This window comes from Sorex fumeus, unplaced genomic scaffold (assembly GCF_029834395.1).
Source record: "Sorex fumeus unplaced genomic scaffold, SorFum_2.1 ptg000037l, whole genome shotgun sequence".
Taxonomy (NCBI): domain Eukaryota; kingdom Metazoa; phylum Chordata; class Mammalia; order Eulipotyphla; family Soricidae; genus Sorex; species Sorex fumeus.
In genome coordinates, this window is record NW_026606094.1 from 13,291,904 (window position 1) to 13,363,992 (window position 72,089).

The 72,089-nt window shown below is 37.8% G+C and overlaps 4 pseudogenes; 2 read left to right on the forward strand and 2 right to left on the reverse strand.

The window, feature by feature from the left end:
• Positions 1 to 4,585: 4,585 nt before the first annotated feature.
• Positions 4,586 to 6,135, reverse strand: LOC130027318 (uncharacterized; annotated as a pseudogene).
• Positions 6,136 to 19,009: 12,874 nt separating this feature from the next.
• Positions 19,010 to 44,098, forward strand: LOC130027314 (uncharacterized; annotated as a pseudogene).
• Positions 44,099 to 49,085: 4,987 nt separating this feature from the next.
• Positions 49,086 to 50,651, forward strand: LOC130027319 (craniofacial development protein 2-like; annotated as a pseudogene).
• An 11,761-nt stretch (positions 50,652 to 62,412) lies between these two features.
• On the reverse strand, positions 62,413 to 63,994 carry LOC130027317 (uncharacterized; annotated as a pseudogene).
• Between the last annotated feature and the right edge of the window lie 8,095 nt (positions 63,995 to 72,089).

The window sequence follows — 72,089 nt, forward strand, 5'->3', positions numbered from 1 at the left end:
CCCACTCTCCCCCTGCCTCCATGGCAGACAGTATTCCCCATACTCTCTCTCTCTCTACTTTTGGACGTTATGGTTTTCAATGCAGACACTGAGAGGTATCATGTGAACATTGAATTATTGTAAATAATATTTCAGTTTTTTAAAAAATAACTTACAGATCAAAGATTCAGATCAAGAGACAACCTAAAGATCAAGATATAAACTAAGATGAAAAAAGTCAGAGTGCCCAATGACAGTGGAGAAAAGTGGTTTGAGATCGAGACAAAGATTCAATATAGAAAGGAAATAAACCACACTGTATAAAACATTGTTTAAGAACTTTATAAGGGCTTTTGTTTACACTTTGAGAATAAGGATCAATAGAATATTTTGATAAGAGGAATGACATGACCTTAGGCTATTGTGGAAAGAGATACAGATGGATACAGAATTGAGGGTGGGAGAAAAGAGAACACTAGAAGAATATTGAAATTATGCTAGTAGGAGATAAAGGTAAATTCTAGCTCATCAGTTTATAATATAATTTGTAGCTTATAATACAATTTGACAAATAATTTTCTTATGTTCTCTTTCTAATTGTCCCATCTATTTATCAACTGGGCCATGAGTTTTTTATACTATGCATATATAAGTTATACTAACCTTATACAAACTGAAGTCGTGTCTTCACTAATAATTTTTTCTTCATTTTCTTCTCAGGCAGGAGAAGAAAGCAATCAAAGCCAATGAAAATTAAACCAGTCCTCATTCTAGATACATTACGATTATCTTTTCTATTCCTTCTTTATATTTTGTTTTTCTTATTTTGAATAACAAACATGCATATTTATACAGTTGTTTTAAATTCAGTAGTTTGTCTTATATGCCAAACACAGTAAGATAAGATGGCAAAGCCTAGCAAGCTTTGCCCACACAGCAAGGCCTGGCAAGCTACCTGTAACGTATTTGATATGCCAAACACAGTAACAACAAGTCTCACAATGGATACATTACTGGGTCTGCTCGAGCAAAATCGATAAACAATGAGAGGACAGGGCTGCAAATCCGTTTATCTTATATTTTTAACTTTTTTTTTATTTTTGAATTTTTTATTTTCTGTGAGTGTTGTCAAATATTTGTCAATATTTTGTTTTCCTTATGACTTTCTTCTAAATTTATTTGTCACCTTTAAAAACTCTATTTTTGAATTTGGTTCTATACCCACTTTTACTTATGGAGGTTATTGAGGGTTTCCAGTATGGTACTTGGGATAGCACCTGGGCCTCCTGCATGCAAATCATGTATTCCAGCCTCTGAAGTCATTTCTCTAAGGTACCTTATTATGTTTTTTGCTTATTTTTTCTATTCATTACATATATTTTTCTATCCTTTATTTGTTACATATTACCTTATTATTAAGATCATAAGTAATACTGCGATATACACTTATGATTATATTCAGGACTTCTAAGATTAATTCTATGATAGTAATATAAAAATCTATTGCAAGGATTATTTTCACATTAGTATACTTAAATTTAAAGTCTTATGTAGTTGACAGAATAGTTAGTGATATAGTTTAGTACAAATAAAATGAAATAACAGAAATTCAAAATTTTACATTGAAAACAACAAATAAAGATATCTGGAGATTGGTAATATTAATCTGCCAGGCCTGATGAATTAACTACTTTATTTTCTAGAGCAGTTACTATGTAAAAGTAATTTAAATTAATACTACCATACAAACACTAATTTGAGTGCATTTTAGTTTTAAGTGCATTTTAGTGTATTTTAAGTTTGAAGAATTTTTTGATCTTGAAATAAAATTCAATAACGCAAAATCACTAAATTATTATTGAATAAAATATTTTTGTGAAGTCTGACCACATAAGCTAAAAATAGACATATTTTACAATAGAACTTGGGGACAGTTCAGGAAGTCAGCTCACCTCTGCAATAATTGTGTACCACAAAAATAATGGCCTGGCTTGCTTTTCAAGCCCATATTCTCTATTGAAAATTGGTGTCTCATTTTGCTTGTTTGCGTTGCCTTTTAAGCTCCTGTTCTCTCTTGTACACCTATACCTTTTCTTTTACCTGGCTCACATCTTTCTAATTAAGTTTTGTTTGATAAAAATTTATCTTTCTTCTTGGGACCAGAACAATAGTGCAGTGGGTAGGGCATGTGATCCCTGGAATCTCATATGGTCTACAGAGCATAGCCAGGAGTAATTTCTGAGTTCAGAACCAGAAGTTAACCCTGGGCATTGGCACATGTGAACCCCAAATGAAAACATAATAGGAAGAAAGAAAAAGAAACAATGAAAGAAAGAAAGAAAGAAAGAAAGAAAGAAAGAAAGAAAGAAAGAAAGAGAATAAAAGAAAGAGAAAAATTGAAAGAATGATAGAAAAGAAAGAGAAAGAAAAAAGGAAGGAAGGAAGGAAGGAAGGAAGGAAGGAAGGAAGGAAGGAAGGAAGTTGAAGTAAAGGAAAGGAAAGGGTAAAAATTATGGTCTGGGAAATGCCACCAGCTTCATCATCATTATTATCTTCATTATTATTAGTATTATTATTTTCCCTTGTTTTTTTGCACAGGACCAAACAAAGAAAACCAAATACACTCCCCAAAGTAATCACAAAAAATGTTCTACTTCTTAGCTACCATTTTCTATTTGCCATCACAACAAATTCCAGTGAAAGAACACCATAAGCCCTCCCCCCTTTTTTCCCAGTAAAAAGCTTTCATATTCCTCTGATCTTTGAGTCTCTGCCAAATACAAATGATGGTAGCTGGCTCTTTTGCTAATAGCAAATGCTGTATAAATAGCCACAATTTGTTTTTATCTGTGCTTTTACATTTTTTCTACCTTTGTGCGAATCATATCAAGTTAAAATAATACATTTCAACTTAATTTCAAACAATTCAGTCTTGTGTATTTATAAAGTAGTTTTATATCATTCATTTTCTAAGTCTTAGATCTATGAAATTGATTAAAGAGTAGCTTTATGAACAGAAAGTGTAATAGATGTCCCATAACACATAATTCCAATGAATCTATGAGCTAATTGTGAACTTAATGTTTGAAGGAGCTTAAAGATTTCTATTATAAATTGCATAAACTTAAATTCATTGGCAGCAGTGTAGATTCATATATTTCATGCTATTATAAGCCACCGTTTCTTTGTATATCAGGCTGGCAAATGTGCTAAGACATATCAATTGCAAGAGATAAATTCTAACTTCTCAAAACAATCACAGGTGGAGAGACAATAAAATTATTGAACTATGCATGACTATCTGAATATTCAAAATACACAGGAATTTTTTTGATTTTTAAGAAGAAATATATTTATTCCAGTAGCTATCTAATAGCTAACACGATTTGTGATCCTTACAAACATAAACTTCTATAGCTAGGCCAAACCCTCCACAACTATTTATTCACTGCCTCCCATAGTTAACCTTTATTTAGGGTTTACAATTAATACACTTCCCTTAAAATTACCCTTCGTGCAGCACTCACTTTAGAACAAGCTTAAATTTTCTTTAACCAGATTTCTAATAAGTAATATTTGCAACAAAAAACACCAAGTTGGTCAGGAAAAGTTAAATGACTTTATACTGATAGCTCAAGCATTCTCTATCACTATTCAGCATTTCCTTCACTAAAATTCCTTTTACACTCTTCCTCTCTCTTGACAAAACCTTTCCATACATCTTGCTTCTTCATGAATTCTCCCACCTCTTTCCTGTTACTGTTTTCACTTGATAATCTTTCATTAAGAAAGGGAAATATGCGCAAAAACCATGCTTCTTTAGGTTTCCATGATCAAATTTACAAAACTAACCACTATTTATAACACCATCTTTGCCAGGTTTTCCCCTTTATAACAAATAAACACTGAAAACATGTTGCCTTGATTTCAGATAGATAGATATACAAATACGCATATATACATGTACACATGTACATTATACATATACAGCCATATGCATATGTGCATATGTGCATACATATATTATGAATTATTCAAATGGGAACATTGTCTTTGTGAGATTCAGATGTAATCTGACTTTTCCACAATCACGGTCGAAGTCGGTCAGCATTTGTGCTGCTTGGCTAATGTTTACTGTTATTAGAACGATGTCATCAGGAAAGCAGAGGTGGTGTAGTCGCCGGCCATCTATCTTCACTACCATTCCCTCCCATTCCAGTCATCGCATGACGTTCTCGAGGGTGGGATTGAAGAGTTTTGGTGAAATGGTATCACTCTGCTGAACCCCTCTCTTGATACCAATGATCACTTCCTTGTAGAATGGTGAGATCCTGGTAGTGAATCTGTAAAACAGCTCATGGAGAATCCTGATGTATTGAGTTTGAACGCCCTAATTGGGTAGGGCTTCCATGACCACTTCTGTCTCAACAGAATCAAAGGCCTTTAAATCAATGAACATTAGACAGACCAGCATCTTGAACTCCTGAGAAACCTCAATGAGCTTGGTTATCATGTGGATATAGTCGATCATGCTGAATCCTTTGCGGAACCTGGCTTGCTCACATGGTTGGCCTTCATCTAGTGTTCTGCTAATCGTATTCAGGATAACTCGAGTGAACAGCTTGTAGATGACAGACAGTAGGCATATTGGGCGATATTTGCCAATGTCGTGGAAGTCTCCTTACTTGTACAGTAGAAAAGTACTGCTGGTTTTCCATTGTGATGGAACCTTGCATTCAGACAGATAGCAAGTGAAGAGCCGAGCCAGTGTATTGATGAGTACTGACGGCAGATTCTTCAGGTATTTGGGTCTGACCTTGTCTGGGCCGAGTGCTATTCGCTTCTTTATTGACAGGATGGCATGTCGGATTTCAGAAGGGAGAACGTTGGAAATGACATATCCATCCTGTGAAATTTGGTATGTGTGCAGGTGGATGTGGCTATCAGAGAGATCTGAGTAGAAGTCATGAATAATTTTCTCCATTGCCCTTCTGGAAGATGTGATATATCCATCAGGACGTCTGAGGGCAGTCATCTTGGTCTTGTAGTTGGCTAAGGACAGGGGGGCATTACAAAATGCTTTTCCTGGCTTCTGACACATCTACCAGCTCTGCTGCTCTTCTCTCTTTGAGGTCTTTTTTGATCACTTCTATGCACTGATTTGCAAGCTCAGATGTTCGCTTGCGGTTGCCTGAGACATGCTTCAAGTCACGTTTGCGAATAAGCTCAAGAGTTTTCGAAGGCGGGCAATTTTTTGTGGTTATCTCTTTCTTGGCATTCCTTGCACAATCATGGAGGTGCTTAACCAGTTGATCGTACTCCTCGTCAATGTTATCTATGACAGCATGTTGCTGCAACAGAGCCAAAGAGCTCCCAGTTGATAGTGGTTCTGGGTATTCTCTTCTTAAACTTTGCAGTTCTTTCTCACTGCTCTGTGAAGTAGAATTTTGCATGAAGGAGACGGTGGAATTTTGGAACAACAGAATTATCGGTCAGTCAAAACTGTCGACTGAATATGATGTGGTCAGTTTCATTGTGGAACCATCCACCGGGAGACTCCCATGTCCAACGTTTAGATTTGGCCCTCTGAAACTGTGAGTTACCATGGATGGTCTTGGTTGGCATGATGAACTCAGACAGTTTCTCACCCTGTTCGTTCTATTCTAGGCCATGGGTCCTAATGTGGAGTTCTTCAGCTAATCTTTTCGGTCCTATCTTGGCATTAAAATCACCAACAATGTTCTTGTAGAAGGTGTTGTCACCTTTATACAACTTCTCCAGTTCCAAGTAGAACTTCTCGATTTCTCATTCATCATAATTTGATGTTGGCGTGGAGACAACGGAGATAGAAACTGCCGGCAGTGAGACATATCTATTTAAGTGTAATTGTCCAATTAGTGTTATTAGGCATTCGAATGAATCAATGTTCATGGCTAAGTTCATGTTGATAAGGATACTGACACCATCGATGCCTCTTTTGTCACTTGTTCCGAGGAAGATTTCTTCTCCAGTGTCAAAAATGACCTGATGTGATTGATGCCTTCTCATCTCCATCAGACCAATGATGTCATACTTGATCTTTTGCGCTTGTATCATCAGGTCTTCGATAGATGCATCTGATGCCAGGGCACTTGCATTGAAAGTACAAACAGTCATTTTTGTCTTTCTTCATTTTGGCAGCCTAGTTCAGCTTTGAGATTTTTTCAGCCTATCCTTCCTCATCCTTCTCAACGCTGTCATATCAGTGGCTCCTTCAGGGTCAGGGGAATGAGACCTATTGTATTTACTGGAATTGACATATCGAATATGCACCGGATAGCTTGCCAGGCTCTGCCGTGCAGGTGGGATACTCTCGGTAGCCTGAAAACACAAATAATCTTTACAGGTGTTCCTATTAAGGCATATATGCTGGTATGATATTCGCAGTAGCCTGCCAGGTTCTCTGAGAACGAGAACTAGAGAATAAGAAGTCCCAAGCTTCCAGGAGCTTGGTGTTATAGTCTCTGGATTCTGGCCATTGATAGAGTTACAAGGCAGTTGGTGGGTGTAATATGAGAAACAGTCTTCTTCCTTACATTCCATTCGCTCTCAATGAAACATCTATCTCTGAGTGCAACAGTTATGTGTACCTAGGTGAAGAAGTCAATATGATGATTGACCTGACATCTGAGTTGTGCAGGAGGAAGAGAGTGGCTTGGAACGCCTTTAAGAGCATTGAAGAAATAACTAAGAGGATGAAGAACCTCCAGCTCTGGGCACATCTCTTTGATTCCACTGTTCTTCCTGCATTAACATATGCCTCAGAGACCTGGGCCCTGTGAAAATAGGATGAGAATAGTATTCAGGTCTCTCAAAGAGGAATCGAAAGATCTATGCTTGGAGTATCACGCTTCATTCAAATGAGAGAAAGAATGCGGAGTTCCAACCTCTGTCAACTCTGAAGAATCAGGGATGCTGTGTCCTTTGCCACAGCATTGAAAATCAGTTGGGCTGGACACGTAATGAGATTTAGAGATGACAACTGGACTAGAACCATTACCAACTGGATTCCACGGGATGTCAAAATATCACGTGGCTTCCCACCTATGAGATGGTCAGACTTCTTCATCAAGACCCAGATTGGTTTGAGGCTCTTCATGTTCCTAGAACGAGCAGTTGCCATTGGGCTACACTAGCATGAGACAGGGACGAATAGAGACATTACTGGCACCCACTCGAGTAAATCGAGTAACAGAATATTAAGTGATCGAGTGATACAAATGGGAAGATTTTAGACCATTCACTCCAAGTTAGTGGCCCAGTTCTCAAAAGTTGTATCTGTACTCAATTATATCAGCTGTAAGATAAGGGCAGGTCCAACAGTGATATGAAATTTAGCAGTGAATTATTTTCCTATTTCATTCATAATTTTAGAACTATTAAGGCTCAAGACTCCAGGTTCACTTTCTCTACCAGAGGAAGAAGGGGTGTGTGAAACTGCCAGGAATTTGAGCAAGCTTTTTTCCTTTCTTCCACTTGGGTTAAAGCACAATGCATGATGATAAAAGTGTTCCATTCCAGTGAATAAGAACCCCATTGGCACCCAATTATAATATCAAATGTATTAACAACTTAACATAGATAATAATATAATCAGTAACACTAATACAAGATCTTTAGGAAATATGAAACTAATGATCAAATTAATGAATTATTTTACAATGTCAATTTCCATCTCATTTTGGAGGCATTTGAGTAAGGGAGCTGACTGTGCTCAGGGCTTACTACTGGTCCTGCACTCAGGGATCACTCCTGGTGGGCTGGGGAACCATGTGAGAATCCAGGTATCAAGTGTCAGTTGGACACATAAAAGGAAGTAGCTTACCTGATGTACAATCTCTCTAATTCCTAATTTCTTCATTTAAAATTTTTCAATTTATGTACATCACAATCTACAGCAATTCAAAATTCTATAATAAAAATATCTTCTGTATATATTGGTTATGTATAAAATATGTGATTATGGGAATTGGAGAGATAGTACCGCAGATAAGGTGCTTACTTTGCATATCCCTGAACTGGTTTGATCCCTAGGACTCTTGCATATACCTGAGCTGGTTTGATCCCCAGGGCATGTTATGGTCTGTCAGTACTGCCAATCATGCTCCGTGGGTAAAAAGTCAGGAGTAAACCCTAAGTGTGAGCTAGTATGCCTCAAAACCCTCCAAAATGTAAATATAAATTTATGTGTGTGTGTGTGTGTGTGTGTGTGTGTGTGTGTGTGAGCTGTGCGACCTCTTATATTCTAGTTCTCCCTCTCAGAGAACCTGGAAAGCTACCGAGAGTATCCTGCCTGCACGGCAGAGCCTGGCAAGCTCCTGTGGCGAATTCAAAACATCAAAAACAGTAACAATAATGGGTCTCATTCCCCTGACCCTGAAAGAGCCTCCAATACAGCACTGTTGGGAAGGATGAGTAAAGAGAGGTTGCTAAAATCTCAGGGCTAGGACAAATGGAGTCATTACTGGCACGCGCTCGAGCAAATTGATGAACAACAGGATGACAGTGATACAGTGATATATATATATAATTAAATTTATATGATATAAAATGAAATCTTATGCTATGATAATATATGCAAATTATTATTAGATATGTATCTGATTATATATAAGTATAAACAACTAGACATATATTGTCCTCATGTCTGTAAGTTATAGTTTAGAATTCAATTTTAAAATTCATGTTAAAAATTTGTCAAATTTGTGTCAAGAAGAATAAACCTGGGCTGGAAAGATAATACAGGGGTAAAGTGCTTGTTTACCTTGTAAAAGGTCAACCTGGGTTTGATCCCCTGCACCCCGTATGGACCCCTGAGCCAAGTCAATAGTGGTCCCCTAGTGTAGTCAGAATTAGCCCTACTCACCACGAAGTATGACCCTAAAACGCAAAAATAAAAAAGAACCATAAAAATGAATGCTATGACTTACAGTTAATTATGCCTTGTAACAGGACTTAGTATAAATCCTGATTTTTTTCACTATAGTCGTTCTCAGTAGTAACATTAGACATTAGTATTTTATTATAGTCAATATGATACATAAGAGTTCTTAAGACCTGTATTTATTTATTTTTTATTTTTTTCCCTTTATTTTATTTTATTTTTTTTAAAGACCTGTATTTATTTAAGCTATCACAAACCAGATTTTTAAGAATGAAAAGTATCTTGGAAAATTATCTGCCACAGATAAATTTTTCTAAGAAACCATAGGTGCTAAAAAAATAATTTATACAAGGTAAAGGAAAAAGAACAATTATTTAATTATTATAAAAATTACGCCACTTATTCTAACAATTATATTTTCTAGAATAATTAAAAGTACCCATACCATATAAGCACTGTAGTACTGAAGCACTGTCCTCCCATTGTTCATCGATTTGCTCAAGTAGGTCCAGTAATGTCTCCATTGAGACTTGTTGTTACTGTGTTTGGCATATCAGATATGTCATGGGTAGCTTGACATGCTTTGTTGTGCAGACAAGATACTCTCGGTAGCTTGCTGGGTTCTCTGAGAGGGGTGGAGGAATCGGCCGGATTGGTCACATCAAGGCAAATGCCCTACTTGCTGTGCTACTGCTCCAGCTCTAACCATGTAAGCAAAAGGGGAAATTTAATTTACCTTTAATAAAGTTAATGATGTATAAAAAGTTTTGTGTCACAACTTATTATTAAAGCATCTATACTTATTGAAAGATCTTGACAAGACAAAGTGACACTAGGCTGATGGTTAAGCATATGAGTATTGCATGTTAGAACAGAATGTAATATTATCAGAGTATTTAATTTGAAAAAAAAAACTTTCCTTTCCTTTATTTACTAAGCAAGATCGTAGTAGTGTTTTTAATTGTTTAACCTCTAATCGAAGAGCAGTGTATAAAACAAGTTCTGAATCCAATTTCAATGACATTATTTTGCCTATTTTTGTGTTATCACTGCTTCATGAAAATTATGCTGTTGATAATGACCTTAATGACAAAACAATGCTTATAATTTCAAACTTTAATATATAGAGAGAAATAACAGACATAGGCTTTATAAAAGACTTATTTTTTCACTATTTCCTATGATGACTATTTAGCAAGCCTGTTTTCCTTTATTTGCCAAGAGATGCCAGAAAAAAGCTGGAACAAAACAAGATTAAACTAAACCAAACATCCATGTCTGTGTAATTCAATTTCTGCTCATGCAGAGGTGATTCATCTCACCTTATCTTGGTGTTCTTTTTTTGACGTGAATTGGATGTGCTTTTTGACTAAAGGCATTGTGCCATCCAAACAGATGGGCAAAAATGTACAAAGATTAGGAACCATGTTCACAGACTTGTTTCAGTGGGTCTAACTACAATAGAAATGAAAAATAGTACATCCTGTAAAATTCTTTTATCTTGGCTTAGACTCTCTTTATTGCAGAAGCTACTGAAAGGGAAAAAATCCTAATATGATAGTAGAACTATCAACTAAGTGAATTTCTTTTTTACTATAAAGTATTGAAGAAAATTCTTGGGCAACTATTTGGGGTTTCTGAGAAATGCTCATCTATCATTAGAGGAATTGCAATGAAAAGTTTGTTTTCTTAAAATGTAATTTAACTTGAGCCTTAGTATGGTGATGAATTTGTAAATCTCTTTACCTGTGTTACCAAAAACGGTTGATGGCAAAGAACCAATCTTCCACTCATGAATTAGATAATACTGTCATAATTTAGGGTATTGCTTATCAAAAAAAACATGGACACAGACCAAACAAACCTTACTTTCTGCTCATATGTTTAGATGAACTGAATGTACCTTCTGATGGAACACCTAACATACCTTGGCTAAACTTCAGAGAAAATTTCCTTCTCTCAGGGATCTCTTGGAATGTGATGTATGTGATCTCTCTTGGAACCCCCCTGAAAATAGATTAATCACAGTCTAAGCCTATACAACATTGCTTATCAACATCACCCCAATCTCCAGACTCAGTTCTTCATTTTTAGTCTCATTTATTTTCTTTAAAATTTTTTCTGATAGAACTTTCATACACTTGTAGATGTTAGTCAATAATTTCTTTTAATAAAATTGTTTTCCTCCCAATATGTGAAATAAACCTTTACCTTTTGTTTCAATACTCCATTGATATAAATTCTCTCCAGATTTTACCTAAGCCAATATTTGCTATGAACAGTAGAAAATATGTATCACAAAATTATGTATTCTGTATAAGCACAGTTTGCTTCATTCTCTAGAAGTCATTCCTGGTTATTCCTCCCTCCTCTGCATCCCCAAGAAAAACAGAAACACTTTGAGGTATTTCGAACAGAGAGATTTAATCAAAATATTTTTCATTGTATGAGGGCATTTAACTTGGCTTTGTTGTATCAGACATACCTGACTTATAGACATTGCATTATTTTTAATCAGACTTTTTTCTTGTCCTTGAACTTAAGAACAATGTTTATGAGAAACAGCCTTGTTCCTGACGTCCCATTCGCTCTCAATGGAACGACCATCTCCGAATGCAACAGCTATGTGTACCTAGGTTGAGAGGTCAACATGACAAATGACCTGGCACCCAAGCTGCGCAGGAGGAAGAGAGCGGCTTGGAACGCCTTCAAGAACGTCGAAGAAATAGCTAAGAGGACGAAGAACCTCCGGGTCCGGGCACATCCCTTTGATTCCACTGTTCTTCCTGCATTAACATATGCCTCAGAGACCTGGGCCCTACCCAAACAAGATGAGAACGCCATTTAGGTCTCCCAAAGAAGAATAGAAAGAGCTATGCTTGGAATATCACGTTTCACTCAAATGAGAGAACGAATCCGGAGTTCGAACATCCATCGACGATCAAGGATCAGGGACGCTGTCTCATTTGCCAAGGTGTCGAAAATCAGATGGGCTGGTCACGTAATGAGATTTAAAGACGACCGTTGGACTAGAGCTGTTACTGATTGGATTCCACGGGATGTCAAGAGACCGCGTGGCTGCCCACCTACCAGATGGTCAGACTTCTTTGTCAAGATCATGAACGATCGGTTTGAGGCCCTCCATGTTCCCAGAGCGAAGAGATGCCATTGGGCTACACTAGCACGCGACAGGGACAAATGGAGACGTTACTGGCGCCCACTCGAGCAAATCGACGACTAACGGGAAGTTAAGTGATTAAGTGATTAAGTGAACTTAAGAATTAGGTTTTAAATTTATAAGATATTTGCAAAGTGAGTACATTAAAATTGGCTATAGTTAGAGATATGTTTAATGACCCCTATAATCTTAGTTATAGCATTTGTACGAGATAAGTATTTATTGGCTGTAGGCATTCTTTTCGAGAGCATATGCAATTCAGGGTACAATCAAATAATCCAAACATTTTTTACAGAGGCTGGAGAGATACTACAGTGGGTAGAGCACATGGACCCAAACACATTAGATTCCAAGAACCACATATCATTTCCTGAGAACCACCAGGAGTGATCCGTGAGCACATAGCCAGAATTCAGTGCTAAGCAAAAGCTGTGTGTGGTCCCCAAGATAAATAAAAAGTACAGTGGTAGGGCATTTGCCTTACAAACGGCCAACATGGCCGACCCGAGTTTGGTTCCTCCACCCCTCTCGGAGAGCCCGGCAAGCTACTGAGAGTATTTCGCCTGCACAGCAGAGTCTGGCAAGCTACCCGTGATGTATTCGATATGCCAAACACAGTAACAACAAAGTCTCCAATGGAGACGTTACTGGGCCCGCTCGAGCAAATCGACGAACAACGGGAGGACCGTGACCATGACCGTTTACAAATCCATCATCCTTCTTGCCCTTGTCACGTTTTGAAGGATTCTCCAGAGTTAAGAAAGCAAACAATTGACTTGTTTGAGACTTGTAGTTTGGGGATTGTGAAAGTTCTTCTCTTGGAGCAGCCATCTTGTTAGACATTTTAGACTTTGCATCAAAGCAGAGCCTTACAGATACACTTGCACAAATAAGAATTCCAGATCCCTGACTGTATAACTCTGGTTAGTTGAAAATACACAACAGAGCCCTCCTCAACCTAACCTAAAGCCATCTTTCCTCTTCATTGCCGTAGGAAACAACACACACCTGATTTTTCTCACCATTCTGTGAACATGATATATGAGTATGTTTCCTAATGTATGTTCCTGAACTGTCATGGCCATGTACTCCTTTCAAAAATATGCAACTTTTTTTTTTTTGGAAAATGACAATATATAGTCCCTATTTCATTTAACTTTATTTGGGGAATAAAACAAAGCCTTCACTGAAAATCAGACCCCCCCCTCTATTTGAAGGTTGCTCTGATCCTGGTTAGGTATGGTTAAACCTATGTTTTGTTTGTTTGTTTGATTGTTTTTCATTTAATTTTTGCAACAAAGCCTATTTGCCTATTTAGTGATTTTCAAATGAAGAATATTCAGGGTAGTCACTAGTTGTGTGCCTTATATGAGTTTAAGCTCTGAAGAAGAAGGCCCACGACTGGCCAAGTTTTGGGGGAAAAAATATCTTCCCAGACCTTTCGAGGCCCTTAAGCTTTTGAGAAATTGAGGACAGGTACTTGGGTACTACATGCACTTCCCTCAGAAGTTGAAGCCCATGAATTGTTCCAGCTGATACAAAACTGTATGTACAACTGCCAGGACTATTAAAGGTTTCTTTTGTCCCATACAAGAATGTCGGGAACCTGGCCAGTTGACTCCGGCACACTGGAGTATGATCCCCTGAAGTTACCAGAATTACTCCCTAAATGGGATGGAGTGGGTAGGGGAGAAGCCTCTGCCTGGCCCTCTACGGGCTGTGGGATTTCAGCCAGGCCACCACCACAGAGAGAAACCGAGAAAGAATTTTGCAGGGTAAGCGTGGGAGTCAGGTGGTCAAGCAGTTCTTCGTTTATTGGACCCCACCCAGGAGTTCCTATACATACACTGCGGGGGGCGGAGGGGGGGATTCCCATACTTGGGGTGAGGAAGCAATCCCACGTACAGCATGATTCTTTCGCTTCTCTTGTACTGCATGAGGGGCTTGTACAGATGTCACTTAATGATTTACATATCCTGCTCTTAGGTCCGGGTTATCAATAAGGGTAAGTGGGCACAGCCATGTCCCTCTTTCTCAGCCAGAGTGCCTGCGTGTGGGGCATGATGGAGTGGTTCCCCGGGTCTTTGGAAACAAGGCCAGCTCTTACTTTCAGGGGCAGGGAATTTGGTCAAAGTCTCAGTTTGGCTGCTGAGACTCCAACACAGGAAAACATGAAGTTGAGCATATATTAACTCCTAATTGCTCTAAAGAATTGATTATTTTCTGTTTAGTGCCGAAATGACCTTTACTTTTGAAGTTCTTTATGTCAGCAATGTCTGCTTGTGATCTTAACTTCTAACTTCTCTACTTTTCTGTCAAGTCCCTTTTGATAAAACACAATTGTCCTACCAATGATTACAAAACCGTGAGAGTGATATTCCAAAAAATATTTCTAAGTAAATATTATTGAAAATACTGAAACATAGGCTGACACTTTATGTTAACTGATGTCTTGCTAATAATGTTGCTGTGGTTGATTTTCTTCCACAAGATTCCCAAAATGTTTGCTTGGAGAATTAAATACTATGGTCTTACTTACTATACAATCACTGAACATGGCAAAAATGGAAAGTAAAAGCAAAACAATTGATGGAATAGTATACTTTTAATTTTGCTTTATTAGTTTTAGTAATAAGAATTTCATTTTGTTTTACTTTTAAAATCAGGCATTAATATATGCTCTTTCCTTCGTTTTGGGTCAAGCAATAATATCTTTCATGCATGTAACTCAAGTGGCTTCTTTATCTGGCTTGTTAAATGCTATCACTCCAGCCCACTGGGCTGGAGCAATAGTGCCGGGGGGGCGGGTAGCAGGGGGGCAGGGGAGGGCATTTGCCTTGCATGCGACTGACCCAGGTCTGATTCCTCCATCCCTCTCGAAGAGCTCGACAAGCTACCGAGAGTATCCCCCTCGCATGGCACAGCCAGGTAAGCTCACCATCGTGTATTTGATATGCCAAAAACAGTAACAAAAAGTCTCACAATGGAGATGTTACTGGTACCTCGCTCAAGCAAATCAATGGTAGGACGGTGCTACAGTGCTACAGTTAAATGCTATGTTGGTGATTTAAAGAATTGTCAAGTGAGCCCTTTGTTTATCTACATTGACATAATAATGATATTTTTCTATAGTTATTTTGCCAGCCATTCCACAATTTTTCTGTTTTGCCCTGTAGAAATATTCATTGTTCCACCTATAAGATACTATCTTGCTTACATGACTTTATCTCCCTTTGAGATTCTAATCATTCTGATTAGTCAGTACTATGCTTTATCTTTGTGAACCAGCACTAAACATGGTTTCAGAATAGATAAATGACTGAATTGTTGAATTAATAAATGAGTCCAGATAAACTAGACAAGAGTGAAAGTGCTTAATGCACATAAAAGTGGACATTTAGTGATAATACCTTAAGAAACAAACCATAAGAACAGTTACAATTAACGCATGGGTTGGATAAGAAAAAAAAATAATTCTAAGGATTATTTGTTTCTTTTTAAACACTCACAAAAAGGATATGAATTTTATGTTTAGCAGAGTTTTAACTGAAGTTTTATTTTAATCATTTAACAGCAGCCTACTGATTATTATTTATTGTACCTAGTTTCTAAATATGCAATTTTCTATCCAATGCAAAAGTTTTGCATGTATTGAGATTACAGCTAAAAGAAAAATTAAAAATGATATTTTCTATTTTTAACTGCATCATTAACTCACCTTGTGAGTTGTCCACATTATTTAATTCCTCTTGTCTCAGTCAACTCAGGTATAAAATTGTTAAAAATCTGTGATGGTCCACTAGAGTGGTTTGGTAAAAAGATGTTAACTTAATCACTTGATCACTTGACAACCCGTTACTCATCAATTTACTCCAGTGGGCATCTGTAACATCACCATTTGTTCTTAGATGCCCAGTGGTATCTGCTTGCTCCAGGAACACGAAGACTCTCAAACCACTCTTTCCGGTTCTTGATGAAGAAGTCTGACCATCTTGTACCTAGGCGGCCATGCCATCTTTGATGTCCCCTGGAATCCTGTTAGTAATGGCTCTAGTCCAGCGATCATCTCCAGATTACAGTAAGTGCCCATTGAAAATCCATCTGATTTTCAATGCCTTGGCAAACGAAACAGTGTCCCTGATTTTCAATCATCAATGGAGATTGGAACTCCGGATTCCTTCTCTCACTTGAGTGAATCGTGATACTCCAAACATACGATTCCTCCTTGGAAGACCCGAATAGTGTTCTCATCTTGTTTTCATAGGGCCCAGGACTCTTTGGCGTAAGTTAATGCAGGAAGAACGGTGGAGTTGAAAACATGTGCCCAGAGCTGGAGGATCTTCATCCTCTTAGCTCTTTGTTGGATACTCCTGAAGGTGTTCCACGCCGCTCTCTTCCTCTTGAACAGTTCTGGCACAAAGTCATTCCTCACATTGTGTTCTCGACCTAGGTACACATAGCTGCTGCATTCGGAGATGTTCTTTCCATTGAGAGCAAATGGAACATCAGGAATGAGTTTGTTTTTTTCAATGAACATTGTCTTGGAGAGATTCAGCTGTAGTCCGACCTTTCCACATTCATGGTTGAAGTCTGCCAGCATTTGTAATGCTTGGCTAATATTTGTTATTATTAGAACAATGTCATCTGTAAAGTGGAGGTGGTGTAGCTGCCAAAACCCTCTCTTTATGTCAATGATCACTTCCTTGTAGAATGGTGAGGGACTGGTGGTTAACCCGTAATACAGCTTGCAGAGGATCCTGATGCACTGAGTTGGAATGCCCTGTTCATCTAGGGCTTCGCTGACCGCTTCAGTCTCAACAGACTCAAAGGCCTTTTTTAAATTGATAAAAGTTAGACAGAGGGGCATCTTGAACTCCCAAAAAACCTCAATGAGTTTGGTTACCATGTGGATATGGTCGATCATGCTGAATCCTTTTTGGAACCCAACTTGCTCACATGGTTGTCCATCTTCTAGTGTTCTGCCAGTCTTATTCACAATGACTCAAGTGAACAACTTGTAGACTACAGATAACAGGCAGATCGGGTGATATCTGCCAATTTTGTGGATGACTCCCTTCTTGTACCATAGAACAGTCCTGCTAGTTTTCCATTGGTATGGAAGCTTGCATTCAGACAGGTAGTGTATGAAGAGCCAAGTTTGATGAGTACTGACAGCAGATTCTTCAGATGTTTGGTTATGACCTTGTCTGGGCTGGGTGCTGTTCACTTTTTTACCGACGAAATGGCATTTCGGATTTTGGAAGGAAGAATGTTGGGAAAAACGTGTCCATCCTGTGGAATTTGGTATGTGGGCAGATGGACATGCCTCTGAAAGAGATCTTGGTAGAAGTTATGGATAATATTCTCCACTGTCCTTCTGGAAGAGGGGATAGATTCATCAGGACATCTGAGGGCAGTCATCTTGGTCTTGTAGTTGGCGAAGCACAGGCAGGTGTTGCGAATGCTATTCCTGGCTTTTGCTGCATCTGCCAGGACTGGTGTTCTTCTTTCTTTAATGTCTTCCTTTATCACTTATCTGCACTGCTTTGTGAGCTTGGATATTAGCTTGTGGTTGCCTGAGGTTTGCTCCAGCATTGGTGAATGAGCGCAAGAGTTTATGAAGACAGACGTCTTTCTGTGGCTTTCTCTCTCTAGGCGTTCCTCATACAATCATGGAGGTGCTAAACCAGTCGATCATATTCTTTGTCAATATCGTCAACAATGGCATCTTCCCATATTGCAGCAATAATGCCAAAGAGCTCCCAGTTGGTGGTCATTCTGGAAGTTTTCTTCTTAAACTTTGCAGCCCTTTCTCCCCGCTCCCCACTCTGTGAAGTAGAATTTTGCACAAAGGAGACGGCTGTCCAATTCCATTTGGAATTTTGGGACAACAGCGACATCGGTCAGGCACAACTGTTGATTGTATATGATGTGGTCAATTTCCTAATGAACTCTTCACTGGGAGACTCCCATGTCCAATGTTTAGATTTGGCCTTCTGGAACTGTGAGTTACCATGGATGGTCTTGGTTAACATGATGAACCCAGACAGTCTTTCACCCTGTTTTTCCATTCTAGGCCATGGGACCCTATGTGGAGTTCTTGGGTGACCTTCTCAGTCCTATCTTGGCATTAAAACCACTGACAGTGATCTTGAAGAAGTTGTGGTCTTCTTTATAGAACTTCTCCAGCTCCATGTAGAACTTCTCAATTTCTTCTTCATTGTAATTGGATGTTGGTGCATAGATAATGAAGAGAGAAACTGTCTGCCATGAACCACATCTATTCAAGCCATTTCCCAGCTGCCCCCATACTCCAGCATGTTTTCCAAACTTCTCAGGTCAAACCTCGTGCATTAATAAAGGCCCTCAGAACCAGGTAAAGCAGAATTTTGTGACCAGGCTCAATGGGACACAGAAACAGAGATTTCATGCCTGCTCCCACCAATCTTCAGTCACCCAGGGATCACACCCAGAAGATCCACCCTGCTGCAGCCAGAAAAATGTCTCATCGGCTGACCTCCACTACCTCTACTATCCAGCTGCTGCCATGCTACAGGCCATTTTCCAGACCGTGGGGCCACGAAACATCGTAAGACACTAAACACCCATTGTTCATTATTTCTGTACCATATATTATGGGATTCCAATATGCTTGAACCATGGGAAAACCTGCAAAGGCGATTAGAGGCCATTCTAAATGCTTCTAGCCCTTTCGGAGGGACCAGCAAGCTACCGAGAGTATGCCATGTGCACAGCAGAGCCTGGCAAGATATCTATGGACTATTTGATATGCCAATAACAGTAAATACAATAGGTCTCATTCCCCTGAACGTGAATGAGCCCCCAATTTGGCAACATTAAGAAGGATGTGCAAGGAGAGGCTGATAAAATCTCAGGGCCTAGCTGGGCTGCCAAAAAGAAGGACTAAAATGACTATCTGTATTTTGAATGCACATACGCTGGCATTGGAAGCATCCATTGAGAACCTCATGGTGAAAGTGCAGAAGATCAAGTATGACATCATTGGTCTGACTGACACAAGAACACATCGATCACACCACACCATTTTTGACACTAGAGAAGAACTATTCCTTGGAACATGTGACAAAAGAGGCATTGCTGCTGTCAGTGTCCTTGTCAACACGAACTTGGCCATGGGCATTGATTCGTTCGAATACTTAACAACCCGAATCAGATGATTACACTTGAATTAGATGTAAAAGATGATCAAGCAGATTAAATAAGATTGATTTGATATAGTAAGCTGAGACTGAAATAACCCAGACTAACCATTTCAAAAAGCTTTTCAAGTTTTTAACATTGTTAGAACAGGTTTATTTGATTTTTTAAGTTCTAGCATATTTTAGAAGGATAAAGCGAATTGATAATAGGCTTTTCTTTTCAGTAAAATGGCTCAAACATCTGTAATGCTCCCATCATCTCATAATCCAGCACCATTGACCAGCTGTGTACTACACAATGGGTCTAGGGGGATCCTAGCACTGCTACCTGTGACCTCCCCAAAAGAAAATAAAACATACCTATTTGTGTCTATTTTTAAATAATCCAATATGTATACTTTTAATTTACTGATATGGAACAAACATATGGAAACTCATAGAATATTATAATGATTTAGTAATTAAAAGAGAGGACAAATTGAATAGCTATGCTTTATGTTAGTTTCAATATCTTAAAAATATGACACTGGGGACTGGAGAAATAGTATAGCAGGTACAGTGTTTGCCTTGCATGTGGTTAACCTTGGTTCAATCCCCAGCATCCCATATAGTTCACTCAGTACCGCCACAAGTAATTCCTGAGTACAGAGCCAGGACTAATCACTAAGCACCACTGGGTTTTTCTCCTAAAACAAATATATAAGAAAATCAAGATGATGCTTTGTATTAAAAGGAATTAACTATAAAAAACAAGTTTTTGTTTTGACATTTTGTTGATTTGTTTGGTTAGGGCTTGGGTAACACCCAGCATTGCTCAGAACATATTTCTGAATCTGTGCTTAGGGATCTTTTCTGGTGATTCTTATGGGAGCAATATGATGTGAGGGATCAAACCATAGTTGGTTGCATACAAAGTGCCTTACCCCCTTTACTGACTCTCCAGCCCCAAACTGAAATTTTTGTATAAAATATATCAACTCCATTATCATGATCACGATCATCCTGTTTTTCGTCGATTTCCTCGAGCAGGCACCAGTAACGTCTCCTTCTTCCTAGCCCTCAGATTTTAAAAGAGCCATTTCAATGCTCTGTCAGGTTTAGGAGAATGAGACCCATCATTGTTACTGGTATTTGGCATATTTAGTATGACATGGGAAGTTTGCCAGACTCTGCCGTGCAGGCAGGATACTTTTGGTAGCCTGCCAGGTTCTCCAAAGGAAAAATAAGATAAGATGTCTTGCGGCTGCTTCTGGGAACTGAGTTTTATAGTCTCTGAGTCTTGGCCGTTCATGGGACCAACCTGGCGCTGGCGGCAGCTGGTGGGTGTGACGTCTACCTACTGGAAGATGGGGGGGAGGGGTCTGGGTGGAGAAGGCCCAGTCCCAATCCGAGTAGGCTTGGAGATCTCAGCCCTGGGACCCGCATGCTTGGGTTCCTCCATTGTAAATTACATTAAAGGGTAACATGAAGACAGATTCTGATTTATAAGTATTTTAAAAACATAAAACAAAACAGAAGACTCAAAAGATATGACAAAATAGTCTAGCAATGCGAAATTTAAAATCTAGAACATAATGCAAAAGTACACATGTTTAATTGATAAATTGAGTAAGCTATTAATTTTAGTAGGAATTAGGATAAACTATTCATTGACAGAACCTTTGAAGATGCAAATGTGAGTCTGTTTTAGGTAATGTATTAAGAGCATTTTACTGTATTCACCAAAGTTAAAAGTAATTGCATGTGTAGAATTAAAGTTTGATAACAGTAATTAAAGTTTACCTGAACTTTATCTGATCTTTATCTTCTCACATTATGAAGGGCACAGAGCTATTAAAATAGCATTAATTTCAATGAAGTTCTAATTGTCATTTGTTACTATGAATACTGAATTCTTTTTTATAGCTTGCATTCCTAAGCCTTAAACATCAGTATTTTTCATGATACAGATGGATAGCCATCTGTATAAATTTAGCCCACATATTAATTTCAACAAAATTTTATGTCTAGACTGATATAAATGCAGTAAAAGTGCAACACTTATTTTATAGTTCCCAGTTTCACAAAAGGATTATGAAAGTGTTTGGTCATTTAAAATCCTATAAGATGATTTACAGACTACCAGGCAGTGTGGTGTGATAGTTTAAGGATGACACGAAAGAAATATGATTTTGGTGAAAACTAGAGCAAAATTTTGAATCTACAGAAAGTGCTCATTTAACTTTTTATATTCCCCTTGACTGACATGTACATTACAAAATTAGTCACTGTCACTGTCCTTCCATTGTTCATCCATTTGCTCGCGCGGGCCCAGTAATGTCTCCATTGTGAGACTTTGTTGTTACTGTGTTTGGCATATTGAATACATCACGGGTAGCTTGCCAGGCTTTGCTGTGCGGGCGAGATACTCTTGGTAGCTTACCGGGCTCTCCGAGAGGGGTGGAGGAATTGAACTCGGGTCAGCCATGTTGGCAGCTTGCAAGGCAAACGCCCTACCCGCTAGAACATTCAGGATCTCTTAATAGTTCTTAATAGTGTACTGTATGAGCTTAAACTAAATAGCTCTTTTGAAAGGAATCTTATTTGTTAATAGTTAAAAAATGTTCACATCAGTCTTTATAGTTAACTACAACTTTATGGTGAAGTTGGAAACATAATGTTCTCAACTTGCACAAAAATATACTGATCCTGTTTTCGTCTAACTTCATTTATATCCCACACTTCTGCTTTCTCAGATGATTTTCTTCTTCCTACAATCTACTGTAGGAATTACTCAGCTTCTTGTGTGCTCTTTCTCCATGAATGTGACCATCACACTCAATATTTGACATGAATGGGGCAACAAATATTAATTATCAACACTGATATTCTCTTACCATGTCCCATTTTCTACTTGCCATCTGTACTGCATATTCAATGGGCCAAATTCTGATAACTCAAGATGTTGATTTTCTTTTCCCCTTTGGGAATTCAGCAAAAACTCATTCATAATATCACTTCACACTGTAGCAGTCCAGATGAGTACCAAATACTAAGCTTGAGAGGAACCCACCACGAAGCCCTTTCTTTTAACAGGAAACTTCCATTGCTAGGAAACAAATACAAAAATATACTATTTGTATTTCTTTATTATAAATATGCAGAGCAATGAGTTCATGCCCATATTAGAAAACGTTGCAGAGCAAATCAAGACATGCATAATCTAAGCTTACTACTCAGATTTTATGGGAGGACAGGAACTAATGAAGGTAGGGAATTTTATCAGTAAGTCTTTTGTGCTTTAGCCATATATCTCCTTTCAATGACATCCTCCTCCCTAAATATGTTCTGTTACTAAATGACAGCACTAACTACCAGATATTTTACTATAAGCCAGGAATCATTCTGAATTTCACTTCCTCCACTTTCACATCTATCAGAAGTTGATCTAGTATGTCTCTAAAATATATACTATGAAGTGAGGGAGATAGACCAAATGGTATAGCACAGACCAAGTTTGTGCAAAAAAAGTGCAATTCCTTATGGAGCACTTATAGAGTTTGACCATATGACACAGTATGTGTTTGTGTGTGTGTTCTGCATATGATCTATTTTCATATCTCCATCTTGACTTGCCATACCTGTATCTATTGATGACTTAACTGTTACAATAACCTCAAGTTTTGTTTTGCCTTTGTTCTAGACCCTCCAATCTGACCTCCGTAAAGCCAACACAAAAGAAATCAGTGTAGCACTGAACTAAATAATTACACATTCCAACATAAAAACAATGACTCCAACTGCATATAAATAAAACTTATACTTCTTTTTATTTATTTCTTCCCTTTTCTATTTTAGCTGTGCAGAGACCAATCTCAGAACCGTGAACTTGCAAGTATTTGATGTGAGTCATTTATTCAGCCCAACGACTATCTCAATCAATTTATATTCCCTCTAAAGTTTTCAGCAGTACAGTTTCTCTGTACCTTTAACAGTAATCATTTTTTATTAAAATAGTAATTTTAACATGTATGAAATATTTAACCTGGGTTTTATTTGCATTTACATGTAACTAGGAATATTGAACATCGTCTATTTGTTTTTTGGTTTAAACCTGACTATATCCTGGGCTTATTCCTGGTTCTGCTTTCTGGAATCGTTCCTGAAGGTGCTCTGGAAACATATACAATACAGAATACAGAAAGACTGCATGCATTGACAAACATCTTATGTGCTGTATTTTATTTCAATCTCCTGAACACTTTTTTACATACATATTAGACATTTGTACATATTCTTTGGAAAAACTGCATATTTATATATTTAAACTAATTTTAATTATTTACACCAGTGGTAATTTAATGAGTGTCTTATATGCTTAGGATAGTAACCCCTGAGGAGACATATTATTTGCAAATACTTTCATTCTTCTATTCCTATTTGATCCCACTCTTTTCACTTATTTATTATTTTCTTTGCTGGGTGGAAGTTTTTGAGTTTGATGCAGTTTCAGTTGTTTATTTTTGCTTTTTTTTTGCCTGTGATTTTTATATATCTGCACTGCACTGTCCTCTCATTGTTCATAGATTTGTTCAAGTGGGCCCAGTAACGTCTCCATTGTGACACTTATTACTATGTTTGGCATATTTAACACGTCATGGGTAGCTTGCCAGGTTTTGCCGTGCGGGTGAGATACTCTTGGTAGCTTGCCAGGCTCTCAGAGAGGGGCAGAGGAATCGAACCTGGGCCGACCACGTTGGCCGCGTGCAAGGCAAATGCCCTACCCGCTGTGCTATGGCTACAGCCCTAAAAACATATTTGCAAGATCAATGTCAAGCAACTTATAAAGGATCATAAGTTATACAAATATCAGCTAAGACTTAGATATCAAAATACTTATTTCTGGTATTTTGAGTAAGAAAATATCATTAGTATAATTTATAAATGATTTTATTTGAATCTCTAAAGTTGGGAATATTTAAACTTAATATTAATAATCCTTGCTAAAACCTTAAACATATTTTGGGTAATAGGCCTAATAATTTTCACCTTTTTTCTATTAGGGTGTGAAAATTAACTGGTTGAACTATATTCTAGGAGGAAAATAGTATTTTTGTGCTAGGTTCTTTAATTCTTTATTATTTTACATTAATTTTAATAATCATTATTCTAAATATTAAATGTTTAATCACAAAGTGATTCCCTTTCTTTTTTAATATCATTCTGTTCCTATATTTTCTTTTCTATTTCACTAAAAAAACTGTTATCAGTTCCTTGCTCTATATTTTCAGTTCAAAATTCTTCCTGGTCCAGGTGTTTTCAAGAATTTTTCCAACTTTGTCTTCTGAGATCACTTCAAAATACTTCTCAACCATCTTCAAGGTTAAAATGAAAAGGAAATTAAATTTTCAGAACAAAATTAACAATCCCTCTACTATTTTTACTATTTTACAATCCTTTGGCTTTCTTAGAGCACATAGAAGTTTAGCAGTTCCCAGATTTATATTTCACACACAAAAAAATGCTACACATTAAAAAAATTAAGTTGGCTAAATCTAATTCAGAAAAAGAAGTCAAGTAATCCTATGTGGTTCATTCTCCTATGATATATTCATTTATTTGCTCATTATTTTCTGGACAAAGGTCTTTTCTTTACCAGCATGCATTTTATTTAATACTGCTCTGATCAACCAGAATACTTTTGCAGTCTGATTTTAGGTAGCAATCTTAGCTCATTTATTTTGACAACATTATGCCTCGAGCCTCGAGCAGGCCCCAGTAACATCTCTTTCATCCTAGCCCTGAGATTATATTCAAGGCTCTTTAGGAGAATGAGACCCATCATTGTTACTGGTATTTGGCATATTTGGTACGCCACAGGGAGTTTGCCAGACTCTGCCCTGTGGGCAGGCTACATTCGATAGCCTGCAAGTTTGTCCAAAGTAGGAATGAGATAATAAGATGTCATAAAAAGATGTCCTGATAAGATGTCCGGGAGCTGGATTTTATAGTCTCTGAGTCTTGGCCGCTGATGGATTATGCATTTCAGAAAAAAATATAAAATATGACAACTATTACTATAAATTATTTTATCAGTATGTATAACCATGGCAGAAATGAATAGGATATTCAATGGTTAATACAAATACTGCTGATTTTCTACACCAAGGCACTTGTAATATCATACAAGCAGCCAAGTTCTTAAAGTGAAACAAAATTTTTCAGGTTATATCAGAAGGAATAAGTTATTCCTCCAATGAATGAGTCATCAAAAATAGTCTTCATTTTACATTAACCATGCAAACGTATTACAAAGGAACAGAGTACTGTTGCTCAAATCACAGTGATCTTGAGTTTTAAGAGCAGAGTTATCACAAATGAGGAGCATGTAAAAACCTTCTAGAGCTGTGTTTCTCAAACAAAAACACTCTGTCCTCCTGGGAGTTACCAGCATATTCCAAGGAGCATACAGGTAAAAATTATGTAAATGGAGAGCCTGTGGTATAAGTGTTGGACTCAAGCCAGTAAAACAGAGGGTCCTCAGGAAAGAAACCTGGCCATAGTAAAAAAAAAATAATAAAAATAAAAAGCCCTGAGAAATACTGCTTTTAAGGGAAATTTAGCCATTTTCTAAAACATTTAGCAGGGATATTATTGGAACAAACTTTTAGCCAAGTTTTATTTGTGCAACATTGGAAATCTACATGATATGCTAAATATAGGGAAATTCTCAGGCAACAAATTAGTGTCCTATTTCCCAACACCTCTACTGAGAATGAGTAAACCACCAGTGACTTAATGGGAATATTTTAGAGAAACTGAAGTGCAGGGTGTTGATCTTTCTCTTTCCTAGGACAACCTCTGAGGTGGAAGCCAAGGACCCCCAGGCCAACTCCAGTCTATATCCTGGCAAGACAGTCCCAGGATGAGATGTATTTTCCATACATTTATATACATAAGAAAATGTTACAATTTCCATATTTGTGATGAGTCTTTCTTCAAAAAATAAAATTTCATTTTTATTAAGTTTCAGAAAGTAGTATGCTTCTAAGAATTTTCTCATATTTTTAGGTTGCCCAATATGTTCCTACATAATATCATAATTATCTTTTCCAACCCTTTGTATTTCTCTTGTATTTCTTATAATCCCGTTTTCTTATTTTGTTTATTTTATTAATTTATTTTCTCTCTTACTTCTCTGTGATCTGTGCTAATTTTATCAATGTTATTAATACTTTAAGAGAAACAACTCTTGTTTTTATTGATATTTTTGAACTTTGAAATACATATGTTATTACTATTTTATATAATTTATATGAAGTTCTTTAGTATGCAATGATTTTTTTTATTTGATTAGTTCCCTGATATAGGAATTCATTGCTAAAAATGTTCCTCTTTTTTGAATTTTGGTTTCTTGAGCTTCACTCAGCTGTGATCAGGGTTTATTCTTGGGTCTATCCTCTGGGATCACTCGGAACTTAAAGGGGGTTATGAATTATCAGAGATTAAACCTGGACTGGCAGAATGAAATACAAGCACCTTACTCCCCGTATTATATCAATGGTCCCCAAATTTCCAGTTAATATTTTTTCTATAATAAGTTGTGACTTCATTTTCATTCATCTTCAGGAAGTTTTAAAAATTTCACTTGGATTTCCTCATTGACTCAATGAATGCTCAATTCCTCATTGTTTATACACTAATATTTGTGATTTCTCCTTCTTTCCTTTTTTGATTGATTCTAATATTTTTATTTCTAGTTTTATACTACTATTATCTAAAAGCATACTTGATATAATTTAAATGTCTATAAAAGATTAAAAATTTTTTATGCCCCAACATGTAGTCTATTCTTAAGTGTCCTGCAAGCACTTGTTAAAGATGCCATGTATATGGTTGAAGCTCTATATCTATTAAGCTTATCTCTATACATATTTAGGTATTTTGCCCTTGGATCCTCTATAAATACCTATTAAATTTGTCCTACTAATTTTTAAATTTGTTTTCTTTCTTTGGTGATTTTCTAGTTTTGATATAATTGGGTTATTAAATTTTTCCACAAGTATAATGTTACTATGCATTTGATATGCCAAAAACAATAAATACAATGAATCTCATTCCCCTGAGCCTGAAAGAGTCCTCAATATAGCAGCATTAAGAAGGATGAGCTAGGAGAGGCTGATAAAATCTCAGGGCCGAACTAGGCTGCCAAAACGGAGAAAGACTAAAATGATTGTCTGTACTTTCGATGTATGTATGCTGGCATCGGAAGCATCCACTGAACACCTGATGGTGCAAATGCAGAAGACCAAGTACGACATCATTGGTTTGACCGAGATGACAAGGCATCGATCACATCATGCCATTTTCAACACTGGAGAAGAACTATTCCTCGGAACATGCTACAAAAGAGGCATCGCTGGTGTTGGTGTCCTTGTCAACACAAACTTGGCCATGAGCATTGATTCATTCAAATGCCTAACAATCAGAATTGGACTATTATGCTTTAATAGATGTGGCTCACTTCCAGCAGTTTCTATCTTTGTTTTCTACACACCAACATCCAATTACTATGAAGAAGAAATTGTGTTCTACATGGAGCTGGAGAAGTTCTATAAAGAAGACCACACCTTCTACAAGATCATTGTCAGTGATTTTAAAGTCAGAATAGGACCTAGAAGTTCAGCCAAAGAACTCCACATTGGGACCCATGTCCTAGAATGGATTGAACAGGGTGAGAGACTGTCTGAGTTCATCAATGTCGACCAAGACCATCCACGGTAACTCAGAGTTTAAGAAGGCTGAATCTAAACGTTGGATGTTGCAGTCTCCAGGTGGAAAGTTACACAATAAAATTGACTATATCATATTCAATTGAAGGTTTTGCCTGACCGATGTCACTGTTGTCCCAAAATTCCAAAAAGTGATCGTAACACCAACTCCGTTGTGCAAAATTCTACTTCAGGGACTAGGGAGAAAGGGTTGCAAAGTTTAAGAAGAAAATTCCCAGAATGACCACCAACTGGGAGCTGTTTGGCACTATTGGCACAACATGGGAAGATACCGTTGTTGATGATATTGACAAAGAATATGATAGACTGGTTCAGCAACTCCATGATTGAGTGAGGAAAGCCTAGAGAGAGAAAGCCACATAAAGATGCCTGTCTTCAGAAACTCTTGAGCTTATTCTGCAATGTGGCTTGACGAGAGCCTCAGGCAACTACAAGCTAAAGTCTGATCTCAAAAAGCAGTGCAGAGAAGTGATAAAGGAAGATCTTAAAGAGAGAAGAACAGCAGTCCTGGCTGATGCAGCAGAAGCCAGAAAAAGCATTTGCAATCCCCACCTGTCCTACGCCAACTACAAGATCAAGATGACTGCCCTCCAATGTCCTGATGGATCTACACATCTTCCAGAAGGGCAATGGAGAAGATTATCCATGACTTCTACTCAAATCTCTTTGATAGCCATATCCCCCTGCCCACATACCAAATTCCACAGGATGAATATGTCATTCCCAACTTTCTCCATTCTGAAATCTGACACACCATTTAATCTGTAAAGAAGCGAACAGCACCCGGCCCAGACATGTTCAGACCCGAACACCTAAAGAATCGGCCGTCAGTACTCATCAATACACTGGCTCGACTCTTCACATGTTACCTATCTGAATGCAAGGTTCCATTCCTATGGTAATCCAGCAGAACCATTCTACTGTAAAAGAAGGGAGACATCCACAACATAAGGAACTATCACCCGACCTGCCTTTGTTCGTCGTTTACAAGCAGTTCACTCGAGTCATCCTGAATAGGATTTGAAGAATACTTGATGAAGGACAACCATGCAATCAAGCCAGGTTCCGAAAAAGATTCAGCATGATCACCATATCCACACGGTGACCAAGCTTACTGAGGTTTCTTGAAAGTTCAAGATGATGCTCTGCCTAACGTTCATCAATTTATAGAAGGCCTTTGATTCTGTTGGTACTGAAGCTGTCAATGAAGCTCTAGTCAAACAGGGTGTTCAAACTCAATACATCAATATTCTATGGATTCACTACCAGGATCTCACCATTCTACAAGGAAGTGATCATCAACGTCAAGAGAGGGGTTTGGCAGGGAGATACCATTTCACCAAAACTCTTCAGTGCCACCCTCGAGAACATCATGTGACGACTTTAATGGGAAGGAATCATTGTGAAGATAGACAGTTGGCAATGACACCATCTCTGCTTCACTGATGACATCGTTCTAATAACACCAAACATTAGCCAAGTAGCACAAATGCTGGCCGACTTCAACTGTATGTGTGGAAAGGTCAGACTCCAGCTGAATCTCACCAAGACAATGTTCATGTGAAATGGACCCATTCTTGACATTCCATTTGCTGTGATTGGAATGAACATCTTCGAATGCAGCAGTTATATTGTATCTAGGTCGAGAACTCAACATGAGAAATGATCTGGCACTTGAGCTGAGCAGGAGGAAGAGAGCGGCTTAGAATGCCTTCAAAAGCATGGAAGAAATAGCTAAGAGGATAAAGAACCTCTGGCTCTGGGTACATCTCTTCAATTCCACTGTTCTTACTGCATTAACATATGCCTCAAAGATCCGGGTTCTATGAAAATAGGATGAGAATGCTATTCGGGTCTCCCAAAGAGGAATCGAAAGAGCTATGCTTGAAATATTATGTTTCACTAAAGTGAGAGAAGGAATCCGGAGTTTTGACCTCCATTTACAACCAAGAATCAGGGTGCCAAAAATCAGATGGGCTGGACATGTAATGCATTTTAGAGACAATCCCTGGACTGTTTGAATACTACTACTGGACCAGAGCTGTTACTGACTGGATTCCACGGGATGCCTGGCCGTTCACCTACGAGTTCACCTACAGACATCTTCGTTAAGACACTCTTTGTACGGTTTGAGGCTGTTCATGTTCCTGGAGCGAGTAGAAACCATTGTGTTACACTAGCACGTGACAGGGTTCAATGGAGATGTTACTGATTCTTAGTCGAGCAAATCGATGAGTAACAGGATGACAAGTGATCAGATGATCATGTTGCTATCAAAGTTTTCTTTTATATAGGAAATTAAATTTATATATTACAGTGCTACTATGCCATTGGGCCACACTAGCATGAGACAGGGACAAATGGAGACGTTACTGGCAGCCGCTCGAGCAAATCGACGATTAACGGGAACTTAAGTGATTAAGTGATTAAGTGCTACTACATTTTTCACATATATTAATAGCTCTTAAGTCTGATATTCCTGTTATATTGATATTTTATTGGCACTTATTTTTTATTTCATCACTTGCTACCTTTCTGACTCAAAGGAATCGGTGAAGTATCTGAAGTATCTGCTTTTTTTAGTTTCCTTTGATAGTCAATTTATATCCCTTAACTTTAAGTCAGTGCTTGTTTTTATAACTTAACAGTTTTTATTTTAAGTAGCATATGATTAGAGAAACATCTGTACCTTTTAATGGTTGAATTCATCCCAGTTACACCCAGGACAATCTATTAGATGAGGGATTGTTATTGCCATTACTGTAAGTAACGTTTATTTATTTATACATTCAAATCTTTATGAATTCTCTTTTTTTTTCTTTTTTTCTTTTTTTAAATATGACTTTGAAGGGAAGGGACTGTAGACAAATGCCTTCAGCTTTTGTTTCCATAGAATTTGATTCTTCAGAGTTGAACTCTAGCAAGATACATTGACTGTCAGTTTCTATCTTTGAATGTTTTGTATATGTCATTCTATTCACTTCTGGCCTGTAAAGTTTCTTTGGGAAGTCTGATGAAAGCCTACTAGCAGGAAGTTTGAAGTTAACTTCTTTTACTGTTGTAATTTGTTGGGTGTCCTGGTCTTTGAGTAACAATCCAGCACCTCTGTAAGCGCTCCACTTGGGTGTGAGGAATGTACCTCATTTCCATTCTTTCTATCAAATAGTCTTCTCAACAGTCTGACAGTTCTGAGACTTCAGACCAACTCCAAATGGTAATTTCCAGGCATCTCTTTCCAATCATCTATTATCCAATGAAGTATGGCTCTCGTTGATGTCTTCTATATTTCAGTCTGCTTTGATCTCTTTGCTGCAAATAGTGCCTCTGCTTCACTAGCTGTAGAGTTCTCACAGTATATTGTTCTCTTGGTTAATTCTTGGCTGTTTAGAGAAATGCACAAAGTAATCTCCTCTGTTGCCATATTGGGCTAGAATCCGATCCTCAAAACTTTCTTATGGACTTAATATGCTTGTGTAATCTAAGTAGCCACTCCGTAACTCTCAATGGTTGAATAGTATAACGTGCATGTCATGTATTACAATATGCATTATATAGGGACAGTTAAAACATTCTCTAATTTATTTCTTAATTTACAGAAATTTTTTACACTTTTTCAATGATAAATTGCATTTTATTATTTATGTAGTTATTTAAGCTCCCTCACACTAGACTTTTTACAAGCTGATGAACACTGACAATTATTTGTTCTGAAGAATGACAACACATTCCTAGTCAGTACAAATATGTAGTTGAACTAACATTAACATCATCACCATTTTATCAATTACATAATAAAACGAATTACCAAGTATCCAAATATTTAGTCACACAACTCAAAGGGCATATAAATATTATATATCTGCTCAATTCATTAGCAAAAACCCACATTTTGTTTCACAATTTTTGGGCAAAAAATTCACACTTCAAACAAAAATAAGTCAGTAAATAACTTAAGACAAGTATGAAAAAATGAAACTTAGGAAAGTTCATGATTAAAAATTGTTTCGTCAACAACAAAGTATCTCTATATTATGAAAAAAATTAGATTAAAAACCATATCCTACATATTTTGCACAAGAGAAGGCATCATTTTACTAAAAATACTTAAGAGCACCCAGCATCTGTTCCCTTTTTAGACCCACCCTGTAAATCTGCACCCAAAATTCAGACAATAAAATAAGTGGGCTTTACAGTTATTTTTGTAAAATTATGTTGTCTTGGTGGATTAGTGTCAAGATTCTGTTTGTCAGAATTAACCATACTTCACCATGTAATCACAGAGTTTATGCCATTTTTTAACACCTGGGGTGTGACCTTTATGTGAAGTTTTTAAAAAATATGCCAGTTTTTCTGGAAGCACAAAGTATGCTATCTATGTGATGAAATGAGGCAAGTAAGTATAAGTCAAATCTTATATGTCACTATCATACTAAAGTTACTTTTATTTTTTACTTTTAAAGTGTATCTAACATGGTGTTATGTTTAAAGAGGGTGATATTAAATATATTTAGGAGAAAATATATCTGGTCATATATATTCAATATGCTAAATTTGGAAGCATAAAAATAAAATGTTTGAGATAAAGGTTTATTACAAGATATACTTAAATTCTTCTGAGCTTTATTTTATGAGTGTTATGTTTCCTTCAAAGATTTAACTGAATCTGAAACATTTAAATATTTTATTTGGGGGTTGTTTTGCTTTAGGAAGATTTCATGGCTTGTTTTATTATTTTTGCTGAAATAGACTTCACCAGACTTTATGGCATGAATTTTTAAAGGCATCTTTATCTTTTTTGAGATCCCTTGATAAAATACTGTGTTTATTGTATGGTATGAAAAGAATGTGAGAAATATTCTCATCAGTCCTAAAAGTATATCTTTGTCAGAATGCCCCAGATGTGATTAAATGTTTACACTCTACCCATTGTCTAGTCACATATGATACAGTTATCAGCAGAAACTATATATGCGTAGAATAAGTACAAGTCTGTAATCAGGAAGAAAGAGACAAAGGGTGCCCAGGATTGATGATGAAGAACAGTGTGAGAAGAGTTACAGTTGAGAACTGTGACTAGTTCTGGAAAAGAGTGAAAAATGTTGCAGAATGAGAAGTTATGAGCAGTATGATGAGTTTGACTTAAAGTTGACTTTGAGTATCTTTTGGACACAGGTAGAGTTGCCTTACCAGCTGTGATTGGGTCAAGGGTGATATGCAGCTAATGTACTTGGCTTATGAAACTGACCTGATTGTTTAATATATTGATGTGGTTAATGCATTCCCAGAGGTGCTGGGATCCACCAAGACCACATCAGCAGTTCTGAAGAAGGCCCATGGGTCTAGGCATGGAACGTGGGGTCTCACATATGCAACATCTATGATCATTTTAAAGTTATTAAAATTTGTCTTTTAATATTTTATCTATGATAATTTATAATTAAATTATGTACTTTTGGGGAAAAATGGCCACATAAGGTGATATTCTGGGGTTATTCCTGGCTCTGCAATCACAAATCATTACTGGAAGTGCTCTGGAGACAATATAGGTTGCCAGGGATCAAACCGAGGCCAGCTACATGCAAGACAATCATCTTATCCTCTGTACTATTATTCTGACCCAAATTTATATAATTTTTATGTACAATTGTTTAAAACAGTTGTTAAAAATGAATATGTTTCAAATAAATGATGAATTATGTCACAGATAAGACCATGTAAAAGTAATGGATTCAATAGGAAACCTAAAAATAATGTTATTTATAAATATTCATCTGTTAATTTCTTATTGCATATACAATATAAAAATTACAAAATTCTTTTTAATTTAATGGCATAGATGGCAAATTTAAAATAATTAATATTGTTACTTATATTATGTATAGGACTGGAGCGATAGCACAGCAGTAGGGTGTTTGCCTTGCGTGCAGCCGGCCCGGCTGAGCCGGGTTCAATTCTTCCACCCCTCTCAGAGAGCCCAGCAAGCTACCAAGAGTATCTCGCCTGCACGGCAAAGCCTGGCAAGCTACCCATGATGTATTCAATATGCCAAATACAGTAACAACAAGTCTCATGATAGAGACACTACTGGGCTCGCTCGAGCAAATCGATGAACAACGGGAGAACAGTGCTACATATTATATATATGTGTACAAGAATGCAATGAATATACATGTACATAAAAACTTCACCTCGTAGCTAATTTATGTTTAAATAATCTTATAATTTTTTATTATCTTCAGAGACCCATGAAATTATGTATCTACTTTAGGTGACTTTAAATTCTAAAGCAATAGCATTCAACTGCTGGTCTGCTAACTTGACCAGTAATGAAACACAGAAATCTCCAGCAGTTTTCCAAAAAGTTATTGCTGCTTTCAACTGATAGCATTTTCAACCTCAGCTCAGCGGGTCAACACTGATTGTAAAATTTAAAACTGACTTTCTACTTTACCCACTCCCTCAGCTCCTGTCACCACCACCCTTGCTTCTGCAAGTGAGACACATCCTTCACTATTTGCTGCAACTTGTCCCAGCCTTTACCTTTTGCTCCTCTAGATTAACTGATCATACAAATAATCATCAATGTCAATCTCCAGCCCCACCAGTCCTGCCAATTAAGCCTGTGAAAACTCACAGCACCTCGGCCTAGTCCTAGTCCCTGCTCAATCAGAGCTCAGCATTTAGTGTCAACCCCACCAAGGGTGCAGAGAAATCACCACATAGCAGCCATAGCTCCCAGAAATTACTAGAGCCATAAGCACTAGTCTGATATTCTCAATAGGAAAACCAGATCACCACTAAGACCGTCTAGAACTGGAGCTTTTTCATTAGCACCTATAAAGCACCAGGAATAGTGAAAAAGAAATGAAAGAATTCAGCTGTTTCAATTGATTGGGACAGAAGCTCATAGAAGTCTTCAAACACATCAGAACTTTAGATACTGCTCAAAAATGACCTCAATGTATCAGATCATCTCAGTGTTCACAGAATGGAGGAAATCATTGGATAACTCAATATACTGGAAGAAATATTGATGTAATAAGTGAAAGCATCCAAGCAGAAATAAAGGAGCTGAAGAATATAAGACTCTGTGGAAGAATGGAAAAGTCAAAGATAGTACCAGTGATTTTAAAGACAGGATACATGACACAATAAATAGTAAAATAATTTTTTATGTAGGAGTACGGCTATTTATTCAATCACTGATTAGCTGATTGAATTGGGCATGAATTCAACCTTACTTTTTTTTAACTTTGTTTATTTTTTTCTTCTTATATTTATTAATTGAATCACTGTGGGAAAAGTTACTAAGCTTTCAGGTTTAATTCTCTGTCAAACAATGATCAAACACCTTTCCCTTCATCAGTACTCATTTTTCACTACCAAGAACCCCAATATACCCTCCATCCCACCTCTCCCAATGCCTGTGAGGCAGATGATTTCTACTTGACTCTTCTCTACATTGATTACATTCATTACTTCGACAAAAGATGCGCCATTATTGTTTAGAATTTCCCCCCCCAACAATAAGAATTCCTTAAAAGGCATTGTGAAATACTTTGTTTTGTATAGCTGGTTATGAGAATCATATAATGTTGCCCAGCAGCAATAGTGGCTGCATGATTTTTGATTTCTACAAAGAGCCATATAATTACGAGCTTGGTTTCTGTGCATCTGGTGTTATGGCTGTGCCAGAGAGCTGCTCGTGGGGGGGCAACTTGTGACCTCGGTAGGGCATGAAGGATGAGCTGGTACCACTCCCCTACTCATGAGACTGCAGTTGCCCCATCACAGCTGGCTCATACCTGACTTTCCAATAAGCTCTGAGGCAGTGGCCACCTTGCTGCCAGGGGGGAAAAAGGTGGAAGGGAGCAATACCCTTTCCCTCCTAGGCACCGTAGTTTAACACATGGTCCATTCACTTTTCTGCCACAAGCTGCCAGGCTCTGGAATAAGTCCTTTTGCCTCTGGATCCATGGCCGTGCCAGAGAGCCACTCATGGGGAGCAACTCATGACCTTGGTAGAGTGTGAAGGACGAGCCAGTACCACCCCCCCTTACCATGAGACTACAGTTGCCCATCACCGCTGGCTCATACCTGGCTTTCCAATAAGCTCTGAGGCGGCAGCCACCTTGTCTGTGGTCCAGATGCATTTCTGCCAAAAGCCACTGGGTTTCGAGATTTGTTTCTGAGTTTCTGGGATCATAGTCATTAATCAGCTTGATCAGAAGTCAGAGAGGCTGTTTGTAGATGGCAACTCGGGGACTTGTTGGATGGGGAGGAAAGGGACTGTTCCACCCCCAAATGATGAGGCCCCATGTGTCTCATCACTGCAGGCCCAAACCTGACTCTCCAGTGGCCTCTGGAGGATGGCAGTCACCAGGGCGCCAGGGGGAACAGGCCAAGGCATGAAACCTATCGCCAACTGGAGTGGCCCAGTGCCAGTAATCCACTGCAGGAACAGGACGCATTTCTGCCAAAAGCCTTTGGGTTCCAAGATTTGTTTCTGAGTCTCTGGGATCATGCTCATTAAGCAGTTCAATCAGGAACCAGAGAGGCCATGCCTCCAATTATATAGCTGAGTCGGAGGTGGATTGTCATTGTATCTCTCACATACATAACTTTTGGCCATTTACTTTCTTGGTAAACTTTGTCCCAAGTTTTTGGGGTCTGGCCAAAGGCACAGCAGCAATTTTGGGGTATCTGTAAGTCTGACGGTGGCATCAGGCTGCTGATGCACTTGCCTCACAGGTACAGATTGACCTGCTGGTGGCACCATACCCTCGAGTAAAATGATTTTTAATAAAGAAAATTTGATGTATTTTATATAAAATAGAAGAAGAAAAATCTTTCTCATTATGTAAATTCCAGGGGGAGGGGGAATGAACATAAAAAGAGGAGAGAAAGGCTACTGAAACATTTACTCCAAAGAATGTTCTCAGTATGAGAAATGGGACTGGTAGTCTAATACAGGAATTGCAAGGCATAGGAAACAAAATAAACACAAGCAGAACAAAACCATTTGCATTATAATAATAATGGCAAGAATTAAAGAGAAGTTGAGAAATCAGAGAAGCAAAATACTGCAGACAATAGAAAGAAGATTCATATCTGATTTCTCAAATGAAGCTCCAGTAGCAAGAAGACATATTCAAAACAATTAATAATAATAATAATAATAATAATAATAATAATAATAAACCTCCTGCAAGTTGTAGTTCAGATTTGTGGTGATTTTTTTAAAAATATGAATAAAAACTCAAAACCATGACTGAAGACATCTATTGCATCTATATAATCTCTGAAAAAAAAGGAAGAGGCTGGAGTTGGATGCACATAGTTAGATGCACAGCACCATATATGGTTCCCTAAGCCATGCAAAGAGAAAATCCTAAGCACCGATCTAGCTGTAAACCCTGAGTACCATCCAGTGTGGTCCCCTAAGTTTATGTTTTAATACTGAATGTCTGTATGTAATTAAAATATTGTTGAGGAAAAGGCTGCCAAAATCCGACCATTAAAGAATGGCAACAAATACATATCTATAAATTCTCTAAAAGACTGTGAACTGAATACTGCTCTTGAAAGCCCACACAGTTGGGTCTAAGAGATGCTTAAGGATCATGCTAGCCATGTTATACCTGGATTCGATTTCCAGCAACAGATGACACCTGAGCATCACTGGATGCAGCTCCGGAGATTCCCAAGCATAGCAAGGGTGGCCTACCAATCTCCAGCACCACAGGGTCAAAGTAGCCTGGCATCCTCAGGTATTTTTATAGAACTGCTGGCCTCACTGGCCAAGAATTACTAGCAAGGGCCCTTTCTTGAGCACTGTTTGATAGCCCACCCATACCCAAAACTGGTAAGGTAAGGTAAGGTAAAGGCCCTCCCGTTGATCGTCGATTTGCTCGAGCGGGCCCAGTAACGTCTCCAAAACTGAAACAGTGAAAAATGGATAAGAAAAAAGAAGATTTAACTTTCTGATATTTACCGGAGACACTTGAACACTTGGACTCTCATGACAAGCACGAGATAAGAGTCAAAGGATGGAAACAATCATAGATACTAATGATAGATTTTAAAAAGCTAAGGCAACCATACTATAGTAGACTAAGCAGCATTCAATCTAAAGAAAATAACAGAGATGAAGTGGATATTACATACTCATAAATAATCGATAGACAAAAATAACAAGTATTATCAATATATGCACTAAGAGCTGGAGAGTTGCACAGCAGGTAGGGTATTTGCCATGCAGGTGGCCGACCCATGTTCTATTCCTCTGTCCCTCTTGAAGAGCCTGGAAAACTACCAAAAGTATCCCACCTGCATGGCAGAGCCTGGCAAGCTACCCATGACATAGTCGATATGCAAAAAACAGTAACAACAAGTCTCCCAATGGAGACACTACCGGTGCCTGCTTGAGCAAATCAATGAACAATGGGAGGACAGTGCTACAGTGCTATATGCACTAAATGAAGTGACAGTTAAATTTAAAAACAAACTATACTAATAGATCTGAGCAGATGTACTAATAGCAACACAATAATGTAGCACTGTAGCACTGTCCTCCCATTGTTCATCGATTTGCTCGAGCAAATATTCACTGTCACTGTCCTCCCATTGTTCATCGATTTTCTCGAGCGGGCCCAGTAATGTCTCCATTGTGAGACTTGGTTGTTACTGTGTTTGGCATATTGAAAACGTCACGGGGAGCTTGCCAGGTGTTGCCTTGCGGGCAAGATACTCTCGGTAGCTTGCCGGGCTCTTCAAGAGGAGCGGAGGAATCGAACTCGTGTCAGCCATGTTGGCTGCGTGCAAGGCAAACACCCCACCCACTGTGCTATAGCTCCAGCCCAAGCAAATATATATATACTAATATATATATATATAACTCATGAACAGAATGTATATATTATATATTCTAGTTACATATATCTAATTCATGAACAGAATATGTATATATACTGTTCATGAGTTAGAAAGACTACTGTCAAAATGAAAATCTTGCTTTAAAGCATGATATAGTAACAGATTCAGTGTAATCCCTCTAAATTTATTCATAGCACTTTGAAAAGATATTGTTGAAATTTATATGGAGTAATAAAAAATAGATAAAGAAACCTAAGGATAATAGAAAATGGGAGAATTTTCTCTCCCTATTTCAAGCTATACTATTAAGCTGTAATAATCAAAACAGCATGGTACTAAAACAAGGACATACTCTCAGAACAATGAAATAGATAAAAAATTTTAGAGACAGATCCTCGGGTATATGTATGGAAGGTTAATCTCTGGAAAAGGAGAAAAAAGTAGGAAGTGAAGCAAGAGAAGTTTCCTCAACAAATGTTGTTAGGAAAACCAGTTGTTCCCTGCAAATATATATATGTGTATATATATATGTGTGTGTGTGTATATATATAGATCCCCTTTTTAACACCATATTAAAAAGTCAAAACAAAATAAAGACTTCAATATTAGAATTGATTCCATAAATTATATTGAGTATAACTTAACTTTTCATGATTATCTAAGCTGAAAGTATCTTTAATAATTTGATGACATTGGCCAAGCAGCAAAGACGAACAAATATGACATCAAACAAAGAAGCTTATGCACTGCAAAGGAAATGATGCCAGAATCAAAAGGAGCCCTATAGACTGAAAAATAATTGCCGAACACTCATCTGATAAAAGGTTAATGTCTAAGATGCATAAAGTACTAGTATTAATTTATAAGTGTACTGCTGGAATGTTTTATGTATGAAACTTTGCCATTAACATTATTTTAAATTATGGTGCTTAAAATATTTTTTTATTAGTGAAACACCATGAGATACAGTTACAGACTTACAAATTTTTGTGCTTGGGTTTCAGTTATTTAATTATCAAGTACTCATCCCTCCACCAGTGCCCATTTTCCACCACCACAGGTCCCAGCATCCCTCCCACCCCTCAATCCTCCCATTCCACCTTGCCTCTGTGGCAGGGCATTCCCTTTTGTTCTCTTTCTCTCCATTTGGGTGCTGTGGTTTGCAAGAGAGGCATTGAGTGGCAATCATGTTTGGCCTGTAGTCTGCTTTCAGCATGCCTCTCCCATACTGGGAGGATCCTCCCAACACCCTTTATTTGGTGCTCCCTTCTCTATCTGAGTTTCCTTTTCCCCTAGCATGTGTGGCTGGCCTCGAAGTTATGGAGCAAAATTCCTGGTACTAATCTCGGCCACTCTTGGGTGTTAGTCTCCTATTTTGTTATTTTATGTTCCCCATATGAATGCAATCTTTCTGTGTCTATCCAACTCTGACTCATTTCACTTAACATGATACTTTCCATGTAGTACCACTTGTATGTAAATTTCATGACTTCATCTATTCTAACAGCTACATAGTATTCCATTGTGTAAATGTACCAAGGTTTCTTTAACCAGTCATCAGTTCTTGGGCACTCAGGTTTTTTTGCTTAAAATATTTTTAATTTAAAAATAAATAGAATAAATATATGTACCAGCAGTTTAATATCTAGGTACTTGTGCAACAACTTGAAATCAGGGTTTCAAAAAGATATTAGTATTCCAAAATCATTGCATTATTATTAATAGCAAAGCAGTGCCAACAACTCAAGTGCCTATTAACAGATTAATGGATAAACAAGAAGCAGTTAAAAAATATAGTGAAAAAAATTCAATCTTAGGAACATCAGACACATGTCATTATTTTAATCAACTGTGATAAAGGGATACTGAACTAAGCCAGTTACAAAGGAACAGATACTGTATGATTACATTTAAGATATTTAAAAAATATATGTCAGAGAAGAGTCATAGGAAGTCAAATGGTATTTATCAGGGTCTGAATGTAGGGAGGATGCAAGGAATCACTTAAATTTTCTTGAAAAATAGGTTGGAAATCATTCAGTGAGAACCTACATTGAATCTCTTGAGTCTAGGTCAAAATATAGAAAAATAGAATGTTTGGAATAGTATGTTTTACAATATATGAAAAACAAATCAAGTGTAGGGCTTAAAATAATTGAAAACTGTTTAAAACATTCTATCAGTATGCGAAATTTGGTATGCTTCCTTGTTTATTACTATACTTTTACTGTGACAGGTGTTATACATTAACATTTGATGACTATAAGCTAAGTTAATTTTTTTCATTACTCTAGAAATGTATGGAATTGATTATTTTATAAATTTGCTTTCCACTTATGTCTATAAACATATTAAAATAAAACTGGTAAAATATATGGGTAAGTATACATAGAGCATTTAGAATAATTTTTGAAGGAAAATATTTACAGCATCAATTTACTAACTGCTTTTAATTTCACAAATACAGTGAATACATGCTTTCATTGAACAACTTTCCTTTTGGAGTATCTACATTATTGCAGTGTCTACAGGCTGCATGAATGATATTATCTTTATAAGTTTTCCAACAATTGGAAGGAGAAAACAAAATCCCAAGTTCTGAAATAAATTATTTAAACCTCAAAGGAAATTACACTAGCCAAGTATATTATCAGGTGTAAGGTCTAAGAAGAGTTGAGTGCCCTGAGAGTTGCACTTTATTATCAAATAAACCTTATTAAAACAAAGAAATCATTTTGACAATGCAACAGCCTGAGGTATTTTGACAAAAAATAGTTTTACAATCATTACAAAGCAGTATTTTAGAGTGACCATCTGATATATACCATTTCATTCATTTCCTTCTCTAGGAAGAATTACATGCTTAATAGCACAATATGGATTATTTTAAAAGGAAACAAATATGTATCCTTTAAAGTATGTATCATTTATTGTAAACACTAACATTTAATTCATAATAGATGTGGCTACTACTAGGTTATATTATATTTCAAAATACAGAGAAAACTGTGTAGAATTATTTCAAATTGCTTCAACCAAATTAATTGAGTGTGTTCTACTTTGTAGTCATTGGGAAAGGAATTTTACATTTGTCATTCAAAGAATCATCAATCAAAACATGCATAATTTTATAACCATTTGTGGGAAAATTCATATAACTTTTGAACTCAGTTGTGGAGAAAATAATCATAGTTACAAAACTATATGTTAGTCTATCCTGACTTTATTTCCAGCTAATATTGGTAGAGCTGCATCAACTTTTACAAATAAGAAAAAAGAAGGAGGATGCATGTTTCTGGAAGCTGATCATTAATATGAATGCCATAACATTTTTATTAGAACCACTGTCATGCTGTAAAAAAATATTCACAGTAGAAAGGAAAAGACAAACTTAAAACTATGGAGACATCACCACTCCCTAAATTCACTTCAATTCTTTTAACCATGTTTATTGATTTCCCGTAGTATTCCAGAAACTGTTCAATGTTTGAGGAGTATAAACATAAGTAAGAAAAACAGAATGGGTGTTCGGAGATCTAAGTACACATTGACTGAAAAACTGCTGAATTGCTATTTGAAGTAAGTGAGGTCTGGAGCCATTTGGTCTTCTTGTGCTCAAGACAGAGAGCAGCCAGTGCCAAACCGCTCAGGTGAATGGATGTGTAGGAGAATTTATAAGGAGGCCAGTATGATGGTCCAGCATCAACAATTAGAGAACTATATAGGGCAAAGTTTATGTTTTTTGGAGCTATAGCACAGTAAGTAGGGCATTTGCCTTGTACACGGTGGACCTGGGTTCAATTCTTCTGCCCCTCTCGGAGAGCTTGGCAAGCTACCGAGAGTATCTTCCCTGGAGGGCAAAGCCTGTCAAACTACCTGTGACTTATTCGTTATGCCAAAAACAGTAACAACAAGTCTCACAGTTTGTTGTGAAACGTTACTGGTTCCTGCTCTAGCAAATCAATGAACAATGGGAAGACAGTGCTACATGTGCTATTTTAAGTGAGAGGAAAGTCATGAGCAAACTGAAAAGAGATGAAGAAATTAATATAATTGCCTCCTATCTTGCACAAAATGGTGACTTGGATTCATGTGTTAGGTAAGAAGTGACTAGCTTCTCACCTAACAGTTTAAAACTTTGTTGAAGGTTAGTTTAGAGGATCTTCTTACTAAAATATATTAAATATGAAAACAGAGAAGACATTAGGAATGAGCAAATACTTTAGTTAGCAATTTTTTAGATGAGTGAGACAGAAAAGGAATATACATTTGAAAACACAGAAATTGACTTTGGGCACAATAATATTTGATACATATTATTAAATATATTAATTGAGATTTTAAGTAGACCGTTAACTATACAATTCTAGCATTTAAGGAAAATAGTCTCCAAATTCAAAGATGTGCATTTTGTAGTTTCCAATATTTATAGTGTTTAAATTGGGAAATGAAATACAATCACTTAGAAAATTAGATCAAATAGAAAAAAAAAACATCAAAATCTTAAGCCCTGGAATCATTGGGGTATTTAAAATTTAGGAAAGTAAACAACAACTTTCATCGCCTGTGAGATAATAGTTGAAAGACAGTTTTGTTCTAAGAGCTGACATGTGCTGTTGAACAGGTAAATTCTAGGTGCCTATGTAGAGAAAAGAGCCAAGTAGAGACTCTGATTGACACACATCCTACATGCCATCATGAATTCTTGGTCAGGGCAACATATGTCTTAGGAATAGGCGTGCTTTATTAGTTCAAACTAATCAGGACTGCCCTCCGACGTCCTGATGGATCCATCACATCCTCCAGAACGGCAATGGAGAAGATTATCCATGACTTCTACTCAAATCTCTTCGATAGCCATGTCCACTTGCCGACATACCAAATTCCACAGGATGGGTATGTCGTTCCCAATGTTCTCCCTTCCGAAATACGACACGCCATTTAGTCAGTAAAGAAGCAAACAGCACCCGGCCCAGACAAGGTCAGACCTGAACACCTGAAGAACCTGCCGTCAGTACTCATCAATACACTGGCTCGGCTCTTCACTCGCTACTTGTCTGAATGCAAGGTTCCATCTCAATGGAAAACCAGCAGGACCGTACTACTGTTCAAGAAGGGAGACATCCATGACATTGGCAACTATCGCCCGATCTGCCTATTGTCTGTCATCTACAAGTTGTTCACTCGAGTCATCCTGAATAGGATTGGCAGAACACTAGATGAAGGACAACCATGCGAGCAAGCAGGGTTCCGCAAAGGATTCAGCACCATCGACCATATCCACACGATAACCAAGCTCATTGAGGTTTCTCGGGAGTTCAAGATGCCGCTCTGCTTAACGTTCATTGATTTAAAGAAGGCCTTTGATTCTGTTGAGACGGAAGCGGTCATTGAAGCCCTAGCCAATCAGGGCATTCAAGCCCAATACATCAGGATCCTCTGTGAGCTGTATTGCGGATTCACTACCAGGATCTCACCATTCTACAAAGAAGTGATCGTTGATGTCAAGAGAGGGGTGCGGCAGGGTGATACCATTTCACCAAAACTCTTCAGTGCCACCCTCGAGAACATCATGCTACGACTGGAATGGGAAGGAATGGGAGTGAAGATAGATGGTCGGCAACTACACCACCTCCGCTTTGCTGATGACATTGTTTTAATAACACCAAACATCAGCCAAGTGGCACAAATGCTGGCCGACTTTGACCGTGAGTGTGGAAAGGTAGGACTACAGCTGAATCTTACGAAGACAATGTTTATGAGAAACAGCCTTGTTCCTGACGCCCCATTCGCTCTCAATGGAACGACCATCTCCGAATGCAACAGCTATGTGTACCTAGGTCGAGAGGTCAACATGACAAATGACCTGGCACCCGAGCTGCGCAGGAGGAAGAGAGCGGCTTGGAACGCCTTCAAGAACGTCGAAGAAATAGCTAAGAGGACGAAGAACCTCCGGCTCCAGGCACATCTCTTTGATTCCACTGTTCTTCCTGCATTAACATATGCCTCAGAGACCTGGGCCCTACGCAAACAGGATGAGAACGCTACTCAGGTCTCCCAAAGAAGAATAGAAAGAGCTATGCTTGGAATATCACGTTTCACTCAAATGAGAGAACGAATCCGGAGTTCTGACATCCGTCGACGATCAAGGATCAGGGATGCTGTCTCATTTGCCAAGGTGTCGAAAATCAGATGGGCTGGTCACGTAATGAGATTTAAAGATGACCGTTGGACTAGAGCTGTTACTGATTGGATTCCACAGGATGTCAAGAGACCGCGTGGCCGCCCACCTACCAGATGGTCAGACTTCTTTGTCAAGATCATGAACGATCGGTTTGAGGCCCTCCATGTTCCCGGAGCGAAGAGATGCCATTGGGCTACACTAGCACGCAACAGGGACAAATGGAGACGTTACTGGCGCCCGCTCGAGCAAATCGACGACTAACGGGAAGTTAAGTGATTAAGTGATTAGTTCAAACATTATTCTCTTCTAATCAAGAAGACTTAGCTAAGGTTAAGCAGAGAGCACATTAATCCAGGTGTATTGGGCACTGTTGTTACATGGTTTTGTACTGTTAAATCAGATGATGCAATTTTTTACTATAGTTGAATTCATATAGGTCACTGTTGCATCCTTATTTGGATAAAAACAAAGAAGACATAGGTGTCAATAAAAAATAGAGTAACATTGTGCATGTTATTGAGTAAGAAAACTGTGACATACTATAGAAAGAAAGAAAGTTTCTGTTCTTTAGTGCTCAAGAGAGAATAGGATTGGAGTGGTTGGCTTTAAAAACACAGTTGAACATTCCATCAAGAACCGCATGAGAACATCTGAATTTATGCTACAGCTGCAAAGACGATAATGGATGTAGTTTGGGGAACTTGTACAAATTATCTTTCAAATGCTTTTATTTTGTCAGAGAAGAAAGCAAGATTCATGATCTTAGTAAGAGAGACTGGGAGTTTATACAGTTTTTGATTAGAGAAGAAAGTTGTAAAAATGTTTTCCTAGGAAAGTGGAGAATAAATTCTCTAGGTATATTTATGCACACTTACAAAGGTTATAATTATAAAATGACAATTATATTTATGGTTTAGTAATTCTCAAAGATATACTTATATGCCATGTTGCAAAGTAGATGTGTTTGAACTTATTCTAGGGAATATAAGACTGTAGAACAAATGAAGAACCATTGAGTCTAACTGGTTGTGTAGAAGAAAAAGTGTAAACATATTAATGGAGAACAGTGAGATAACTAAAGGTCTAAGTGGAACCCATGGCTTTTGAGATTTGAAGTATTACAAAGTGCAGCCCTTGAAATTTGCATTGTAGTGGGGAAAACATGGAAATTGAGATTGAGGAGTATTAATTCTCATAGTTTTAAATCTGGCCTCAATGAATTTTGAATTGCTATTGAACATGTATATAGACAGCAGAGGAAAGCAAAATGGCAGAGATAGGTAGAAATTTGGAAAATTCTTTTTAAATAGACAGTGAAAACATGTGAATAAGACTGAAATCATATTAGGGACCACAACCCCTAGAAAACAGCTCATTTTGAGATTGCATAAGTGAAAAAACATTAAGTGGACTTAAAAGTTGTCTTGGAATTTATTTTTCTTTATTTAATGAATAAATAATGCCATTTATTCAACCATTGATTAAACTAATTGAATTGGACATGAACTCCACTATCTTGAAATTTAAGTATCTACTGTTACATAAGTCATGGAAGCCAAACCTGGACAAACTTTTTTTCATGAAAAATCAGAAAGAAAGTAGAAGTTAGGGCCAGAATGATAATACAGCAAATATAGCATTTGCCTTGCATACAGACAACCTGGTTTTGATACTCTGCATCCCACATGATACACCAAGCAGCATTGGCGGAAGCGATTCCTGATTGCAGAACCAGGAGTATCCCCTGAGCATTTCTGGGTGTGCCCATCCTTCCCCCAACAACAACAACAACAACAACAACAACAACACAACAACAACAAAAAGGGTGCAAAGAAGAATATAGAAGATAAAAAGAGGATTGAGTGAAGTGATTGAGGAAAAACTTAATTTAGAGTAGTTTGTGGAATTTAAAGGAGCTGGGGAGAGAAAACAACAGGCCAAATGACTCAAAACACTTTGCTGTAGAGTGATGAAGACAGGTGGCACTGGGGGGGGGGGGTGTGAATCGGGTCTGAAAGGGCTTTACTTTATAGATTTAAAGAGTGATTATTTCAAATATTTAAATGGCATAGAACTGATAAAGGATCAGAAGAGAGCTAATAGAAATAAAGCTGGAGCGATAGCACAGCGGTAGGGCGTTCGCCTTACAAGCGGCCAACATGGCCGACCCGAGTTCGATTCCTCCGCCCCTCTCGGAGAGCCCGGCAAGCTACCGAGAGTATTCGATATGCCAGACACAGTAACAACAAAGTCTCCAATGGAGACGTTACTGGGCCCGCTCGAGCAAATCGACGATCAACGGGAGGGCCTTTACCTTTTTTACCTTTAAACAAAAAAGAATCAAACTATCCCAGGACTGACTGAAAATTTGGATATAGTACTCTTGAGACTCTGCTCCCAAACACTGATATTTGAACCTACATAGGAAGGTCTGGACCATTAAAGCATATACACATATGACTATATTCTTTTTAATTACATGTTTATAGTCACATGTTACTTGAATTCATTGGTTTGATCTGAGCTTAGAATTAAATGAGAAACTTTTCAGGAACACGTTTATAAAATCTAAGAATTTGATATGTGGCTGTTGTACCAAATGATCAAATGCACACCAACAAATATTGACAGACCAGATATTGCTCAAGGCAGCATACTTTTGTTTTATAACTCTACTAACATTAATTTGCACTAGAGGGGAAAATAATTAATTGTACATCCTGAAAATTTAGTCAGAATGATATGGCATATTGCCCCATCTTTCTAAATCTTATTCAAGTTTTATTCTCGCATACACAGCTGCTAAATCATTATTCTCTGCATGAGTAATTGTTGCAGATGTTCACACTGATTAATGGAAAGCTATATTTATGGTGATTTCAGTGTGGCAACTACACAACTATAAATGTTCTTAAGACAGAGAGCACTGTGCTTGATACAAGGGTATAAGACTTCTGGTTGAACATCTTTGTTAGCTACTTTCAATATAAAAATTTTTGGACCAGCCTGTTCTGTCTTACCCACCAACATGATCCTAACCTTATTAAACTAATGCGAAGGATACCTTTATTTTATCAGTTTTCTTAGGCACACCTGACAGTGCTCAGGCTTATTCCTGGTATTGTGCTCAGAGCTCACTCTTGGTGAACTCAGGGGACCATATGTGGTGCCGGAAATCTAACCCTGCCTGACCGCATGCAAGGCAAATCCCTGCCCACTGTACTATCACTCCTGCTCAGTTTTATTTATTCCAAACAGTACAGATAAATTCTAATCTTTCTAAATCCCAACGAACACTTCACAATCAAAAATGAGAAGGGGCTGGAGAGAGAGGAGAGACAGATGTTATGGATGACTAGCATTCCATATGGTCCCCGGAGCACTACCAGAAATGATCCCTGATCATCAAGCCATGATTAATCCCTAAGCACTCTTTTGTATGACTCCTCCAAAAAAAAAATTTTTTTTTTAATGTGAAGCAACAGATGACTCTGGAGGCATTATTTTTTGATTCCTTCATTGACTGATTATCCATTTCAATTACATTTATTTTTTTTAATTGAGTAACTTGGGAATAAGCCTTTAGAGAAGGATTAAACCAGTAAATAACTGGGTCAAAAAAGTAGTAGGAAATGTTCAACAGAATAGATTACTTAGTATTTTGTCAGTTTGAGTGTTTAAATTGAATGTAATTATTTAATGTTGGTTAACTAATTTCCCTAATTTTCTGGAAATGAAAACATTTCTGTGTTATAGGAATTAAAGATTTTTTAATTAATATAGTCCTTAGAAATGCAGAAGAGCCAGTGACCTTAGTGAGTTGGTCTGATTTCTTCCTTTTATGATTTGTTTATTTATTACCAGTAACTACAACTGGTCTCATTCACCTGACCCTGAAGGCTTCACCGACATGGCAGCACTGAGAAGGATGAGAAAGGAGAGGCAGACAAAATCTCAAGGCCGAACTAGGCTGCCACAATGAAGGAAGACAAAAATGATCGTCTGTACTTTCAATGCACATACGCTAGCATCAGATACATCCATGGAGGACCTGATGGTACAAGCGCGAATGATCAAGTACGACATCATTGGTCTGACCGAGACAAGAAGGCACGAATCTCATGCCGTTTTCGACACTGGAGAAGAATTGTTCCTCAGAACATGCGATCAAAGAGGTGTTCGAGGCGTCGGTGTCCTTGTCAACACAAACTTGGCCAAGAGCATTGATTCATTCGAATGCCTAACAACCCGAATCGGACGTTTACATTTGAATAGATGTGGCTCACTGCCTGCAGTTTCTATCTTCGTTGTCTACACACCAACATCTCATTATGATGAAAGAGAAATTGAGAAGTTCTACATGGAGCCGGAGAAGTTCTATAAAGAAGACCACACCTTCTACAAGATCATCGTGGGTGATTTTAATGCTAAGATAGGACTGAGAAGATCAGCTGAAGAACTTCACATCGGGACCCATGGCCTAGAATGGAACGAACAGGGTGAGAGACTGTCTGAGTTCATCATGTCAACCAAGACCATCCATGGTAACTCACAGTTCCAGAAGGCAGAATCTAAACGTTGGACATGGGAGTCTCCCGGTGGAGGATTCCACAACGAAATAGACCACATCATATTCAATCGATGGTTTTGCCTGACCGATGTCGCTGTTGTCCCAAAATTTTGAACGTGATAGGACCACCGTCTCCTTCGTGCAAAATTCTACTTCACAGAGCGGGGAGAAAGGGCTGCAAAGTTCAAAAAGAACTCCCAGAACCACCAACAACTGGGAATTCTTTGGCACTATTGCGGTAACATGGGAAGATGCCATTGTTGACAACACTGACGAGGAATACGATCGACTGGTTAAGCACCTCCATGAATGTGCGAGAAATGCCAAGAGAGAGATAGCCCAAAAAAAACGCCTGTCTTCAAAAACTCTTGAGCTAATTCACCAGCGTGGTTTGGCGCATGCCTCAGGCAACCGCAAGCTAACGTCCGAGCTCGCAAAGCAGTGCAGAGATGCGATCAAGAAGACCTCAAAGACTGAAGAGCAGAGGTACTGGTAGATGTGGCAGAAGCCGGGAAAAGTATTTGTTACGCCTGCCTGTTCTTCGCCAACTACAAGACCACGATGACTGCCCTCCGACGTCCTGATGGATCCATCACATCCTCCAGAATGGCAATGGAGAAGATTATCCATGACTTCTACTCAAATCTCCTCAATAGCCATGTCCACTTGCCGACATACCAAATTCCACAAAAGGGATCTGTCGTTCCCAACATTCTCCCTTCCGAAATCTGACACGCCATTTCGTCTGTAAAGAAACAAACAGCACCCGGCCCAGACAAGGTCAGACCTGAACACCTGAAGAACCTGCCATCAGTACTCATCAATACACTGGCTCACCTCTTCACTCGCTACCTGTCTGAATGCAAGGTTCTGTCCCAATGGAAAACCAGCAGGATCGTACTACTGTTCAAGAAGGGAGACATCCATGACATTGGCAACTTTCACCCGATTTGCCTATTGTCTATCATCTGCAAGTTGTTCACTCGAGTCATCCTAAATAGGATTGGCAGAACACTAGATGAAGGACAACCATGCGAGCAAACCAGGTTCCGCAAAGGATTCAGCACCATCGACCATATCCACACGGTAACCAAACTCATTGAGGTTTCTCGGGAGTTCAAGATGCCACTCTGTCTAATGTTCATTGACTTAAAGAAGGCCTTTGATTCTGTTGAGATGGAAGCAGTCAATGAAGCCCTAGCCAAACAGGGCATTCAAGCCCAATACATCAAGATCCTCTGTGAGCTGTATTGCGGATTCACTACCAGGATCTCACTATTCTACAAAGAAGTGATCGTTGATGTCAAGAGAGGGGTTCGGCAGGGTGATACCATTTCACCGAAACTCTTCAGTGCCATCCTTGAGAACGCCATGCGACGACTGGCATGGGAAGGATTGGGAGTGAAGATAGATGGTCCGCAATTACACCACCTCCGCTTTGCTGATGACATTGTTTTAATAACACCAAACATCAGCCAAGCGGCACAAATGCTGGCCGACTTTGACCATGAGTGTGGAAAGGTAGGACTACAGCTGAATCTTACGAAGACAATGTTTATGAGAAACAGCCTCGTTCCTGATGCCCCATTCGCTCTCAACGGAACGACCATCTCCGAATGCAACAGCTATGTGTACCTAGGTCGAGAAGTCAACATGACAAATGACCTGGCACCCGAGCTGCGCAGGAGGAAGAGAGCTACTTGGAACGCCTACAAGAACGTTGAAGAAATAGCTAAGAGGACGAAGAACCTCCAGCTCTGGGCACATGTCTTTGATTCCACTGTTCTTCCTACATTAACATATGCCTCAGAGACCTGGGCCCTACGCAAACAGTATCAGAGTGCTATTCAGGTCTCCCAAAGAAGAATATAAAGAGCTATGCTTGGAATATCACATTTCTCTCAAATGAGAGAAAAAAATCGGAGTTCTGACATCCGTTGACGATCAAGAATCAGGAACGCAGTCTCATTTGCCAAGGTGTTAAAAATCATATGGGCTGGTCACGTAATGAGATTTAAAGACAACCGCTGGACTAGAGCTGTTACTGACTGGATTCCATGGGATGTCAAAAGACCGCGTGGCCACCCACCTACCAGATGGTCAGAATTCTTCGTGAAGATCATGAAAGATCGGTTTGAGGCTCTTCATGTGTCCAGAGCAAACAGATGCCATTGGGCTACACTAGCACACGACAGGGACAAATGTAGACGTTACTGGTGCCCACTTGAGCAAATCGACGACTAACGGGAAGGTAACTGATAAGTGACTTTGGGGACAGTGTTGGGGCAGCAGTCGTGACATATTGGGCAGTTCTTGGCCCTGAAGTGTGATCTTGATTGTTTCTATAAGAGTGCTTGGACTCAGAGAAGGTGAGAGAGGAAGGCACACCAAGAGCTCTATGGAGTCAAACTCAAGATGTTGTGCTCCATCACTTAGAGCTATCATGCTAGCAAACAATATGATTTCTTAACTTTTGTGTACTTTCTAAACATTTTATAAAGTATCACTTGTGTCACACATTATCCTGTTATTCATCAATTTGCTTGAGTGGGCAACAGTAATGTCTCCATTCATGCCTGTCGCATGCTAGTGTAGCCCAGTGGCATCTGCCTTGCTCCAGGAACACCAAAAGCCTCAAACTATTTGTTGAGGGTTTTGATGAAAAAGTCTGACCATCTCGTAGGTGTGTTGCGACACATCCTTTTGACATACCGTAGAATCCACAGCTAGTGGATTCTAGTAACAGACTAGTCCAGTGGTCGTCTGTAAACCACATTACATGTCTGGCCCATATGATTTTCGACATCTTGGCAAACAAGACAGCGTTCCTGATTCTTGATTGTTGACAGAGATCGGAACTCCGGATTCACTCTCTCACTTGAGTGAAATGTGATATTCCAAACTTAGCTCTTCTGATTCCTCTTTGGGATACCCAAAAGCTTTCTAGTCCTGTTTTTGTAGGGCCTAGGTCTCTGTGTGTATGTTAGTGCAGGAAAAATGGTGGAGTCGAAATGATATGTCCAGAGCCAGAGTTTCTTCATCTTCTTTACAACTTCTTCGGGGCTCTTGAAGGCATTCCATGCCTCTTTCTAACTCCTCCGAAGTTCTGGTGCCAAGTCATTCCTCATGTTAAGTTTTCAACCCAGGTATACATAGCTGCTGCATTCGGAGATGTTTGTTTTGTTGAGAGCAAATGGAATGTTAGGGACTAGTTCATTTTTCATGAACATTGCCTTGGTGAGATTGAGCTGCAGTCTGACTTTTCCACATACACGGTCAAAGTTGGCCAGCATTTGTGCCGCGTGGCTAATGTTTGCTGAACAATGTCATGGGTGAAGAGGAGGTGGTGTAGTTGCTGACAGTCTATCTTCACTCCCATTCCTTCCCATTCCAGTTGTCGCATGATGTTTTCGAGGGTGGCACTGAAGAGTTTTAGTGAAATGGTATTAACTTGCCTAACACCTCGCTTGATGTTGATGAACACTTCTTTGTAGAACAGTGAAATCCTGGTGGTGAATCCATAATACAGCTAGTGGAGGATGTACTGAGTTTCAATGCCCTGTTTGGCTAAGGTTTTCATAACCGCTTCAGTCTCAACAGAATCAAAGACCTTCTTTAAATCAATGAATGTTAGATAGAGTGGCCACTTGAACTCTCCCGAAGTCTCAATGATCTTGGTCATAGCATAGATATGGTTGATCGTGCTGAGGACTTTTTAGAACCTGGCTTGCTCGCATGGTTGTCCTTCATCTAGTGTTCTGGCTATTTTATTCAGGATGACCCGAGTAAACAACTTGTAGATGACAGACAACAGGCTAATCAGGCAATAGTTGCCAATGTTGTGGGTGTCTCTCTCCCTTCTTGTACAACAGAATGATTCTGCTGGTTTTCCATTGGGGCAGAACAAAGCATTCAGACAGGTAGTGTGTGAAGAGTTGAGCAAGTGTATTGATGAGTACTGGCAGCAGATTCTTCAAGTGTTCGGGTCTGACCTTGTCTGGACCAGGTGCTGTATGTTTCTTTTTTTTTTCCACTTCACTTTTTTAATTTATTTTATTTTATTTTTTATTAGTGTAACACCATGAGGTACAGTTATACACTTACAAATTTTTGTGCTTATACAGAGTTATACAATGTTATACAATGATCAAGTTATACAATGATCAAGTACCCATCCCTCCACCATAGCCCATCCTCCACCACCACGGGTCCCAGCATCCATCCCACTCCCCCCACATCCCACGCTGCCTCTGTTTCAGGGCATTCCCCCTTGATCTCTCTCTCTTCTTTTGGGTCCTGTATTTTGCAAGAGAGGCATTGAGTGGCAATCATGCTTCTTTACCGGCGAAATGGCGTGTTGGATTTCTAAAGGGAAAATGCTGTAAAAGGCATATCCATCTTGAGGAATTTGGTATGTAGGCATGTGGACGTGGCTATAGAAGAGATTCGAGTAGAAGTCATGGATTTAATCTTCTCCATTGCCCTTCTGAAAGATGTGATAGATCCATCAGAACATCAGAGGGCAGTCATCTTGGTCTTGTAGTTGGCGAAGGACAAGCGAGTGTTGCGAATGCATTTCCTGGCTTCTGCTTCATTGGCCAACACTTCTGCTCTTCTCTCTTTGAGGTCTTCCTTTATAGCTTCTCTGCACAGTTTTGCGAGCTTTGACATTAGCTTGTGGTTGCCTGAGGCTCACACCAACGCACTTGAATGAGCTCAAAAGTTTCTGAAGACAGGCATCTTTTTGTGTCTTTCCCACTCTTGGCATTTCTCTCTCAGTCCTGGAGGTGATGAATCAGTTGATCGTATTCCTTGTCGATAATGTCAATGATGGCATTTTTCCATGTTGCTGCAATAGTGCCAAAGAACTCCCAGTTGGTGGTCGTTCTTGGAATTCTCTTCTTAAACTTTGCAGTCATTTCTCCCTGCTTCGTAAAGTAGAATTTTGCACGAAGGAGATGATGGTCCAGTCCCATTCAGAATTTTGGAACAACAGCGATATTGGTTAGTCTAAACTGATGACTGAATATGATGTGGTCAATTTCATTGTGGAATTTTCCACTGGGAGACTGCTATGTCCAACGTTTAGATTAGGGCTTCTGAAACTGTGAGTTACCATGGATGGTCTTGGTTGACATGATGAACTCAGTCTCTCATCCTGTTCGTTGTATTCTAGAGCATGGATCCTGATGTGGAGAACTTTGGCTGATCTTCTCGGTCCTATCTTGGCATTAAAATCACCGAAAATGATCTTGTAGAAGCTATGGTCTTCTTAATAGGACTTCTCCAGCTCCTTGTAGAACTCAATTTCTTCTTCATTGTAGTTGGATGTTGGTGCATAGACAACGAAGATAGACACTGCCAACAGCGAGCCACATCTATTCATTTTAATCATCCAGTTCGGGTTGCTAGGCATTCAAATGAATCAATGCTCATGGCCAAGTTCGTGTTGACAAGGACACCGACACCACCAACACTTCTTTTGCCGCATGTTTCGAGGAAAAGTTCTTCTCCAGTGTCGAAAATGGTGTGATGTGATCAATGCCTTGTCATCTTAGTCATACCAATAATGCTGTACTTGATTTTTTGCACATGCACCATCATGTCCCCAGTGGATGCTTCCAATGCCAGAGTACGTGCATTGAAAGTACAGTCATTTTAGTCCTTCTTCGTTTTGGCAGCCTAGTTCAGTCCTGAGATTTTATCAACCTCTCCTTGCTCATCCTTCTTAATGCTGCCATACTGGGGGCTCTTTCAGGGTCAGGAGGAATGAGGCCCATTGTTTTTACTGTTTTTGGCATATTGAATGCTCCATGGGTAGCTTGCCAGGCTCTACTGTGTGGATGGGGTACTCTCGGTAGCTTGCCAGGATCTCCAAGAGGGATCGAGGCTTTTAGGGAGACCTCTAATCGCCCTCACAGGTTTTCCCATAGTTCACACCATATTTGAGCCCCATCAAATATAGTGCAGATAATGGGCATTAACTGTCTTATGAAGTAGCTGCACAGACTGGAAAGCCTCCTGGGGTGTGGCAGTGGCTGGGTGATGGAGGTAGCAGAGGTCGGCCAAAGAGATATTTATCTGACACCAGCAGTGTGGGTCTTCTGCGTATGGTCTCTGGATTGTTGAGGATTAGTGGAAGCAGGCAGAGGATCTCTGTTTCCTGTCTCTATTGAGCCTGGAGTCCAAAGGTCACAAAGTTCTGCTTTACCTGGTTCTGTAAGGCTTCACTCATGCATGAGACTCAGCGCTAGCATCTGAAAATTGGCCTGGACGGTGGCGGTGGCTGGGTAGATGGTAAAACATTTTAAAGTATAAGCTAAAATCAGTCATATGCGCATCATTAACATGTCACTTTATATGTGGCTACTAAATAGTTTTATTGTTCTTTTTATATAATCCAGCCCCCCTTTTTCAAACTATGTTTATTTATCTAGTTTTCTTACTCTTTGAATTATCCCTAGCTGTACACAGTTGGTTGAATATAGACCAGATTACTATTTCGAAGAAAGATACCTAGTAGGCACATGGAAACTAATATAAGGAATAAATAAAAGTATAAGGTAATCATTGAGCTATCAAATAATGTCAATATTATATTGGTATTAGAAAGATAAAGCACCAATTTAAAAAAAAATGTTGACTTTGTTTTTTAGACCATACTTGGAAATGCTCAGAGCTTATTTCTAGCTCTGTGCTCAAGGTACCATATGTGGTGTCAGAGATTTAACCTGAATTATTCATGTGCCATGCAAAGGCCTTTCTGATTATACCATCTCTTCAATTCTTTCCCCATCTTTCTGTTTTTTATCACCTTATTTAAGCACAGTGCTTTACTAAGTTATTCATTACACAGCAGCTTAAGGCATTCAACATTCCTGCTCCACTCTCACCACCAGTGTGACCTTCCTTTCACCATTATCCTATTTCCCACCAACCCCCCAGGTCTGCCATCTTAATAGGTAAAATATAATTGGTTTTCTATTGTTTGTTATAACAAACTGTTAAATGCTATTACAAAAGATATATGTCAAAGAAAATTTATAAAAATTTTTATAACTCACAATTATATTAGTAAAATCATTGCCTGAGGATTAAGAGCTGTTTGTTGCTAGTTGTTTCTTTTGTGTTATTGATTTCATTCATTGTACTTGAGGCCCCTCCTCTATTTAAACCAAGGTTGTATCTTCTTCTAAGTTGCTGTTTCTTAACACTTCTTTTTTTGTCATTATCATCCTTCCAAGAAGAAAGGGTTTCATAGAAAAAATTCCCACAATGATAAAATTTAAATGCTAAACAATAAAAGTTTTTTACATAAAGTTAAAAATAAACTAGTATACTGATAAGATATTTTTCTTACTCCTTGTTATTAATAAAATCAGCTGAGTCCTTTGGAACTAAAATTGATGTTTGTTAAATTTCAAGGATGAGTTCTTTAATATATAATATCTGAATAATGGGATTCCAACAATCAACATAACATTCCTAATCACATACTTATCTTATGGATTTAATTTCAGACTCCTATAACATATATTCTTAAAATTAAACAACATGAATACATAACAAAATTGGGATCATAAAAAAGTGGGAACAAGTCTAGCTGAAAAAACTGTCACTTTGGGATTTGGAGAACAACTTTGCTATCAACATTTAGAGCTTGTTTAATTCATCTTGAGAGTGAAACTGATCACAACTCTATCCTTGATCATAAACAAGTCTAAAGAAAAAATTAAAACCATGATATGAGGCAATATCGATGACAGTCCTTTGAAAATTGCTAAGCACTAATGCAAGTGTATGCTGTTGGCCAAGTGGAAACAGTCTGCTTTAAAAGAGCAGCAGGAAATGGAATTGTCAGAACCATGACATTAGGATCAAAAGAGTGACAGGAGCTCTTATCTCTTTCAGAAGGTGTCATGACCCATGAGCTGGAGAGAAAAAAGACTTTATCATGCCAACGAGAAGGGAAAGAAATCTAGAAGAGAATACCCAGTACTACTACAATGCTTGTCCATAGAGAGGAAATCCTGGAATAGGATCCATTTCTACTCCCTAGGGGAGAAGGTTGAAGAGTATCAAGAACATCATAACAAGACAGACCTAAGAACTAAATCAACACTCTAATTTAGGAATAAATAATCTAGTTCAAGCATGCTTTGATAAATACAGGTTTAAAATGAAGGAAGTGTTTCACAATGTTAATTAGTAAATTTTGAAATAGAAAAGAATTCTGGCTGTTGCTAGAACAAAATTTTTAGCAGAAGGAGCAGCTGCCATGAGGAATCCTCTGGGGTACAGGATGTTAGCTAGAATCTCGTTGAATACTTCCAGCCTAGCAGTTTAATCATTTAATCCAAACCTGATCCTGAGAATCTGGCCCATTGCCTTTGATCAAGCAGCCATGGTTTGGCAGTCATCACTTGACTTTGTGGCCTATTGGGTGCCTTCCTGTGCTATTTTCTTTCTATGTCACAGGCTTGGTTTGCTGGCATACTCCTGCTTAACATAATCTCTAGATTTGATGTCCTTGCCAAAACTAAGTATATCTATATGTTGGGCTAACAACATTTCCAGCTTATAATCAAGAGTTTATGAAAGAGGAGGACACCAGTAATTAGTTGTTGTCACTGAGAAGCAAATGAGCACCTTTAGACAAAGCTAACAGTTCCTTACAGCAACTTTGGCACCGTGGAATGGTATTGAGAAGAGCAGGTCAGATAATAGTACAAGTCACTGCATCTGAGTAGCTAAGAATTTGATGGCTTGTGAAATATTAGATCTTTAATTTTTTTCAAAATATTGGTTTGTTTCCATAGCCATATATATATATAATCTTTTACTGTCTAAAAGTTTTATATATATACTTATATATATTTATATAAGTATATTAATATATATGTATATTTACATGTGTACTTTTTATATATAAATTTTAAAGTTTTCTCCAAACTTTTAAACATTATATATATGTATATATATATATATATATAAAACTTTTAGACAGTAAAAAATTTTTTATTGTTGGGTGCAGAGGAATGTCTCACAAAGCCATGATTAGGTAAGGTAAAGGTAAAGGCCCTCCCGTTGATTGTCGATTTGCTCGAGCGGGCCCAGTAACATCTCCATTGGAGACTTTGTTGTTACTGTGTCTGGCATATCGAATACTCTCGGTAGCTTGCCGGGCTCTCCGAGAGGGGCGGAGGAATCGAACTCGGGTCGGCCATGTTGGCCGCTTATAAGGCGAACGCCCTGCCGCTGTGCTATCGCTCCAGCCCATGATTAACAGAAAGAAAAATGAAAAAGTAAAATAGTTTAAGTATGATGAGAAAAATATTTCTTAAAAATTTGGAGAAGCAAAGTGCTATATTAACTATAACCAAGACTGTCACTAGATTATTTAAATATAATCTTATCTCTATAGTTTACTAATGTTTGAACTTATTCATTTGACCTCCTGCACTGCATCTGTAAAATTAAGATTATGATAGTAACTAGTTCACTATCATAGGTTAGTGTGAAGAGCATAAATATTTCATAGGATATTTATAAGGGTTAAATGTGCTCATACACACAAAACTCTTAGAAGAATATATGTCTTCTAGGAACCGAAGTGATAGTATAGTGAGTAAGGTGCTTGCCTCATGTGTGGCTGTACTGGATTTGATTCCTGACTCTACATTTGGTGTTCTGAGCCCCACCACCAATGATCCCTAAGCATAGAACCAGAAGTAAGCTCTGAGCACTACGGGCTGCTGCCTAAAATGCTTTCCACCATAAAAATAAAGAAGGCTGAAAGTGGCTACTATACTATAGATCGAACATGATAGCCACTTAATACCTGCATTGCAAACCACAATAACCTAAAGGAGAGAGAGAGAGAAAAAGGGAATGGGCCTGCCACAGAGGGAGGGGGGGGTAGGGTGGGGAGTAGCGAGGTTGCGGGGGAGGGATACTGGGAACATTGGTGGTGGAGAATGGCCAAGGGTGGAGGAATGGGTACTCGATCAGTGTATGATTGAAACATAAGCGTGAAGTTTATAGGTCTGTAATTGTTCCTCACAGTGATTCATTTTTAAAAAAGTTGCTAAGAACAAATGAATCCCACATTTATCTGCTTTGCAAAACGATTTAATCGTGTTGTGCACTTAAGGTACAACTGACAATCATTTTTTTCCATCTCTTTCTTATTTCAAAAAAATCAAATAAGAATGAAACAAAAAAATGAAACAAATAAATAAAAGAAATAAAAATGAAACAAAAAAGAAAAGAAAGAGTATGTGGCTTATAATATTATATTTTAATCATTTTAGTATTAATAAATTATTGTACTCATACATAGATATAATTTCTAAAATTCTTTATATACAAAATATTGTCAAGAAATATCACTTTAAAAATACAAAGATAAATGTATTGGTCTAGCAATATCCTAGAAATTTTTAATGCTAGTCAAAATGTTAGATGGCATTATTTCTGTTATTTAGACTTCCAAATTTTCTGAAAGACAGGTATACTTCAAGAACAATTAAGTTTGATTTTTAAGACATACCTGTCCTCATACTATTAATATTATGAGATAAATTCACCCTATTCCTACCAATAGTTCACTATGTTAAAATATCACTCTCTATTAGTTTGGGTTCTCCATAGCAGCAGAGCCAAAAGGATATGTACATAATTGTGGAGGCTGTCCAGTACTAAATCTGAGGGTAGATTATCAGGCAAGAGATCCAGGAAAGCACTGCAACGGGACTTTGAGGCAGTCCATTGGCAGAAATCCCTTTTATTCAGAAAAGATCTGTCTTTTCTTTAAAATCTTCATTGGACAAGGTTCACATTCTGGATGAAATTTGCTTTACTCAGAGTATACTGATTTAAAAGTTAATCCATGAGAAAAAAATATCCCTTCACAGAAACAGCTGTTAATTTGACCAATTATTTGATTCCACAGCCTGGCCAAGTTGACTAAAATCAACTATTATGCTTTAAATATCTCATATGGCAAATTATTACTGTGAAAAAAATTTTAAAACACACATTTTATTTTACTTGAAAGAGGTCTTAAAAGTGTGATGATTAGAAAAAAATGCTATCACAAAAATAAAGTGCTAAAATAGCTTTGAAATACAAATATAATAGAAATTAATAAAAGATATTTTTCTGCTTCTATCGTCTTAGAAAAATTTTTGAAACATTGTTGCTTGCATATATGTAAGTTCCTATAATAAAATTGTTTAATGGATTAGTAGCGTAAAGTCAGTTAGAAATTAATTAGTAAAAATAAACTGTCACTGTCACTGTTCTCCTTTGTTTATCGATTTTCTCAAGCAAGCCCAGTAATGTCTCCATTGTGAGACTTTGTTGTTACTGTGTTTGCATATCAAATACATCACAGGTAGCTTGCCAAGCTTTGACATGCAGGCCAGATACTCTCGGTAAAAATGAAGCAATAATAATTGTACTATCAAATAATCACTTGATCACTTGACATTCCTTTACTCATCAATTTGCTCGAGCAGTTGCCAGTAACATAATCATTCGTTCCTGTTGTGTGCTAGTGTAGCCCAATGGTGTCTGCTCATTCTAGGAAAACAAAGAGTCACAAACTGATCACTCAGGGTCTTAACGAAGAAGTCTGACCATCTCGTAGGTGAGTGGCCATGCGACTTTTTGATGTCCTGCGGAATCCAGTCAGTAATAGCTCTAGTCAGGCTGTAGTCTCCAAATCTAATTATGTGTCCAGCCCATCTGATTTTTGACAGCTTGGCAAATGAGACAGTGTCCATAATTCTTGACCATCGATGGATGTTGGAACTCTGGATTCTTTCTCTCATTTGAGTGAAGCATGATACTTAAAGCATAGCTCTTTTGATTCCTCTTTGGGAGACCCGAATAGCGTTCTCTTCTTGTTTTTGTAGGGCCCAGGTCTCAGAGGCGTACATTAATGTAGGAAGAACAGTGGAATCGAAGAGATGAGCCCACAGCCGGGGGTTCTTCGTCCTCTCAGCTATTTCTTCGACGCTCTTGAAGGTTTTCCAAGCTGCTCTCTTCCTCCTGTGCAACTCAGCTGCCAGGTCATTTGTCATGTTGACTTCTTGACCTAGGTACACGTAACTGTTGCATTCAGAGATGTTTGTTCCAATGAGAGTGAATGAAACGTCAGGAACGAGACCATTTCTCATATACATTTTCTTTGTGAGATTCATCTGTAGTCCGATCATTCCACACTCATGGTTGAAGTTAGCCAGTATTTGTGCCAGCTGGCTAATATTTGGTGTTATTAGAATGACGTCATGGCAAAGCAGAGGTGGTGTAGTTGCTGACCGTCTATCTTCACTTCCATTCCTTCCTATTCCAGTCATCACATGATGTTCTTGAGGGTGGCACTGAAGAGTTTCGGTGAAATGGTATCACCCTGCTGAACCCCTTTCTTGACATGGATGATCACTTCTTTGTAGAATGGTGAGATCCTAGTAGTGAATCTGTAATACAGCTCACAATGGATCCTGATGTATTGAGTTTGAATGCCCTGTTTGGCTAGGGCTTGGATGACTGCTTCTTTCTCAAAAGAATCAAAGGTCTGCTTTAAATCAATAAATCTTAGACAGAGAGTCATCTTGAACTCTCAAGAAACCAAAATAAGCTCAGTTACCATGTGGATATGGTCTATTGTGCTGAATCCTTTGTGGAACCCGGTTTGCTTGCATGATCGTCCTTCATCTAGTGTTCTGCCAATCCTATTCAGGATGACTCAAGTGAACAGATTGTAGATGACATACAATAGGCAGATGGGGCAATAATTGCCCATGTCATGGATATCTCTCTTCTTGTACAGTAGTACAGTCCTGCTGGTTTCCCATTGGGATGGAACCTTGCATTCAGACAGGTAGCGTGTGAAGACCTGAGCCAGTGTAGTGATGAGTACCAATGGCAGACTCTTCAGGTATTTGAGTCTAACCTTGTCTGAGCCAGGTTCTGTATGCTTCTTTACTGACGAAATGGTGAAATGGCATGCCGGATTCCGGAAGGGAGAATGTTGGGAACAACATATCCATCCTGCGGAATTTGGTATGAGGGCAATTGGATGTGGCTATTAAAGAGATTTGAGTAGAAGTCATGGATAATCTTCTCCATTGCACTTCTGGAAGATGTGATATATCCATCAGGATGTCAGAGGGCAGTAATCTTGGTCTTGTAGTTGGCGAAGGACAGGCCAGAGTTGCGTATGCTTTTCCCGGCTTCTGCCACATCTGCCAGCACTGCTGCTCTTCTCTTTTTGATGTATTTCTTTGTTGCTTCTCTGCACTGATTTGTGAGCTCAGACATTTGCTTGTGGGCCCCTGAAGCTTGAGCCAAGACACGTTGGCGAATAAGCTCAAGAGTTTTCAAAGACAGTTTTTTTTTTGTGTGTGTGACTATCTCTCTCTCGGCATTCCTCGCACAATCATGGAGGTGCTGACCCAGTCAATCTTTTTCATCATCAATGTTGTCAATGACAGCATCTTCCCATGTTGCCACAACAGTGCCAAAGAGTTCTCAGTTGGTGGTTGTTCTGGGAATTCTCTTCTTAAACTTTGCAGCCCTTTCTCCCCACTCTGTGAAGTAGAATTTTGCATCGAGAAGACGGTGTTCTGATCCAGTTTGGAATTTTGGGACAACAGCGACATTGGTCAGGCATAACCATTGATTAAATATTATGTGGTCAATTTCACTGAGGAACCATCCAACGAGAGACTCTCAAGTCCAACGTTAAGATTAGGCCTTCTGGAATTGTGAGTTACCATGGATGGTCTTGGTCGGCATGATGAACTCAGAGAGTCGCTCACCCTGTTCGTTCCATTTTAGGCCATGGTTCCCGATATGGAGTTCTTTGACTGATCTTCTCGGTCCTATCTTGGCATTAAAATCACCGACAATAATCTTGCAGAAAGTGTGGTATTCTTTATAGAACTTCTCCAGCTTCATGTACAACTTCTCAATTTCTCCATCATAATTGGATTTTATTGTATAGACAACAAAGATAGAAACTGCTGGCAGTGAGCCACACCTGTTCAAGTGTAATCATTTGATTTGGGTGATTAGGCATCCGAATGAATCAATGTTCATGGCCAAGTTCGTGTTGACAAGGACACCAACACCTCCAATGCCTCTTTTGTCACATGTTCCGAGGAACAGTCTTCTCCATTGTAGAAAATGGCATGATGTGATTGATGCCTTCTTTTCTTAGTCAGACCAATGATGCCGTACTTGATCTTTCTTGCTTGCACCATCAGGTCCTCGATGGATGCATCTAATGCCAGCATATATGCATTGAAAGTACAGACAGTCATCTTTGTCTTTCTTCATTTTGGCAGCCGATTTTGGTCTTGAGATTGTATCAGCCTTTTCTTCCTCATCCTTCTTTCTTTTTTAATTTTTAGATTTTTTTTTAGTGCACTTTGAATTTTTTTCAAATATTTATTTATTTATTTTTAATTTTTATTAGTGAGACACCATGAGGTACAGTTGTAAACTTACAAATTTTGTGCTTGGGTTTTAATTATACAATGATCAAATACCCATCCCTCCACCAGTGCCCATTTCCCACCACCACAGGTCCCAGTATCTTAACACTGCCGTATTGATGACTCTTGCAGGGTCAGGGGAATGAGACCCATTGTATTTACTGGTTTTGGCATATCGAATATGCCACGGATAGCTTGCCAGGCTCTGCCATGCATGCAGATACCCTCGGTAGCTTGACAGGTTCTCTGAGAGGGATAGAGGCTTTTAGAGTGGCCTCTATTTGCCCTTGCAGGTGTTTCCATGGTTCAGACCATATTTGAACTGTATCAAATATGCTGTAGTAATCTTGGAAGATGGTTATTAAGTGTCTTATTATGTGTCTGGAAAGTTTCCTAGAGCGTGGCAGCAGCTGAGTATTGTAGGTAATGGAGGTAGTCTGTTAGTGAGGTATTTATCTGGTACCGGTAGGGTGTTTCTTCTGTGGGTAATCCCTAGGTCTCTGGCAGTTGGTGGAAGCAGACAGGGCAGGGAAGGGTAGGGTGAGGCTCCTGGTTTTAATCCCTTGGTCACCTGTGGTTTGTGGGAGCAGGCAGAGGATCTCTGTTCCTGGGTCCATTTTGAGTCTGGAGTCCAAGGCAGCTCAGATAGAGAAGGGAGCTCCAAATATAGGGTGTTGAGACGATCCTCCCAGAATGGGAGATACGTGCTGAAAGTAGACTATAGACCGAACATGATTGCCACACAATGCCTCTTTTGCAAACTACAACACCCAAAAGGAGAGAGAGAACAAAAGGGAATGCCCTGCCACAGAAGCAAGAGGGGATGGGGGGATGGGAGGTAGGATAGATACTGGGATCCATGGTGGTGGAAAGTGGGCACTGGTGGAGAATGTGTACTCGATGACTGTATAACTGAAACCCAAGCACAAAAATTTGTAAGTCTACAACTGTACCTCATGGTGTTTCACTAATAAAAATTTAAAAATAATAAAATAAAATTCTAAATATTGTACTGCACAATATTGACTAATTTAAGTTCTGTACCCATCATTTATCCTGTCTTGTTGAATATCAAACACTTCAGATATGTGCAGTTCAAGGGCCTCAACTCCCATAATAGATCATCAGCACTTGGCTCTGTTAACTGATAATAAAGAAGGAGAAAAATTATTTAGAAACATCCTAGACTTTTATATTTTTTATATTTTATGAAAGAAAAATTGAGAATTTGAGCTGCAAAGAAGTCAAATGACTATATTTTCTTTACAAAATTGTTAGCTGCATTAGTAGAAAGCATAGCAATATAGTATGCATTACTGATCAACAGGATCTTTACCTGAGATCTAAAAATATTCAAATTTAAAAGAAAACAACTTTGATCTGTAGAAAAGCTAAAATTTTTCTTAAATATAATATTCATTATATGAACAATAGTATATTTCAAAAATCATTCTTAAGTCTTCAAGCATAGAGTTTAGTTTATAACTGTAAAATAAATCATCTCTTACTTTTCAGTGATTGAATTCATCCTTTATTTGTGACATAATTTTGCTCGAGCGGGCCCAGTAACGTCTCCATTGGAGACTTTGTTGTTACTGTGTCTGGCATATCGAATACTCTCGGTAGCTTGCCGGGCTCTCCGAGAGGGGCGGAGGAATCGAACTCGGGTCGGCCATGTTGGCCGCTTGTAAGGCGAACGCCCTACCCGCTGTGCTATGACCTGAAAAATAATTTAAAAAAACCCACTTGGACATAAAGTAAAATGTCACAACCAGGTTTTCTTTTTTATTTTATTAAAAAAATATTTACAATGAGGCACAATCACACTTTTTCACTATCCTTATTCCTTGTATAGTTTAACTATGTATCTTTTTCCTGCCAAATTATATTTTCTTAAAAATAGACTAATTGACTAATAAAGAGATTTTTCAAAATATTTCCACACATTTTTTTACTATAGTACATTTCTTATATTTTTGTTCTGGGCTTAAAAATTAAACAGTCAATGGGAAAGATTGAATTTATATTTAAAAGTACAAAGTGTACTTAGTTTCAACCTAATAATGATCATTAAACTACATTAATGTCCACATGGTTGAACAACAATGTTTTCAGGCACTGAACTTCTGTCTAGGGAATCTGGTTATAAACAAATACATTAACATTCATTCCTTCTGTGTGTATATAAGTATCAAGCAAAGTTTGTGGTACGTACTGTGATTGGCAAGAATATATGTCCTAAGCATATATTTTAGTATTTAAACCTCCGAATTAGCACTTATATGGGAACCTTTCATTTTGAATTATTTGAGTGGGAAAGGCATGATGAAGGTCAAAAAATCAAGAGCTGAATAGAATTAGAATTTGATCTTGTTTTGCACTGAGTCCAGTTAGAATGCAGCTCTAGAAAAATTAGGACATTATTATATGGTGAAGAAATAACCTTATGCAGAAATCAACTATCCACACTTAGCTTCTTGGAGATGTCTAAGAACCTTTGTAATGTTACAACTAATGAAAGTATTTTTGCTTACATGAGGTGTTTGGGTTATATCAGTTTAACAATTTGATTTGGAATGAAGAATGGAAGCTGAAGTCAACTACGTAAGCGGCATATCAGACTTAAGGGTAAAACTCTGGGTACCAAAGTTCTGGTATATTTGATAGGTTGACCAAATTACCCAGTGGTAGAAAGATAGTTGTGTTGTCCATGAGCTCAATGAGAGAAGACAGGTGGAATTTCTACCTGCAAAACTTCCCTGGACTCTGCTTCATGTAACTTTTTCAATGGCTTCTGTAAGTCTGTATCTTTTCTCAGTAAATACAATGAAATCAAATGGATTTAAAGGTCCTTTAGTGACCTCTTTAAATCCTTCTAGTAACTTTTCAAGCCTCAGGATAGTTTTGAGGATGTGCTAACATGTAATTGGTGTCAGAAGCAAAGGTGGTTTGGAAAACCATGTTCAAGATTTTTTTTTCTGGTTTTCTTCCTCCTTTATTTTTTCACTGCTTAAAGAAATAATGGCTACACTCATTCAAAACACTTTGTCTTCAAATGTCTTTCTAGCATATACATTGTAAATACAGATATTTATTGATGGCCTGCTATCTCGCTAAATACTACTTAGCATTCTTCACTATACAACTAAATACCCCCCAAAATTGAATGTTTTGTTTTCTTTTTCTCTTGTAAAAGATATTTAAATTTAAAGGCTTTATTTGAATTATCTGAATTGCATTTAAAATTTTCAGCAGTAACTATATGTGGATATCACTTTTTTCAAAATGTTTTAGTTGATTTTATGCTTGTTAATTTATCAAAATATTATTTTCTGCTGTATTAATCTCAAGGAAAAAATTATTGCCTTGGCTATCATCATAATACCAAGTACTTAGAAACAAAATCTTGGTTTTTTCCTAAATTTTCTTTTCATACTGTGACTTAAAAAGAAAAGCTCTTCATTGTAAAAAGGAGCCACTTCATGCTAAGTAGATTTTATTCCCTCACATTAGGCTTTTGGCAACTAAACCAAACACTTCATTGATTTTATGCCATTCTCTCCCAGACAAGAAAACAATGAGCAAATAACAATGAAAGTATCTTAAAGTTCATTTTCTAGCAAGAAAGAGAAGTAATACAAAAAAAGTGCTTTTGTTTCTTATGAACTAACTCATTTTCAGACTTGGTAATTATAGCATTTTAACTTTCTGAACATAAATTTATAGATATACCAGCCATATTTATGTCTAAACATTCTGTATGTTTGTATGAGGAATAGGGAAGAGAGAGGGGAAGAGAGAAAGAGAACAATACCAGTGACTATTATTACAAAATAGGTACCTTGAACACAGAACTTTATTATCCCATAAGTCTGGAATCTAGAATACTGAAACATTGTATTGAAATGTGTTACCCAAAGGTTCTAGGAGGAGAATCTTTTCATTTTCTCTTCAGTTTCTAGTGGCTTTGCCACTTTTTGAATGTAATATTTTGCTCCCATGTGCATATGTGGTTTTTATATAACAAGAATTTCAAGCATCATACAAAACAATATATAGCTTTTTTATCACACTTGGTAGTGTTCATAGGCTACTCCTATCTCTGTATTGGGGCTTGCTCCCACTAGGATCCAAGCAGTACAGGGATGAAGCCCAAGACTCCACATACAAGATATGTACTAAGCCCATTTAGCTAACTTCCTGACCTCAGTGAAACATGGCTTTTATTAGGTAAAACATTTTAGAAAACAGGGGGCTGAAATTTATCTATCAGTTAAGCAATTTATTATTAAACAGATGTCCAGTAAATCAAGAAAAAGACCAATCTAGAATTTTCCCTAATGTCGTAAATAACATTAAGAGAATAATACCTTTTTATCATAAAAAATAGGAACATTTAAAAAATATACTTTAAATTATATTACAATATGTGTGAAATATAAAATATAGTAAATGTAAAAACAAATTATGCTAAAATATACTAGGATTCATTTTCCTTCCTAGGTTCATTTGGAAATATTAAAATTAATATATCTTTGATACTTAAATATAACTTTTTAGAGTCTAAATATTATATCCAGTACAACTTAATATAATCTTTGTAATGTATGCCTTTAAAGGCACTAATAGTCAAACATGTATATTAATTTTTATTTCAATCTATATTCTTTCTTTTTTTTTATTAGTGAGACACCATGAGGTACAGTTGTAGACTTACAAATTTTTGTGCTTGGGTTTCAATTATACAATGATCAAATACCCATCCCTCCACCAGTGCCCATTTCCCACCACCATGGATCCCAGTATCCCTCCCACCCCCCATGCACCACATACCACCCTGCCTCTGTGGCAGGGCATTCCCTTTTATTCTCTCTCTCCTTTTGCCTGTTGTGGTTTGCAGAAGAGGCATTGAGCGGCAATCATGTTTGGTCTATGGTCTACTTTCAGCATGCTTCTTCTATCCTGGGAGAAGGATCCTCCCAACACCCTTTATTTGGTGCTCCTTTCTCTATCTGAGCTCCCTTTTCCCTAGCACGTGTGGCTGGTCTCCAAGCCATGGAGCAAAATTCCTGGTACTAATCTCGGCCATTCTTGGGTGTTAGTCTCCTATTTTGTTACTTTATGTTCCCCAGATGAATATAATCTTTCTTTGTCTATCCCTCTCTTTCTGACTCATTTTGCTTAACATGATACTTTCTATGTAGTACCACTGTATATAAATTTCATGACTTCATCTTTTCTAACAGCTACATAGTACTCCATTGTGTAGATGTACCAGTTTCTTTAACCAGTCATCTGTTCTCAGCCACTCAGGTTTTTTGCAGATTCTGGCTATTGTAAAGAGTGCTGCAATGAACAAAGAAGTGCAGAGGTCACTTCGACTACACTTTTTTTCCTCTCTGGGATGTATTCCCAGGAGTGGTATTGCTGGGTCAAATGGGAGCTGGTTCAGCCCTTTTGGAAAACAGTATGGACGATTCTCAAAAAATTAAAGATTCTTATTTATATAAAAAAGTCAACATTTACTCAAAAAGAATTTGTTTTTCATTAGGAAAGGAGATTATTTACTATTAAGGAGTAGTTTGGCATTCTACCCTCATTTTTATTTGATATAAATTCTTGAAAAATGAATCTAGTAAGATGAAAATTATAGAACAAAAATATCATAAAAAATGAGGGCAAATAGGAGTAAATGATATAGAGTGTCCTTTGTCAATTTTCTTCTATATACAACAGACTAATATGCCTAGCAGGTTTTATCACATTAAGAGATTGTAAACATTCATAAAACTATAATTATTACTGGCATAAATACATATGTAGAGAAATGCTTTCTTTCCTGAGAGATTTGACTTAATTGTTGAAGTGGAGAAGAATTGTCTTGGAAAAAGCCTGTGCTTCTTAGTATTTAGCTGAACTAGTAAGCAGGAAAAATGACATTGTAATTTTTCTTTGTCATCTACCATATGGCTCTATAGAGAAATTCTATGCGTCTAGTTATGGGGGGAAATGGTGGCCATTTTGAGTGATTTTCCAAGGGAACCTAATTTAATGTCAAGATGCTTTGGTTCATAAAATCATCTTATAGAAAATATATGTCAGGCTAGAATAGTGTTGATGTTAAGAGTTAAAACTCAAATGTAGAATTGGAAGCATTGCCTAAGTGAAATAGCAATGGAACAACAATGTAAGAACAAAGATAACTATGAAAAATCTGATAAAAACAAAAAACTTATTTGCATTTTCATGCCCATCTATTAATTTCCAGAATCTTTGCCTTAATGAATAAAAATAAATATTTGATTGACCTTAAAGGTCTCAGCACCTACAAGATTGAATTACTGAACCATAAACTTGGCATCAGGAAGATCACTTATACCAGCCAGTGGCTGGAAAATGGAACTGCCTAGAATTATCTTCCTCTTATAAATTTTGAGTTTTGAAGGAAAAATAAGGTGAAAAAGCAAAGATTTAATTTTTTTATAGGAATTCAAATCCTAAAGAGTACTTTAATTATCTCAAATTGGGAATATTTCAAACTACTAACAAAATAGGAAAGAACTTATTTCTTAAATGAAAATCAAACTGAAAAATCATCTTTGAGCTAAATTAATCCACAAATTAGAAATTCATAGTTGAAAGGAGAGTTTGTGAAGACGAAAGAATATATTAAAAGAAGATGTACATGGAGAATGAAAATGTCCTGTTATATCCCAGTAGAATATAAAGAGCAAACTCTAGAGATAGTGAATAAATTTATAGATAAATATTTAGAAAGGTTATCAGATATGTTTATATGTAAAATTGAAGTTTAACATGCACCTGTCATATATATAAGAAAAATACAAACTTTAGTGACATTAGTGAAAAAAGCTTGAAAAGAAGCTAACTAGTGACATTAATAAATAGCTTTAAAAGAAGAAAAATACATATTTAATGAAATCACAAATGATATTAATAGCAGAATGATATCAAAATTGAAATCACTGACTAATATTCCCCATTTTTTGTTTTAATAACAGAATTTTCTGCTACATAAAACTATATTTCACACGTTAAGGAAATTCTAGAATTTTTAAAAATAAATTGTACTTCTCAAGATAATTACATTGTTTCTAAAGAGCTAGATTTACATTCTGCAATATAAATATGGTTTATAAATTTGATGGTAGTCTCTCTGTTATAATTTGCTATTAAATAGAAGTTGAAATTACATGAATTCATTCATATTTATTTTTTTGGGGGGGGCATACCTTGTCTGTATTCAGGATTAATCTTCACAAGTCTCAGGGGAATACACAGGGTGAAGGGATCAAACCTGGTTTGGCTATATGCAAGGCAATCACCCTCTCTGCTGTACTATCCCTATAGCTCCAAAAATGCATTTATACAGTCCATAAATGGTGATTTGAACAGGTATTTTGAACCAGGATTATAGTGGACATTGGGAATTGAAAATGTGAAGTTACGGTTCTTGATCTAATTAGGGAAAGAAATCAGTAACTTTGGATTAAAGCATAATAAATCTACGTATAATTTTTATTTGCTTATCTTATATCTTCATGCATAATTTTCTTTGAGGACTTTGTTATATTCTCAAAATCATGTCAAGAATTATTATACTGGCTAAAAATGTAAATTGTCATTGGTATTAAGTGAAAAATAGTGATGTTAGATTTTCAATTAAATTGTTATTTTGCTAATTGCTTTGAAAACACTAATCTAAATCTGGAAAAGCTTTTTCCCTTAGGCAGTCAAATCTGTAAACGACCCAGGTGCCTGAGAACAGACAACTGGTTAAAGAAACTATAATACATCTACACAATGGAATACTATGCAACTGCTAGGAAAAATGAATTTATGAAATTTTCTTGTAAATGGTTGGGCATGGAAAGTATCATGCTGAGTGAAATGAGTCAGA